General features: G+C 44.9%; 1 protein-coding gene across 1 annotated transcript; it reads right to left on the reverse strand.

Annotated features, from left to right (window-relative positions):
* Nucleotides 1–2,890: 2,890 nt before the first annotated feature.
* FLT3 (fms related receptor tyrosine kinase 3) lies at nt 2,891–42,400 on the reverse strand. Its single transcript, XM_056858159.1, has 22 exons — nt 42,171–42,400; nt 40,327–40,442; nt 38,751–38,868; nt 37,869–38,005; nt 36,595–36,734; nt 36,360–36,510; nt 34,422–34,587; nt 28,974–29,080; nt 27,613–27,721; nt 24,763–24,938; nt 23,527–23,630; nt 23,303–23,435; nt 23,095–23,199; nt 20,377–20,487; nt 18,873–19,020; nt 16,461–16,588; nt 16,149–16,273; nt 13,526–13,648; nt 11,503–11,614; nt 10,672–10,771; nt 8,917–9,022; nt 2,891–2,977 (listed from the first exon to the last, which is right to left on the reverse strand). The coding sequence occupies exons 1-22, from the start codon at nt 42,398–42,400 to the stop codon at nt 2,891–2,893; spliced, it is 2,832 nt and encodes a 943-aa protein (XP_056714137.1).
* Between the last annotated feature and the right edge of the window lie 29,689 nt (nt 42,401–72,089).

A 72,089-nucleotide genomic window follows, 5' to 3' on the forward strand; every position in this document is an offset into this window, starting at 1 on the left:
TAACAAAGTAAAAAGTCTATAGTTTGGTGCCTCCTTCTGCACCCTGTGCCTCTTCTTCTTCCTCTTCTTCTTCCTCCTTCTGTTCCCCAGGTAATTCTTTAAGGTCCATTTTGTATTTTCTCAGAAATTTTCCCACATCTGCTTGAGATAGAATTGTCGTTTTCATTTCTTTGTAGGTGAAAGCCAAACCTTGTGGCATGATCCAACGATATTTGATACCATTAGCTTTCAATGTAGACACAAAGTCTTTGTAGTTATTCCTCTGTGAAAGTAAATGCCTTGGAATGTCCTTTAATAATATTAAAGAGGAATCTCCTGCTGACACTGGATTTTCATAGTGAATCTTCATAATCTTATCTTTAACTCTAGTGTCATAAAACACTATCATCAAATCTCTTGGCTTAGATCTTCTCATTCTAGCAGGTAATGGTATCCTGTATATTCTGTTAATGGCTTGTTTTAATTCTTGTTCATCTATCTGAAATAAGTAGGCCAAATTTGGTATTGCAGATTCTTTATTGTCTCCCATCATATCTGGAAAATTGCGTATACGAAGATTAGTCTCTTTCACTCTCATCTCCATCATAGCTATTTGATTTTTTGCCGCCATCTGATCAGTTTGTATTGTTTCAATCTGTTTTTCTTGGCTTATTAATTTTTTCTTTGTATCCTTATGCTCATCCATCACTTTCTTAATTGATGCATCCATCGCTTGCATATCTGTCTTCATAACAGTCATTTGAGTTTTTACTTCTTTCAAATCTCCTGTAACAACATCCAACTTCTGGTTAATAGCTTGGGATGCTTGACCAAGATTTGTCATCATAGAAGTCAACTGTGCCATCTGTGTAGACATCTGTTCAAACTGTTTATTTGTTGCCTCTGTTTGTTTAGTTAGCATGTCCTGTAATTTCTTTTCCATGGTTGAGGTTTGTAATGATTCCCTTAGTTTAGTGTAGGCAGGGCTGTGTAGTGAACCAGAGCGGGGTCGAGTTCCCGACATTTACATTCAAAAGAAGCTGGTAAAATACATGTCCACAGACAGGGCCTTTAAGATACTTAATTAGAAGAAAATAGTTCAAACATCAGCCTTATAATTTTTTCGGGTTGAAAAGAGTCGAATTTAGCTTTAAAATTGCGTTTTAAAACTTTGAGATACCAGTGAGTTTTGTCGGTCGCTCTAGATCGGGCTGGTCAGGAAGTATACCAGAAGTTGCTAGTGCCGCGGACCTTCTACCGTCTCATCTCGATGGTTGTTCCTTCGGGAATGATTTCAAGGTGACTCGAGTGCAACGCGTATTCAGTCCTACGACTACTTCCTGTTGTTTTAGTTCCGATGATAGAGAGGGTATTATAGAGAGTCTTCCGTTCCAGGCACTCCCTTGCTACAAACGTGGCAGGAAATTCTTTTCGCCGGAAAATCAGGAAGAAGAATCACCCTCCCCTTCCCTCAGAGCTTCTCATTGGTGATAATTCTTGTCAATCTAGAAGATATCCTTCCGACTCTTTGTTTTGGTTTAGGCTGATCAGTTTGATAAGGCTCCTGTCGCTAATCCCGATGAGTAACTCAAATCAAACTTTTTCAATTCAGATTAAGGAGGAGCGGGGGTCCCAGAAAGATTCTTATCAGCCCCCCGTCTATTCAAATTTCCAGTAAGTAGACGAAGAGTTCTTTTGTACTCACTTGGGTGTCAAGAGGTGAGGTTCTTTTCTTAATGTAGTCCTTATGTTGGTATTAAGGTGGTGGAGGGTGGAGCTTGATGCCAAAGTTGCGTTTTGGCGATTTCCTTCCCTAGTGCCCTCGCAGGACCGGCGTCCAGGACTCCGAGGGGCTTAAAAAGCCCCCTCAGAGTACCTGGGAGGTCAAACCGCGTTTGCGGGCTGCAGGGAATTCCTGCTTTCCAACCCACTTACAAGGGTCGGATTGGGGTATCTAGGTACCCCAGAAATAACGCAAACTTGGATTTCTCCCAGGACAGCCTGGGGAAATGGAGTGCTCGTCCCAGCAGCACCACCGGAAGTCCCCAGTGTGTTCAGATCTTAATGGATCTTATTGGATTCTATCTCTATCTTCCAGGGTGCTTGCTACTTCTCCAAATTTGGTGTCATCTACAAATTTAATGAGTAGTCCCTCCACCCCCTTATCCAGATAATGTATAAAAATATTGAAAAGTGGTGATACAGTGTTTAAGAGCGGTGGACTGGAGTGGTGGACTCTAATCTGGAGATCTGGGTTTGATTCCCACTTCTCCACATGAGCGACGGATGCTAATTTGGTGAACTGGGTTGGTTTTCCCCACTCCTACACATAGGGCCAAGCTGGATGACCTTGGGCTAGTCACAGCTCTCTTAGAGCTCTCTCAGCCCCACCTACCTCACAGGGTGACTGTTGTGGGGAGGGGATGGGAAGATGTGTGTAAGCCAGTTTGGTTCTCTCTTAAGTGATAGAGAAAGTCGGGGTATAAAAACCAACTCTTCTTCTTCCTCTTCCTCCTCCTTCTCCTCTTCCTTCCAGCATTCTTGTCCATGGAATGAATCTCATTATGGCTCTAAGTTCATTAAAGTCTGCCCTACTAAAATTTACCATAGCTGTCTGACTATGAACCTCCTTGCCCCCTCCCCCAGCAAAAGAAATTCTAGGAGGACATGGTCCCTTCCCCCCTAAGGTCCCCCATCTACTAACTCTTGCTTGTTGGTTAATATTAAGTCGAGTATGGCCGAGTCCCTCATAGGTTCCTCCACCATTTGAAAAAGGAAGTTGCCAGCCAGACAGGTCAAGAAGTTGTGTGACTTTGATGCTTAGCAGAGTTTGGATGCCTACCACACATCAGAGAAATTGAAGTCAACCATAACTACAAGGTGATGTTGCTTGGATACACAGTGAAGCTGATCAAGGAGGGCAGCCATGGACCCCAGCATAGACTATGGTCATGGAGAGTGTTCCCAAATGGAAACGCTCCCCAGGGTCTCTTAGACCCTGCAGGGGGAGAGGAAAGACAGATATCAAATGGTATCTGATATAAGAAGGGTGATTATGTGATGGAGCTCAATGAGGGGTGTCAGAAAGCCCATAACTTGACTAGGTCAGATAGTAAATAGCTACAAGCCACAATGACTACTAGCTGTGATGGGTATCCATGGGTACCAGAGGCAGTGTGACTCCTTATATCAGTTGCTAGGGAGCATGGGAAGATGTTTTTGCAGTCATCCTGCTTGTGGGCTTCCTAGAGGCAGCTGGTTGGCTTTTGTGTGAACAGAATGTTGGACTTGATGGGCCTTTGGTCTGATCCAGCATGGCTCCTATGTACTTTGGTGAAGCGAGCATTACAGAAATAATTGTCTAGCTGTACCACTTGCCTCCTTGTGTAGTAGGACACTTGGTATTTTAGTGCCATGTATTAAATTTCTGTCCTCCCTCACTGGTTCATTATCTGTTTTGATCAACCTTTTGGTGACTTGACCTCTCCAGCCCTAGCCCAACACATTAACCTCTGGTCCACAGTGAATCTGTTGGCTAGCCAATCCAGAGAGAGCAAAGAAGGCAATGCTGATGGGATGAGAGTAGAAGAGAGACAGAACAACTACATATGAACTCACACGAAGCTGGCCAACTCTATGTTAGGGATTATTAGGAAAGGGATTGGAAATAAAATGGCTGATATTATAATGCCCCCGTATAGATCTATTGTGCGGCCTCATTTGGAATACTATGTACAGTTCTGGTTACTGTGTATCAAAAATGACATCACAGAGCTAGAAAAAAGTACAGAAGAGGGCAACCAGGATGATTAGGGGGTTGGAGCACCTTCCCTATGAGGAAAGGCAGAAGAGTCTGGGACTTTTCAGATCAGAAGAGACAACTAAGGGGGGACATTATAGAAGTTTATAAAATTATACACAAGGTGGAGAGAGTTGATGAAGAGAACTTTTTCTCCCTCAAAATACTAGAACTTGAGGCCACCCAATGAAGCTGATGGGCAGTAGATCCAGGGACAGACAAAAGGAAATACTTTTTAAAGCAAGTGATTCAAACGTGGAATTTGCTGCCAGAGGATGTAGTGATGGGCACAGACAGCTTTAAAAAGGGATTAGATAGATTAATAGAGGATAGGTCTATCAGTGGCCATGGTGACTAGGAAGGGAACCTCCATATTCAGAGGCAGTCAACCTCTGAATCCCAGTGCCAGGAGGCAACACTGGGGGAAGGCCTCGGCCTCTGTGCCCTGTTGTTGGCCCTCTGGAGGAACTGGTTGGCCAATGTGTGAAATGGGATGCTAGACTAGATGGACTTTTGGTCTGATCCAGCAGGGCTCCTCTTATGTTCTTATGCCTTATAGTGAGTCAGATTAATGGTCCGTCAAGGTCAGTATTGTCTACTCAGACTGGAAGCAGCTGTCCGGGGTCTCAAGTTGAGGTGTTTCACATCACTTGATTCTTTTAATTGGAGATGCTGGGACCTTCTGGATGCAAAGCAGAGGTTCTTCACCTGAGGCATAGCTCCACCTCTGCATTGTATGTGTGTGAGTGGGGGAAATAGTTTCCTGTTTCCAAAAACATTTCCCCAAGGAGTGAATTGTGTAATCCTTCAGAAACAAGAACTATAGGGTTTGGAAAAACTGCACATATGTTCCAAAAATATTTTTCAGCAGACATCCCCCTGAACCACTGAAAACAAAGCGATCTATCTACCTGAAGAGTCAATAGTAAATTTAAAGACATATTTATTTATTCGTTGAACATTTATACTGCTTTGCTACAAAGGTGCACAAAGCGTAGCCCAACTTTTAAAAACCCCACAATATATAAAAGTATCAGTTATGTAAATAAAACAACATTTGCTCATTGGCAGTGCCTGTTAACTACAAAGCTTTAAAATAACAAAAAAAAAATCATCATTATCTGAGTAGAACTAGCACTGAAATCAAAAGAATGACAGAAGTATGGCAGGTAATGTGGGTATGCAACCCCTGCTGAAAATGTGACGTTTTTGATACAGGACTACAAGGCAATTCATAGATGATGCCTTGGATCCTGCAGAAAACTTCCACTAATGGAAGTGGGAGCAATTTTGGCTGATTCTCCCCTTCTGCTTCAGACTGTCAATTCATGGTGTTCTTCCCCCTGTCCTCCAGGAACAGCATTTTGGGGTGGGATCATTTTTGGCAGCAACAAATCCCTCCTATCAGCAGAAATTTACTATGGGAAGAACCGATTACTTTATTAAAGCTGTGGTTAAAACCATCCCGTCATTCTGGCCTATTATTTGCCAACGATATTCTAAGCATGGTAGATGAATACATTCAAACAGATCCCTGCTCACAATGTCAAAATCTAAAAACAAACAAACATACATAAGAAACCAAAGGAGAGGGTGTGGTAGGGAAGGGGGGGCATCCGGCTAGTCATTCTAGGTTGTTGTGCATGAGTTGTAGGGTTGTTGGAGTTTGTTTGGCAGAGGATGCTTCTCAGATAATATATATTATTACAATTACTGCTACTGCTACTATAGTGAGCCAATGGATGAGATAGTATTTCATAGGGTGTAGGCATCTGGGTAGTCTGAATATCGACGAGGCATTCCAGCCAGTCCTAGGAAGTGTTGCGGAAAGGTTATATTGACGCCCACAAATATTACCCCCAAATGGACTTTAGTTCAGGTGCTGTGTAGGGATCAGCAGGGGAATAGTGGGAATCAGTGAACAAAGCTCCCCAAAATTGCAAACACAGCGCCTCCTGCCGTCTGTGCAAATGTGACTTAGTTCCCATCCCCTAGCTCTTCTCTTCCTAGCTTCTTCCTTAGAAGAAGATAATTCTCTTGGATATTGTCCACGGCAGTAGACAACCAGTGGCAGTGGACAACCCACTGCTCAATATCCAAGTCTTGGTAACAATAAAAAAGGTAGTTCCCTGTGCAAGCACGGGGCCAATTCCTGACCCATGGGGTGACTTCACATCCCAACATTTACTAGGCAGACTTTGCTTATTGGGTGGTTTGGCTTTGCCTTCCCCAGTCATCTACACTTTACCCCCCAGCAAGCTGGGTACTCATTTGACCAACCTCGGAAGGATGGAAGGCTGAGTCAACGTTGAACTGGCTACCTGAAACTGACTCCAGTCGGAATCGAACTCATGTTGTGAGCAGAGCTTTTGACTGCAGTACTGTAGCTTACCACTCTATACCATGAGGCTCCCCCATGGAAACAATACACTGGTCCATTTCATCCTTCCCACAGCACAGCATCAAAGTAGTGTGAGGCCAGCAAACTGATCCAGAGTTTATCTACTGAAATCTACTGTTTTCCTTAAATATCCCCTCCCGATGTCTTTTTCTTGCTAATCTGATATAATACTATTGTTTAGAATGTTATCTTAGTGCATGTCTGGCTGTCCCATCCCAAGCATTTCTAAATCACTAGCACAGCGAATGTTAGTACCATACCATTGAGCATCCCTGGGTAAATAGCTGGGCTATAAATAACGTTAACTCTTAAATGCTCCCCTTTCCAATAATCGAAGCAGCAGAATACTACTTAGCTTCATTTCCCCAGCAAATACTATGGGGAACTGGGCAAGAGAAATTCAGTGGCAGCCGCAGCAGCAGCAAATCTGTTCCCTTTTCATTCATTCAGCTTATATATATATATTTTAAATCAACATAACATTTTAAGTCAAATCTGAATTATTTCACCCCAGATTTTTTAAATTTGTATTTACTTGATCTGCCTCCCAAGATAAATCACAGTAATTTACATCTCCCTAAACTGAATATTCATCATCTGCTAATTTTATTGTATGCGGATGATGCTGTGTTATTATCTTGTATGAGAGTAGGGCTGAATCATATGCTTTGAGCTAGGGCTAATTTTTGCCAGGATAACCAGTTGGTTATTAATTATAATAAATCAAAGATTTTAGTTTTTCAGAAAGCGGGTAGATGTTGAAAAGTTAGTCTTGGATAATTAAAGTGCATCTGATTGAACATTTTGCATTTAGCTGTTATTTGTATTCATCTGTCAGAGCTTAATATATATATTGCCTTGATTGAGTAGATTCCCTTGCTGTTCATATGATTTTCATCTGTTGTATATCTTGGCTGGCAATCACAGGCATGTGACATTGTCTATGGTACAGGTTATATTTTGTGCCCTCAGAATTAGACAGGCATATGTTAAAAATCTCCCTGGGGTAGTGGGGCTGTTGTTGATTAGTTTTGCCAAGGTGCCTTGGGGTATGCAGGTGCTCTGATCTGGAAACAGGAAACAGGAACAGGGTTTATTTCTCCCTTGCAACATCTTCATCCAGCGTTTTGAAGACAATCAGCTTCCCTTATGCTACGTGGGCTGCTTTTGGAACCAAACGCCTGCCCAGAATGATCACTCTTCATTGTTTGACATGCCTGTATTTTAGGATGGGAACATAAGTGTCAGAAACCATTAACTCGACCAGTTATTGTCAACATCATCATTGCAGCTGTTGTTGCTAAAATATTTTCTGGTGTCTGAAGGGCTTTTCAAATCTCATTTATCCTCCCCAAAATACTGAGATGTACTATAAACACTGGAAAACATTAAAGATCCAGCATGGTGTATTGGTTAGAGTGTTGGACTAGGATCTTCCTTTCCTCTCCCCACAACAGACACCCTGTGAGGTAGGTGTGGCTGAGAGAGCTCTAAGAAAGCTGTGACTAGCCCAAGGTCACCCAGGTGGCTTCATATGTAGGAGTGGGGAATCAAACCCAGTTCTCTAGATTTGCATCTGCCGCTCATGTGGAGGAGTGGGGAATCAAACCTGGTTCTCCAGATCAGAGTCCACCGCTCCAAACCACCACTCTTAATCACTACATTATGCTGACTCTGTGAACCCAAACAGCATAAATGCTACCCTGCTGAATAATTCTATGCTGCGAAAAGAACGGCCTGTTTCTGGAGTCCAAAGCCCAGCAGCAACCATTCCTTATTTATATAGCAGGGATTGGTTGGAGGGCATCAAACCTTGCATGCAATCTGCTGTCCAAAGAAACAAGTTGGCATAATGACAAGCAATGTCCCAGGAGATTATTGCAGGAAGGACCAGAGCTGCCGGGAGGGGGATGGGAACTATTGGGAAAGAGGCAGAAGTATGAACATCTGTAGAACTCAGAAGGCATGTCACATGGCCAAGAATGAGAGTATTGGGGAGAGGTGTTAAGTAATTTACTGAATCTAGAAAGTCTTGTTGTCAGCCCTGGAAGGGGTCTGGAGCAATGCCCTGACCTGGATAGCCCAATCTCATCAGATCTCAGAATCTAAGCAGGGTCAATCCTGGTTAGTATTTGGGTGGGAGACCACCAAAGAAAGCAGGGTCACAACCCAGAGGCAAACAATGACAAACCACCTCTGAAGGTCTCTTGCCTTGAATATTGTGCAGGGTCACCACAAGTCGGCTATGACTTGATGGCACTTTTCATCACCCTCCAGAAAATCTTGTTGTCAGCCCTAGAAGGGACCTGGAGGTATCCCCTCCTGAGCAGAAAGCTCCCCACCCCCAGCTTAAGAACAAACTCAACTTTAGTAACACAATCAAGATAAACCATTGGTGCCCTTTCTCCCCAGCTGAAGGCAAAGGACAACCTCACACTCTCCCTGAAAAGTGGACAAAACAGTCTTCCACCTACAGGATGCTACGACAAAAACCCTCAGTAATATCTACTTAAGCATTGTGTCCTCTATGCGTCGGCTGCACAGCTGGACAAAACACCAGAATGCTGTCAAGCTGGAGTTTCCCTTGGAGGAAAACTGAGGACTTTTCCCAAAGGCTTGAGTCAGCAGCAGGGGAATGTCGTTTACAATCCTTCGCCGTGTGTGCCACTATTAAAAGATTTTCATCACAGAAATGCAAAAATAAATAAATAAAGTGCTTGTTTGCATGGTTACTTACTGCTCCTTCTGCATCGGCCAGCTGGCACGCCAGAAGGGAAAGCAGCTGCGAAAAGGACGGCCTTTTTCTGGAGTCCAAAGCCCAGCAGGAGCACAGCACGAAATATCTGCAAAGATAGCAACAGGAAACTGCAGGGAGAAACTGATGCAACTCTCCCATTCTCCCCCCCTCCCATGCAAAAGCTAGGCAACCTGGATATTAATGCATCCCACAACACAGGGCATGCTATGGCACCCAAGAGGTACATTTCGCTCATAAAAGATTGTTCCACTGCGCACTGCAATTATTTAAAAAGAGAACAGATAGATGAACTTCAGCACTGCCAGTTAGCTTTAAAATTACAACACCCCCCCCCCTCCAACCGCATCTCCACTTCAGATGCGATTGAGACAGATCCACGTCTGGAGATAATGGTTCTGCACCCATCATTTGTTGTTTTGGCTTCGCTCGTAGCCAAATGCCCAAATGCACTGAGTCTGTCCTACGGCAAATATATTGGGGGTGGGGGTGGGAACCACAATCTACTGTCATATCGAGCCGTTTTGGACAAAGAAGAAAGGCTGGGCATAAATTTTTTAATAAATACAAACAAACAAGCAAATAAATAAATAAATAACTTGTCAGTAAGTATGAATCCTGTGGGCTTAGTGGGACATATCACATTGGACTTAATTCTTTTGCAGCCTATTTGAAATTAACCTCAGCTCATAGGGTTCATAGGGTTGGTGGTTAGGGCTGTAGCCAGCTTTCCTCACTAGGTGGGGCTGCCACTTTCTCAGTTCTAAAGATGTCTGATTTCCTCACCACAAACAGATAATTCTGCCCCAAAGCTAGAGTATCTCTGTCAGTTTTAATAGCTATGGATACCAGAAACATGTAAAATGGATTGTAAACAGGTATTTACTTAAACAAACAAGAATGTATTTCAATCTCCTTCACTTTAAGCACTCTGTCATGGCAAGCCATGGCTCCAGGGGACTTTTTTTTCAGAATCACTTAAACATTGTCGGAGTGATCTTGAAACATTCACCTGGTGCCTGGGGCAATCCTGGGTGGGCAGAAGTATAGGTTAAGTGGATCGGGTTCTGGACCTCTATTACCTAGGGGAGCAAGAGGTAACACACACACACACACACAAATCTAGAAATGTTCCTAAGCTAAAAATGACATATTGTTCTTTAAATGGAAGTTACAATGTCTTAAATGTTAAAAGCCTAGTTCCAAACCAATTTTGGGTGGGGCAAGCGCTCCATGTGCATCGACCGGCACACCATGTGGGTTGTGTGCCTGGTATAAGAAATGCCAGCCAGCATGAGACTCATATCTCTATCCTATAAACCACAGTGCTGCCAGAGTAGCTTCATCCATCATGCCTGGTGTTTCTTAATAGGAAAGGCAAGTGAACATTTCAGATTGGAAATAATCTGCACATCCCATTTTTGCACTGCCTCATTTGAGTTGTAGTCTATTTACCAAGCAAGGTATGACCTTCATAACCTTTTAGCATAGGAAGCAGTTCATGCAGGCAAACCTATAGAAGTGGCTACTGAACAGGCATGCAGCTTATCAAGATGGTATTCTATTTGAATTTTGGGCAAAAACATTGAGGTGATCTGGCAAAGGGCTCATTTCATGTGTAAACAAGTCATGTGTAAACAAGATCATGACATCTGAATGTCTATCATCTGAAATTCACAAAACCATATTTCTAATACATTTTTTGGCCACTGAATCATGAATATCCCCCAAACTTACATTTCTTCTGTAGCATAAAATGGACAATCCATTTTAAATCCACTTTTAATAAGCTTATAGAAGTTTGCGTCAACTTGCATTCCAGGATAGGGATTCACACCTAAAGAAAGGACATTCCAAAGTAAGGAACAAATGTTAAAAAACTGAACATCACCTAGGCTATCATGACTCCTTTTATTTCTCTTGAAATGATGCTGTAGTACTGAACCTCCCATGTCAATCAAACTGCCTGCTGCTTGCTTTGCCATCTTTTTGGAACTAGTTGAAATCCTGTTCCACTGTCCTTTTAATTGTGTGTGTGTGTAAAGTGCCGTCAAGTCACAGCCGACTTATGGCGACCCCTTTTGTGGTTTTCATGGCAAGAGACGAACAGAGGTGGTTTGCCAGTGCCTTCCTCTGCACAGCAACCCTGGTCTTCCTCAGCGGTCTCCCATCCAAATACTAACCAGGGCCGACCCTGCTTAGCTTCTGAGATCTGACGAGATCAGGCTAGCCTGGGCCATCCAGGTCGGGGGTCCTTTTAATTACCCATATACTAAATAGTACATTTTGATGACATTGTGTTGTTTTAATTCTTTACTATAATTTGCCCCAGTGATTCTGTATCAGATGGAAGGGCATGGTATAATTATGTCAGTAAATAAAACAAAGTCAAATATTGTTTTAGGCTGTTCAATATTAATCTGGTTAATCGTCTTGATTGCCTTGTGTAGTGGGGAGACAGGATTTTAAAAACACTGAAATTAAAAAAAAAAACCAGTTCTTTCACTCTTGTGAATATATAACTTACAGATATATAGTTTGTAATAGTTGATATTATCCAAAACATACCAAGGGAGAATATTTCCCATAGTAAGATTCCATAAGACCAAACATCACTCTTAATTGTGTATATCCCTTCAAATAAGCTTTCAGGTGACATCCATTTGACAGGTAAGCGAGCCTAGATGCAAGGAGAAGAGGGGGAAAAAGATTCATTTATGCACTAAAGAGAAGGAGAAAGTCACATAATCTATGGTTGCATTCAGACATAACTGCAAACAGTGTTTTGTTGTTACAGCAAGAAACCTCGGAAGTTCTCATACTAGTATGAGAACTTCCAAGGTTTCTTGCTGTAACAATCAAGCCAATCCCAATTAAATTGGAGGTGGGGCTGTGGCTCAGTGGTAGATCATCTGCTTTGCATGCAGAAAGTCCCAGGTTCAATCCCCAGGATCTTGAGTTAAAATGACTGGGTAGTAGCAGCTGATGTGAAAGATCCTGACCTGAGATCCTGGAGAAGCCCTGCCAGTCAGAATAGAGGCCGTACTGACCTTGACAGACCAATGAAGATTTCTGTATCCAACCACAGTCTGTCATTTCATCTGAGTCAGATGATCTATGGTTTTTTTCTCTTGCCTACAAACCACTTCAGTCACAGTTTAATCCTGATTCAGAATCCTTTTTTGTAGGCCAAAGAACCAACTATGGTTTGTCATTTCATTAAGTTTCAATATGATGGCAAAGTATAGTTTATTGGCATATGGCAGTCTTGGATTCCCAAGCTTTGTGTTAAGGGAAGAGAAGAGGAGAGCAGCACAAGTCCAAAGAAAGACTGCCGAGGCTAATTTGTGTGATGACAACCATTTTGTTAGAAGACGAAAAGAGCAAGAGTCCAGTAGCACCTTAAAGACTAACAAAATTTCTGGCAGGGTAGGAGCTTTCATGAGCCACAGTTCACTTCTTCAGATATCATTTTGTTGTTATATTTGAAAGCAGCTGGTATTAACTGGAGTGCATTGGTTTGACATTACTGTCAATTGGAGGACATGCAATTGCAAAATGGAGAATTTCTGGGAAGGGATGGGTGGCAGAAGAAGAAGAGTTGGTTTTTATATGCCAACTTTCTCTAACTTTTAAGGAGAATCAAACTGGCTTACGATCGCCTTCCTCTCCCCACAACAAACACCTTGTGAGGTAGGTGAGGCTGGGAGAGTTCGAAAAGAACTGTGACTAGCCCAAGGTCACCCAGCAGCTTCATGTAGAAGAGTGGGGAAACCAACCCAGTTCACCAAATTAGAGTCCCCCACTCATGTGGAGGAGTGGGGAATCAAACCCGGTTCCCCAGATTAGAGTCCACCGCTGGTATTTGAGGGGATGGCAGGAAAAGAATTAGAATGGTAGAACCAGAGTAGAAAAAAATTATCATGTTGTTTCACTGAGGGTGCTTTTATTGTGTAGCAACACAGAAAATCAGGGTTGATTCAAACGTGTCTTATTTCTTATATGAAAAAAGTTGTCCAGTTGTAGTTCCCGGTGTGTGCGCATACGGTGAAATACATGCATATGTAAATGTTGCACAGGAAAAGCTACATGCAGGTCAGACACTATTTCTTTGTAGAACAGCTTTCCAAATAGAAGACCAATCACGCATGAAGGTGTCTCCGCAGACAAAGAGAGAGGAGGAGGAGGAGGAGGAGGAGGAGGAGAAGGAGAAGGAGATGGAGATGGAGATGGAGATGGAGGAGGAGGAGGAGGAGGAGGAGGAGGAGAAGGAGAAGGAGAAGGAGAAGGAGAAGGAGGAGGAGAAGGAGAAGGAGAAGGAGAAGGAGAAGGAGAAGGAGAAGGAGAAGGAGAAGGAGAAGGAGAAGGAGGAGAAGGAGAAGGAGAAGGAGAAGAGAAGGAGGAGGAGAAGAAGAAAATTTGCCTTGCTAGCATCTGAGGCTAGAAAGAGACTTCTGCATATCACAGCCCTTCTGGACGGTGTTCTGTCTGTGCAAAGCAATTGCTTTGCAAGACACAAGTATTATTATTGCCATTTTATCATATTATCTACATAAATGATGCAAAAGATCTAAAACAGGCGTACACTTACATTGCCTCTGACAACGTAATTTGAGTCGTACACAATATCCCTGGCAAGTCCAAAGTCACAGATTTTCGCCACTTTCCCATGAGTAACTAGAATATTCCTGGCAGCCAGATCTCTGTGAACACACTGTCAAGGCAGGATCAAATTAGTTAACAACAAAGAATGTTGTTTAATTCTGGAATCATCTTAGAACTAGTACATTTCTCTGATAATAATGACACACAGGGTGTAGCAATTTCCCAGTTGTTTGTGAAATGACAGAATTAATTTCCTATGAAGTACCAATCTTTGATTATTATGGTAAATAAATTTTCTGGCTACAGTATTGAGTGTTTCAAAAAACTTCAATCTTTAGATGTGCTTGTTTTTAAAGTATTGCATCTGGGTGCCCTGGACTCAATTCCAGTTCCCCATAGACTCACAGCACCTGCAAGGTATTGCTATTAAAAAGAAAGGAGATCCTCTTTGGGCTCAGAACGCTTCCCCAAGGAGAGGAAGGGCTCCTGCCTTTCCCCCCCCCCAGTCATTTTCCCACACTGAGAGGGGCTTTGGCTCAGTGGTAGAACATCTGCTTGGCATGCAGAAGGTCCCAGGTTCAGTCCCTGGCATCTCCAGTTAAAGAGACTAGGCAAGTAGGTGATGTGAAAGATCCCTGCCTGAGACCCTGGAGAGCTGCTGCCCATGAGTAGACAATACTGACTTTGATGGACCAAGGGTCTGATTCAGTATAAGGCAGCTTCATGTGAAACAGCGCTGGAGAGTTATTTCCTCATTTCTGCTGCTCCACGTGGGGTATGGAACAGTAAAAATGGGGAAATAATCCCCCCTCCAATGTTGTTTCAGCATCGGAAAACAGCTCGGGGGTGAAGGCAGGAGCCCTTCATTCTGCCATAGCAGGTTTCCAAGCCCAAAAAATTATGTTTAATTTTTTTAAAGGCACCCCCACAGCTCTTTAAAAACACACATGTCCAGCTTGACCCTCACTGAGTAGGCAAACTTGCAAGTAATGAATCCTGCAAAGAAGGAACTGAAACATACTGGGGATTTGTTTGATAAAAGTTTCTTATACTGGAGAAAAGGTATTAAGTCCAGCAATACTTGCAGCCACATAGTACATACAGAAGATGCAGAAGAAGCCCACGGGATCTCTGCATGTTTAAAGACGTGGCTTGCTAACTCTACAGGAAGACTGAAGGCTCAATGCTGTGTTCTCTGACCTGCCTTCTGAGAATGGTCCTCTTTGTATATCTACAAATGTTTGTTCGATGTCCCAGGGTGAAGACAAATGTATTCCTTGCTTACGAGTAAATCCCTAACAGTGCAGTCCTAAACAGTTACACTCTTCTAAGCCCATCCAAGTCAACGGGCTTAAAACAGCATAGCTCTTAGATTGTACTGTAAGTAAGCAATCCTAAACAGGTTGACTTACAGCCCATTCCTGAACTGAGGCGTACAGGGACGGTGGGGAAGAGGCGCAGCAGCGCCCAATGCCATTAAACAAAAAAAAAAAAAAAAAAAAAAGCCGTTTTGCGGCTTTTTTTTGTTTAACTGGGGCTTTTTGCCCCATTGAAAACAGTGAGGCTGTGCCTGCTAAATAGCAAGTGCAGCAATGCTGTTCCGGCCGACAACACATGTGGCTGAAAGTGGTGAGGAAGCCGACCAAGCAGTGGCTCCTCCCCCTGGCCCACCCCTGCCCCGCCCCCCTTGCCGGCGTGGCCTCTCAACACCGTTGCTGGTGCCACGGAGAGGCCGAGCCGGCGGAGGGGGGAGGAGCACTCCCGCGGTGCTCGGCCCCCGCTGGGATTGGCCTCACTGCTGGCGTAAATGCGTGATTACACACATTTATGCTGGCGGAGAGGTCATGCTGCCTCCTAACAACTTTCAGCCCCATTCTCAGGAATGGGCTGTAAGAATCCTACTCAGGTCTATTCAGTAGGCCTTACTCCTAGCAAAGTGTTCTTCTACCATTATTCATTTTTGGTGTTTGGAACATGGTTTCCCACAGTTCCTAGCCACCTGTTTCTAGAAAGCATGTGCAAACAGCCCTCCACGGCTATTGTCTCCCAGCCACCGGTGCTCAATGGCATAAATCATCTGAACATGGAGGTTTCATTTAGTCATCCTGACCAATGGCACTATGGTTTCTATCCTCCATGAATTTGTCCTTTAAAACTATCTAAACCAGAATCAGTTTCACAGGTAACCATGAGCTCTAGTACTGGAAAAGAGAGAAAAATGTTTCTTCATGGTGGAAAGTGATGGAAAGTGCTATCAAGGTGCAGCCGACTTAGGTGACCCCATAGGATTTTCAAGGCAAGAGACTAACAGAGGTGGTCTGCCATTGCCTGCCTCTGCGTAGTAACCCTGGACTTCCTTGGTGGTCTCCCATCCAAGTACTAACCGGGGCAACCCTGCTTAGCTTCTGAGATCTGACGAGATTGGGCTAGCCTGGGACATCCATGTCAGGTCAGTTTCTCTACATGATGCCTAATTCTGTCAACCTCTAGCGTGCAAAAATGTTGGCTTTTCTTTTTGTGCATATCTAGGGCCAAGTGGGAAAAGGAGGGCCTGTTGATTGCCTTCTTCCTCAAGGACCCTCTTGTTTATATGTAACATAGAAGCTTACTGATTTTGATTCCAAAAACTCCATTCCTTTAGCAACTTGATAGGAGAAGTAAAGTAGGTCATCAAAAGTCAACACATTGAGATCTTCTTCATCCTCCATTATCCTGTTCACATATTTAATGTCTTCTGTAAACAAAAGTCCAAGACAAGAGTTTTATTTCTCTAGGGCTTGAGACTCTGTTACTAGCATTAGTCTCCAAATTACAACCTTGTTTCAGATTGTTCTTTTAAAAAAAATTATAACCCACAATTCTTGCTCTAAATTCTTAAAGCAACTATGTTGCTTATGAAAGAGCATTGTTGGATTTCTCACCCTCCCCAGAAAGTAGGGAAATGTCAGAAGGTTTAGAGGCCAAATCCAAGACTTGCACATGCAGGTTTCTAAAGTCATCCACTCCATCTACTGCTGTATATGACCCATTTTTTAGTATATTTCTATTTCTGAAAAAAAGAAGGAAAGAAAGATGACTTTTAGAAGAACGGCGACACTGAAGAAAACATCAGTAAGAGTGAGCATGCCTTCCCCATGGAACACATAGGCAGTAATCAAAACTATGACAACAAATTATTTTTGCAAATAGAGGTTTGGTTGGAGGTGTGCTTAATCAGAATTTTATTACTTATGTCACTGGAACTTGAGATGCACTGTACTGTTCGTTTGCTTTAAACAACAAAGCCTACAAAAGAGATCCCGTGACACTTTCAGTCCAGCAAAGTGAAGCCAACTAATTTGTCACGGCTTTCTTATACCAACGTGGTTCTTAATATATAATAAAGTCATACTAATAACTTGGTTCTTTGAACTACAGTCAGGTGCCATGGGACTCTGATCAGAATTCATGTCCTGGTTTCCTTCTCCCTGATCCATCTGGGCTGTTAGTTGGGAGTTCCAGCTGTAAACTTTGACAACAACCCAGAAGTCTCCTGGCCCTAGAAATCAGGTGACTTAGCCTAGTGCCAGTGATATAAAACCTTCCAGATCTGCTCCTTGCCTTCAAACTGGCAGAGAGAGAGAGAGACCCTCAGCTCCCCTATTCAAATCCAGGTTACTCGTTTTTTGCCATCTGGCTGCCTGCCTCATTTCAGCCTGTCTGATTCTACTTATCTAGGAAATATATTTGACTGTGTACTATCACGTGAACCCCTTTGCCATTTCACTAAAAAGGTAAAGATAGTTCCCTGTGCAAGCACCGGGTCACTCCTTACACATGGGGTGACATCACATCCCGACGTTTACTAGGCAGACTTTGTTTACGGGGTGATTTGCCAGTGCCTTCCCCAGTCATCTTCCCTTTACCCCCAGCAAGCTGGGTACTCATTTCACCGACCTCGGAAGGATGGAAGGCTGAGTCAACCTTGAGCCGGCTACCTGAAACTGACTCCTGACGGGATCGAACTCAGGTCATGAGAAGAGCTTTTGCCTGCAGTACTGCAGCTAACCACTCTGCGCCACGGGGCTCTACCATTTCACTAGGGCTGTGCAATTAATCCTTCCTTTTTATGCAACTTAGAAGTGACGTTCGCTGACTTTGGTATCTTTTAGTTTCGACTATTTTGAATACCGCTACACAGACAAGTTGTTTTATGTTGACCTGGATGGCCTTGGCTAGCCCAGTCATCAGATCTCAGATGCTAAGCAGGGTCAGCCTGGTTAGTCTTTGGATGGGAGACCACCAAGGAAGCCCAGGGTTGCTACACAGAGGCAGGCAATGGCAAACCATTTCTGCATGTCTCTTGCCTTGAAAATCCTAAAGGGTCACAGTAGGACGGCTGTGACTTGACGACACTTTCCACCACTACACAGACAGTTATATTGGGCTAAGCTCATATCAGTTAGTAATCTTCTCTAATGGGATTGCAGTTGAGAGGTAATATAACTTAATGGGCATACCAGATTTGCCAGGCATAGGATGCTGTTGTAGAAAATTAACACAAGTCCTTTCTCGTCTTTTTGTTCATGCCTTCTAACTACAGCCAGAAGTGTCCTAAAGCCCCCAATCAGTCACCAAAATATCCACACTATCCCTTTGGCACTCCCGTATAGCAGCTGCTTTGTCAGCAGCAAGTATAATGGGCATGCCCCATCTGAAAACCCCTTTGGCACAGCCTTTTAGGCAGCCACTTTTTCTGCAAATGGACTTGGAAATCTAGGGGGGCATACTCTTAGCAGACAGATGGGGGGGTTGGGGTGAGCTGTGCACTTCACATCATGTACAGTAAGCCTCACTTGTTCACATGCTGACTGCAGTTTCCGCCCTAGCACTACCTGGTTCTTTTAACTGAAGGCACCAGGGATTGAACCTGGGACCTTCTGCGTGCAAAGCTGCTGCTCTCTCATTCAGCCACAGCCCTTCCCCTTGCACACTGCATATTGTTGTGCTAGAATTATGTCGAGTGGTGGGAGGTAGGAAACAGGGCGAAAACGCATGGTTGCTTTAGCCTCCTTTATCCCCTGTTTCGGCCAGGATTCAGCCAGGATCGAACGCATGTGTTTCACCGAACGTGCGTTCGATCCTGGCTGAAACAGGGAATAAAGGAGGCTAAAGCGACCGTGCGTTTTTGCCCTAAGTTGTCATCAGATGGATATTGACACCTATCTTTACAAGCTAGAACTCACGTTTGCACATTACACACAGCTCCTCTGCGTGTGAACAACACAGACTGTGGCCCCTCACTCTTTGGCATTTCACACCTTCACCCAAGCCACAGCGGGTTATGTAGTTACCTCGTATGGTCTGGGAAATTGTGGTAAAAGCTGAAATTATGCTGCTTGAAGATATCCGTCAACGTCTTGTGAAATCTTTCCCTCTTGCTTCGTAAATAGTTCAAAAGATCTCCGTAGCAACAGTATTCAAAAATTAAGTAAATCGGCCCTGGAATATGTTTAAGTAAACAAAAAAATGAACAGCCGCTACTACAACTAGCCATAAAAGAGAAAAAGGCAGCAAACGTTTGGAGGATGCAGCAGAAAAGCACTTTTAAAAAAAAGAAACGGAAGATTCCCTTTGTTTCTTTACTAACAGTGCATTCCTAAGGAGAGTTACTCCAGTCTAAGCCCACTGAAATGAATGGGCTTAGACTGGAGTAACTCTCCTTAGGAATGCACTGTAAGAGTTTCTTTCAATTTTGCTTTTCACTAGAGAGGAGGCACAGACAGAAATGACTAGCCCTGATGTGATATCCTATGCTAAAGGTAAAGGTCCCCTGTGCAAGCACCGGGTCATTCCTGACACATGGGGTGATGTCACATCCCGACGTTTCCTAGATAGACTTTGTTTACGTGGTGGTTTTGCCAGTGCCTTCCCCAGTCATCTCCCCTTTACCCCCAGCAAGCTGGGTACTCATTTTACCAACCTCGGAAGGGTGGAAGGCTGAGTCAACCTTGAGCCGGCTACCTGAAACCAACTTCCGTCGGGATCGAACTCAGGTCGTGAGCAGAGCTTTTGACTGCAGTACTGCAGCTTAACACTCTGCGCCACGGGGCTCCTATGTCCTATGCTAGCCATTCCTTATATCAAACCACTGATGTTCCCAGGTTAACAACAGCCTACAGCAGTGATTGCCAAACTGTGTGTCTGGAACTAAAAGTAGGGTTCTCTCAGGTGGGTTATGAGGCCAGGTAGGAGGAAGGAAGAGAGCCAGTGTGGTGTAGTAGTTGAAGGGTTAGACTAAGACTAGGTTCTGGGAAACCCAGGTTCCAATCCCCACTTGCGCCGTGGAAGCTTCCTTGGTGACCTTGGGCCAGCCACACTCTCAGCCTCGACCCTGGCAAGTATTTGGATGGGAGACCTCCAAGGTATACCAGGGGCGAGACCTGGAGGCAGGCAATGGCAAACCACCTCTGAACATCTCTTGCCTTGAAAACCCTACGAGGTCGCCATAAGTCAGCTGTGACTTGACAACAACAAAAAGGAGGAAGAACAGGTGAACTGGAAGAGGAGGCATCAGGATACTCGATGACTAATTTGGGTTTGCTTCAGTATAATGTTAGAAAAACCCATGAAATATAACTCAATAATATAATAAATAAATGAAAATCTAAACTTCTTCACTGATATGAGGGTGTTGCATCTTATATCAGGGAGGGGGAAAGTAGAGTGGAGTTACTTTGTACATGGGTCCCAAAAATGTCAAGTAAGTTCAGAATTTGGCCCCACTTCTAAAAAGTTCAAGAACCTCTCATCAATAGGACAGTAAAGTTCAGCATATTTCAGTAACGTGCCCCTTACCTGATAGGGTACATGCTCCTAGTAGATTCACAATGTTTTCATGACTTCCAATGTGAGTCATCATTTTGAGTTCTGACATTAGAGCCTCTTTTTCGGAAGAGCTGTATTTTTCTGTAAATACATCACAAAAGGTGATCTTTAACACACTGGGGACTTGCATCTCCACCATTTGATCGTTTAATGTACAATGGCAAATTAAATTCAGCACCATGAAGTTGATCCTGTTTAAGCTGCTCAAGCAGCATAGTGATCTGGATTCATAGCACTACCAATAGCAGCTTCACAAATCAGCAACTGAAGATGAATTCAGTGCCCAGAAAGCAGAACTTGACAATTTTCCATTCCTAACTGTGATGCTTGATCCTATGTATGCTTACACAGAAGTGAATTCAACAGGGCTAACTCCCTGGTAAGTGTGCTGAGGATTGTAACTTTAATGCCAAGAATTGTCAGTATTAGATTAAATGAGTCACAGTACCCTATCCAGCCAACTGTATTGTTAATGGCAATTTCATAGAATCATAGAGTTGGATGGGACCACCAGGGTCATCTAGTCCACCCCCCTGCACAATGCAGGAATTTAACAACTACCTCCCCCACACACACCCAGTGACCCCTATTCCATGCCCAGAAGATGGCCAAGATGCCCTCCCTCTCATGAACTGCCTAAGGTCACAGAATCAGCATTGCTGACAGAGGGTGGCCTCTTTGGAGGGTGGCCTCTTTATCATTGTACCCTGCAGAAGTCCCTTCCCTCCACAAGCTCTACCTCCAAATCTCCAGTAACTTCCCAACCCAGAGCAGGCAACTCTATTAGTAACTTAGTACACTTGGTACTCATCTAATGTTTATGAGAACTGTGATCTATAACTGAGGGGCCACAACAGAAGAAGCCCTGTCATGCATCGCCACCCACTTCATTTCAGATAATGATTGCATATAGAGGACTTCAGAACTTCAGATGATGACTGTAATAACTAGACAGGGTAATATGGGAGTCGGCAGTCCTTGACATACCTTGGTCCTGTTTTATTTCTTTTATACATTTTATATATTATTTATATACATTATGTACAGTCCATCTTTGAAGCCCTACACAGCTTGGGACCAGCATACCTTAAGGACTTTCTTCTCCCATATGGACCTACCTGTCCACTCCCAGCCATCTTGGGAGGTCTTGCTTCAGGTGTCCCTGCCATCTGAGTTGGAAGGCAACCCAAGAAAGAGCCTTCTCGGTTATGGCGCCAAAACTTTGGAACTCCCTCCCCAACGAGATTTGTTCGTCTCTTTCTATTGTTGTCTTCCCCCACTGGGGGAAGACTTTTTTGTTTTGTTTGGCATACCCCCAATAGCTGTTATTGGCCCTCCTCCCTGGTTTTGGTGTTATGTGTGCTTATGTTTTTAGTGAATCGTTTTATATACACTTAATTTTGTTCTGTTGTTGAAATATTTTAAGGTTGCTGCCTTGGGGACCCATTTGGGTGGAAAGACGAGAGAAAAAAGATTTTAAATAAAAATAAATAAAGAATGTAACTCCTCTGGAAAAACACAACATTCTTTTTGATTAGAAGAAGAGTTAGTTTTTATATGCCGACTTTCTCTAGCACTTAAGGAAGAATCAAACCGGCTTACAATCACCTTCCCTTCCCCTCCGCACAACAGACACCCTGTGAGGTAGGTGGGGTTGAGAGAGCTCTAAGAGAGCTGTGACTAGCCCAAGGTCACCCAGCGGGCTTCATGAGTAGGAGTGGGGAAACCACCTGGTTCACCAGCTCTGTATTTTATACCACATAATATTTGTACAGCGCCATCATATACATGTTTACTTAGAAGTACACCTCACTATGTTTAATGGGACTTACTCTCAGGTAAGTGTATTGTGGAATTAGTACTGCCCTTTAAACTAATCGCAATTTCTAAACTGTCTTCAGGGACAGCTACATATAAAATGGATTGAACTTTTTTGTGTGGCTCAGTGGTAGAGCATCTGCTTGGCATGCAGAAGGTCTCAGGTTCAGTGGTAGAGCATCTGCTTGGCATGCAGAAGGTCTCAGGTTCAGTCCCCGGCATCTCCAGTTAAAGGGACCAGGCAAGTAGGTGATGTGAAAGACCTCTGCCTGAGACCCTGGAGAGCCGCTGCCGGTCTGAGCAGACAACACTGTCTTTGATGGACCAAGGGTCTGATTCAGTAGAAGGCAGCTTCATGTATACACATAGCTTAAATAATCGTGCAGGCGGAGGGCAGGGTGCCGTGCAGCTAGAACAGAGTGCTTTGTGTCACTGTGGCCATTTGCCAGTAGAGGGAGCTTCTCTCCTGCCATCCACTGGCCTTGTTCTCTCTGTACAGAAGCTTGTGGTGATGGATGATTGAACTACACAGTCTCCTAATTACTGGTCTCCCATTGGCCTGCACTGCCTCCCAACTTAGTTGTAGATGGACCTCAATCTCCCCACCTTTGCCCAGACTATCCAGCCCTGCCGCTGATTTGAATACAAGTTCTGCCCCCACTATTCTATGAATAGCCCACACTTTCATAGAATGATAGAGTTGGAAGGGACCACCAGAATCATCTAGTCCAACCCCCTGCACAATGCAAGAAATTCACAACTACCTCCTCCCCTACACCCCCAGTGACCCCTCCTCCATGCCCAGAAGATAACCAAGATGCCCTCCATCTTTTTGCAGTAGAAATAGACCAGATGATCTTTACAACATACCCTTCAGCATTTTGACAGCAACTTGGACTGACACTCCTGACTCGCTAATTCCATAGGCTGTCGCATTCACCACTTTCCCAAAGGCACCAGAACCAAGAATTTGCCCTAGAAGGGAGAGAAAATGAAAAGGATTTTCTTCATCTTGCAGTTCAGGCATGTGGTTATCAGTCTGATGGTTCGTTTAATGACAGTCACTGCAGATTCTCACCAAATTCCAGATTTTCTCTTGGAAATTCCCACTTCATTTCATACTCCATCTCGCTGAAATCAACGTAGATGTATTCATTATCGGATGGGCCGACCATCTGTATAATCTGCATCTGACTCATGTATCTAAATCGCTACCAGAAATGGAAAACTGTGAATAGCTGGAAAAGGGAAGTGTGATGAGAAAATGAGTATGTGAAAGACGGGTGCTGGTTTAGCCTTTACCTTTTTATAGCTGTAGGAAATTAACAGGAGCATCACCGCAATTAATGAAATAAAGAATCCAATGGTTGCATATAAAGTGGTATAATTTGGTAGGGCAAAGACCTCTGCAACTGGAAAAGAGGCAAATTACTGAACATGGAATCACTTCAGTGTAATGCTGAAAATAAGATTACTTTGTGCATCTGAGGAAACAAGATGAAGCCTTCGCAAAATTCGTGCCACAATGCATTTGTTCATCTTTAGGATGCTTTGTTGAAAAGAAAAAGTGTGTTTGTTTATTCCTTAAAAAAAAATACATAATATGGCACCGGCTGAGCTCAGGCTTCAAATAACATGCCTTTAACAAGACTCTAACAGAGTAGTGTGCGGTTTATAACACAGAATATTAAAATATCACAGACATACATTAAAAACCCCTAAAAGCAAATGAGAAACAAGCCATCTTCAATAACAATAGATTTTGATGTGCTGCCCCTATTTCTGTTGATAGGCCAGGTGTTCCCAGTTAATAGAGACCTAGAAGTGGAACTGGGAGACCTGGGTTCAAATGTCACTTCTTTCAAGGACTTCTATGCCTTTAACCAGGCCATTGGCCTGTATCTAACCACTCAGTTCTAAAAGCTTGAGAGCACTTAAAGTTTTCTCAACAGGGGGCAATGATATCGGTCGGGCAATGATTTCCGCTTCTTGTTGCACTGCTCTTCCCAAGTTTGTTCTCGGAAGTCAGTAGACGCAGAGGAGCAGCACGGTGGGCTTGTGTTGTGGAGGGGGGAGTGGTGGAAATCACTGCTTCTCTTGAGAAGATGGAAGCACCTTCAGAACTGCATTGTCAGAGGCAAGCCACTCTCTGGCACTTTCACTATCCTTTTGTGAAATGAAAACAGTGACCTGCCTTAGGGTTGTTGAGCAAAGGAGAAATACAGTAAGGCCAGGGTGAAGAGGCGAGACAGAGTGCAGTCGGTCCAGGTGTGAAGTAAACCATATTGTGAACGTCTGAAGCAGAGAACATATTTAGGAATGACTGGTTCATCTCTAAGACCCAGTCCTTGATCTTAGTTGAAAAATCATGCTAGCAGAAATACATGTTTTGTTGAAAGCTTTGTATAGACAGGTCTCTTTTGGACCCCAGAACACAATATATCTTCACATTACAAGCCGAACATTGCCTCAGCGTTCCACAGTGCTCAGTAAACAACAGGAGCAAATTCCTGTCCCATAGACATAACAGGACAATACCTTTGGGTTTAAGGAAATTTGTTTTGCAGGATAAACCAACAGAATTGTTTGCACAACACTCAATGAAAAATCCAGCTTGTGCCTCCGTTGTATGTAAAGTGCTGTTTGTGATCCAAGAGCCAAAGGTTTTTCCTTCACGTTTGTCATCTGAAATTCCATCTGTGACTTGTGTACAACTGAGGGGAAAAGAAATCTATTTAAGTTTTCTACTATTTACCCAAACTTCTGGAAAGACAAAGGCATGATCGACAAGAGCAGAATTTTGTGTTGTTGTTGTTTTTTAAAAAAATATTTTTTACTGATAGACATAAATGAATGTAATAGCTGCTGGCTTTAACTTTTGCTCTCACATAATGTTTATTTCTGATGCATATTGTGAACTAGAACCATGAGTGGTAGAAATTACAGTCTCGGGCGCATTCTACATGCCCATCCTACACCATCTTTGCCAGAAGCAAAGCAATAGGTGAGGTACCTCAGAGCCACTTCATGGGTTTGACAGATGTTTGCCACAGCAAACAGATAAAATGTGAACTACGAACACCTGGACATATATGGTGGACACATGCCAAGGATTGAACAGGGAGGCACATTTGCAAAAAAGCAGTAGACACATGCCAAGGAGCTGGCATGTGTCCACGGCTTTTTTGCAAAGGTGCCTCCCTGTTCACTGGTCTACCATGAGGAGCCACATAAAGTATGAATTGTCATTCTGACAGACTATTGAGACTAGGGTTGTTTGACACAGTCTTAATAAGAGCTGGTATAGTGTAGTGCCTAAGGGATACAACTGGGAATCAGGTGGTCCCTGAGGCATGTTTCCTGCAAAGTCCTGTCCCTCAGTATCCTCCTCCCAACAGCATATGGGGATAATTAGTGAACTACATTATAATATCATTTTAAGGAATATTAAGGTAATGTTGTCAAATGCTTTGAAAACTCAAAGAAGCATCATCATATTAAGCATTCTTGATGTGTGTGTGTGTGTGTGTGTGTGTGTGTGTTAAGTGCCATCAAGTCGTTTCTGACTCATGGCGACCCTATGGATCAATGTCCTCCAAAGTGTCCTATCCTTAACAGCCTTGCTCAGATCTTGCAAATTGAGGGCCATGGCTTCCTTATAGAGTCAATCCATCTCTCGTTGGGTCTTCCTCTCTTCCTGCTGCCTTCAACTTTTCCTAGCATGATTGTCTTTTCCAGTGACTCTTGTCTTCTCATAATATGTCCAAAGTATGACAGTTTAGTCATTTTAGCTTCTAGGGTCAGTTCAGGCTTGATTTGTTCTAAAACCCATTGATTTGTTTTTTTGGCGGTCCAGGGTATCCGTAACACTCTCCTCCAACACCACATTTCAAAGGAATCTACTTTCTTCCTATCAGCTTTCTTCATTGTCCAGCTCTCACACCCGTACATAGTAATATCAAGCATACTTGATACAGTATATAATTATTATACTTAATAATAATGCTTGATGAAAATATTGTGTGATACAAAAATAACCCTATGCTGGCTGCAGAAATTTGTAGCAAAAAAACAGAACCATGGCCAAAACTCTACATGACAAAAAATCTAAACAATTGTTGTAGACCAATATTTTCAGAAATTTATATATCAATTATCCACAATGGGAACCGCAGGTAAGTACAATGTATACAAGATAATTTCCAAATTGTCCATAGAACAGTCCCAATGTGTTTGATATGAGTTCTTCTTCTTTATGTATACTGGTGTATCAGTAGCTCAAATAACACCTTCGAGGTGTTACTTACCTGAGGTTCCTATTGTGGATAATTGTTATATAAATTTCTGAGTATACAACAATTGTTTAGATTTTTTGTCATAAATAGTTTTGGCCATTGTGCTGGTTTTTTTAAAAAAATAATGTGCATACAATTAATAGTAATAATTATTACCATTATAACATTATATCTATATAATATATTTAAGCATATCAATACTTCAGGAGGGAAAATAAACATGGTACATGTAAGAGAATTGGGCTTCAAGGCCACAACAACAACAATTTTAGTATATAAATATACGTACTAATATACTAAATGTTAAAAGTGGCCAGGAAGGCCAGTCCTCTTATAAGCCCTCTAGGCTCTGAACCTGCAGGTAAAAAGGTAAAGGACCCCTGTGCAAGCACCGGGTCATTCCTGACCAACGGGGTGACGTCACATCCCGACGTTTCCAAGGCAGACTTTGTTTGCGGGGTGGTTTGCCAGTGCCTTCCCCAGTCATCTCCCCTTTACCCCCAGCAAGCTGGGTACTCATTTTACCGACCTCGGAAGGATGGCTGAGTCAACCTTGAGCCGGCTACCTGAAACCGACTTCCGTTGGGATTGAACTCAGGTCATGAGCAGAGCTTTTGACTGCAGTACCGCAGCTTAACACTCTGCGCCACGGGGCTCCTCTGAACCTGCAGCACCTAATTAATAGTAATAATTATTACCATTACAACATTATATCTATATAATATATTTAAGCATATCAATACTTCAGGAGGGAAAATAAACATGGTACATGTAAGAGAATTGGGTTTTCAGGCCACAACAACAACAACAATTTTAGTATATTAATATAATTATATACTAAATGTTAAAAGTGGCCAGGAAGTCCAGTCCTCTTATAAGCCCTCTAGGCTCTGAACCTGCAGCACCTAACTTGGAGTTGATTAGAATAGCTGAGGAAGACAATGCGATGCTAGATGAATCATTCGTCTGGCCCAGTATGCTGTGATCTGCTTGACAATTTGGGTTTTTTTAAATGGAAATCTAAAAGCGCATCTGAGTGTGAATCAATCACACCAGAGCATTTTGCACCGTTTCAGTGGAGATCTTGATTTACTTTACATGCTCTTCGGAACAAGTCCTCCAAACCCAAAATGCTGCAGGAAAGCTCTCTGCAGTGCAGGATACTTGATCTGACAACGCGAGAGATGATACTTCAGGCTTCTCTGCAAAAGATGGTTAGAAAAATACAAATCCTTTAGAGAGAGACTTCTCAGACTCTATCAAACAAAACTTCCCCACATTTCCAGCTAAGTCTGTCTGTCTGTCTGTCTGTCCATCCATCCCCCCCCCCCCATCTCTCTAATCACATTTCTAATCTGCCCTCCCCAGCCAAGACTGGGGTCAGGGTGAGAATTGCAACCTAGAAAAAAAATTAAGCAGCTGGCAAGATTCATTCTTGTCTCAGGCTGGGTGCAAACCCAGGCCAAAGAAAGTGAGGTTTACACCAACTCACATCAAAATGTTGATTCTGCACAACATTCATCTTACTTGTATTGCCTGCCTATTAGTAGCAGCCACTCTGGGACTTCAAGCAAAGATCTTTTGCCATCCTGCTACATGAGATTCCTTAATGGGAATGTCAGAGGTTGGACCTGGGACCTCCCATATGCAAAGCTTATGTCCTGCCAGTGAGTAACAGGGCTGCCTAAAAATGCAGCTCTGTATCCCCTGTTTCCATCAATGCAACTTCCAAACCATGCTGCTGAAATCCTCCCTGAACAAATGTAAGCTGCCCAGAATCAGAGCTTGAGAAGTTGCTGCCCATGTCTGTAAGAAATCATATACACAAATAGAATTGTCTTGTTCAAAATCATCATGGGTCAATCTAGCCCTGTATTACCTGCCTTAACTGGCAGGGGCTCTCTGCAGTCTTAGGCAGGCCCTTGCCCTGTGAGCTCCTTTAATTGTCCATGCAGGAGATTCAACGGGCCTTGTGCATACATGAGCTTTGACCCTTCCCTGAGAGTGTACGAGTTCCCCCTTGCAAGTCAAGTTCTACATATTCCTGCAGTCAAGTTCTAGATATTTTTTAACTTTAGATATTATTATTTCACATTTATAAGAAGTCCAAAAGGCACTGTGGAAAAGAATAGACTGTGAGAATTCTATAGGTAGGGTTGCCAACCTCCAGGTACAAGCTGGAGATCTCCTGCTATTACAACTGATCTCCAGCCGATAGAGATCACTTCACCTGGAGAAAACGGCCGCCTTTGGCAATTGGACTCTATGGCATTGAAGTCCCTCCCCTCCACAAACCCCGCCCTCCTCAGGCTTCCCCCCCCCAAAAAAAACTCCCGTCGGTGGTGAAGAGGGACCTGGCAATCCTATCTATAGGCAATATCAGGGATAGAATAAGCTGGACATGGGAGAAGACCACAAAGGCAAAACGTGCATTCTTTTGCTTTCTTTACTCACTTTTCACATATAGTTTTAATGTTCTCTCCACTTGCTCATCGTCATTTTCTGCATAGAAAACATATTCTCCTGGCTGGTATTTATGATCACAGAAGGTTGCAGAGATGCTGTTTCATAAAGGAAGGAAGGAAGGATAATTCAAGCATGTCTCCAGAGGCACCCGAGGGTTGTTTTTAAAGCCAACCAGGCAGCTATCAAAGAATCAGAACCCAAAATAGTATCATGGCCAAGCTACGTAATTCTTCCATTAATATCTTTCAAGCAGCACCTTCCCTTGGAGATGTATGCTTTGAAAGCATTTCATTGACTAAAGGAAGACATTCTATGCAAGTCATTATAGAAAGGCCCTTCCAACCTAACCAGCAATTATGGACTTTCAAGGATATCAACACATTGGCTGGTAAAGTTAAATGGAACATTTTAAAAAATGGTGGCAGCAGTTTGAAAGAATCCAGGCCATTTTGATGCAAACATATTTGTTTCTGACCTGAAGCAAGTTCTAAAAAATGGGTTCTGAAAATGTTCATTGTGGATCCGTTTGAACCAGGCAAAAGTGGCCTTGAAGGACACCTATTGTTTAGCTAGCACCTGCAATGTCACCAACACGCCTCCACTGAGTTCCACTCCACAGAAGATCCCTAGGCCAATAATTTATAATTAAGAGTGAAAATGCAGAGGAGAAACAGTCAGGGTCTCATTTAGGGTTGCCAACCTCCAGGTACTTGCTGGAGATCTCCTGTTATTACAACTGATCTCCAGCTGATAGAGATCAGTTCACCTGGAGAAAATGGCCACTTTGGCAACTGGACTCTATGGCATTGATGTCCCTCCTCTCCCCAAACCCCACCCTTCTCAGGCTCCACCCCCAAAATCTCCCACCGGTGGAAGTTTGGATGAACATGTGGAAGTTTGGGTAAATGAGCCAGAAAAAAAATAGAGGGAGAGAGAGAGAAGGAGAGAGTCTGTTACAGACTTCCTGACAAAAAAAGCCCATCCTTGAGCAGTATCCTTCTGTTGCTGATGAATAACGTACCAGGACTCACAGGCTAACATCTAAAAACTTTGAGACTTTGAGTACTGCTGCTGAAGAATATTTGTATAATGTAGAAAAACTACATTGTGCTTACACAGGAGGGGAGGAAATGTATATACTACCTTCCGCACAGATACTATCTTCCAAACAAGATGTGAAAATGAAATGTAGTGCAATTCATTTGGATCTCTTAACACATTGTGTAGGTTGGATCCTACCAGCTTTTGTACTGGTGAAAGAGGGTGGAGGGTCTCCTTTTCACCAGTGCAAGGTTGTGCTGGGGACTATAAGACCCACGTGGGAAAAAAACCAAGAGAGATGGGGGCACCAGTGAGAAAGAAAAGGGGACAAGAGTAAATGGAAAAGCTTTTAGGATTCAACTCTTTGGTTTTAGAGGTGTGTACAAATGTGCATATAGAAATGTACACAGTATGAATATCATTAATAGATCACCAAGCAGTGTATATGGTGAGACTAAATGTGGCTCCAATTTAATCAAAAATCACATTATCACTGAACGGAAATCTTCAGGAAGATATTACTTACATTTTCTAAATTAATAATAAAAATAAATATGTGAGGATAGATAGTTCTGTTTTGTTGTATAAATATTCCCCCAAAAGAGGACAGCAATTTATTTTTAAATACTGCTCTCTAAAGTATTTCCAGTATAAATAAAAGGCGAGGAAGAAGGTGGTGACCAAAATGATCATAACACAGAGATTTCGGTTTCCTGAGACTGATCGATTCCAGAGAATCAGTCTGATCTGTGTTGAAGATAAATGAAGGCATTAATATTGGAATCTATTTGCAATAACTTGATTTACTCTGAAGAAGCGAAAGTCGGGTTGAATACAGAGACATGCTCTGTTTTATAAAGAGAGAACAGAAAACTGAAAAGCGCTAAGAACGTGTTGAAGAAAAAGGGAAGTTGTAGGGGTGGTTTTAAATCAAAGGCCAACGAAGAGAGAGGAAAGTTTCTGTGGGAATTTACTTTTCATTTGGAATACCACATAACATTAGTTGTTCCTTGAGCAGAAGAGGAGTGAGGGGGGATGTTTAACTCTTTCTTTCCCAACCAAATCGCTCCCTCAGCTGCTTTTCTCCCTAACCAATAAAAGATACAGATCCTCTCTGTATTCCTGAGCAGTTTCACCCAAGGTAAACAAAGATCAACAGGGAAAGAGCAGCAACAATTAAAAAAAAAAAAAGGATTTGAAAGGAACAAAGCAGAAGTAAACACTGCTGGTTACCCTCAGTGCTGATGTCTGCAACTTCAATGTATGTTTATTTTATAATTACAGCCATTTCTATCCCTTCCATGTATGAGCAGAATCATGTTTGTTAACCAGCCTGGCTAACAGGTAAAGCCGTTGATTCAAAACATTAAGGCCATTTATGCAAGGTCAATTTTGATGCTCGCTCAAAGCTCTTTTTAAAAATGCGACCTTTAAAATGCCTATTCACGATCCCTATATGCAAAAGGAGAAATTCCACCCCCTCACTCGTCAGATCCTTTGCTCCTTTGTTTGCATAGCCATTGGCAATGGTCGTTTGCATAGCTAAGCCGCGTTTGTGGTTTTCAGTGTGGGGGTGGAGCAAATACAAAACGTTGCATTAAAGGGGCTCTTAAGAAATGTGAAGCAGGTATGCACCGCTTCCTGAATGATGGTTCAGCGTGAAAAACTAAAAAAAAAAAAAAATGCGGGGCCCTTCAGCCTGGAATGCGCTGCTAATTACCAAGCATAAATGGCCTCAGAGTTTCACTCAGTCCTGTGCAACAACTACCCCCTTCCCAGCTGAACACAACCCATAACCTACACACAGTGTTCGTCCAAGATCTTGACAAGCTTTGTTGAGAAACCTGGGTCCTCTGGGCATATGCGCAGGGCAGCAGCAGGTGGGACACGCAGGCTAGAGTGAAGTCCAGTTGGGCCTGTGGATGGGGCTGTGGCAGAGCATCTTTTTGTACAATGCGCACAGTATAGTGGTTAGAATGCTGGACTGGGATCTTGGGTTCAAATCCCCATTCTACTATGGACTTTGGACCAGCTACTCTCTCTCAGCCTAACCTACTTCACAGGGTTGTTGTGAGGATAAAATGGCACAGGGGTAGGGTTGCCAGCTCCCGGTTGGGAAATACCTGGAGATTTGGGGGGTGGAGCCTGAGGATGGCAGGGTTTGGGGAGAGCAGGGACTTCAATTCCATAGAGTCCAATTGCCAAAGCAGCCATTTTCTCCAGGGGAACTGATCTCTGTTGCCTGGAGATCAGTTGTAATAGCGGGAGATCTCCAGCCACCACCTGGATATTGGCAACCCTAAGCAGGGTGAGAAGATGTTGTAAGACCCTTTGGATCCCCACTGGGGAGAAAAGCAGGGTATAAGGATCTAAACAAATAAATAGAAGGGGGCAAGTTTCTTGTAAAAGATGCAGACAGAAGGACATCAGACTATCCAAACTGATCCAAATGGATACAGATGTCAACCAAATCCAATAAAGAACAACAACAACAAAAATTTTAAGTGGAAGAAGCACTGGAACCATTCTTTAAATAAATGTCATGCTTTCAGTGTACAACAAAACCACAGGCCAGCACTGAGCATGATGTCCTTTCAAGGTCCGATGCGCATGAATGGACTTACTAGCTTCCTACTATGCTTAAATAAGCAAAGTCAACACTTCTCTCACTATACCTGTGTTTGCAAAGTCATACGGATTATTGGGCACGCTACATGTGATAATGTAGCGGAGGCTCCCAGGAACTAAAGAATTACATTGGAGGGCTTTTAATAAGCACGTTGTGTCAGGATAAAATGGAGGAGAATTATGTAAGCTGCTTTGAGTCCCCACTGGTGACAAAAGAGTATAAACAAACAAACAAATAATACATGAATAAGTTTTGAGCCAACGTGTGCACTGGTTACAGTGTCAGACTAGCATCTGGGAGACCCAGGTTCAAATCCTCACTGCACCATGGAAGCTTGATGGGTGACCTTGGACCAGTCATACTCTCCACCCGTCCTTCCTCACAGGGTTGTTATGTGGATAAAATGGAAGAGAGGAGAATTACCCAAGCCCCTTTGGGTCCCCATTGGAGAGGAGTATAAATGCAGTAAAGAAATGTTTTGTAGGAGACATAAAGTGCCATCCTAAGCAGAATTAAACCCTTCTAAGTGAAATCAATGCCCTGTCCTGGATGGCCCAGGCTAGCCTGATCTCGTCAGATCTCAGAAGCTAAGCAGGGTCAGCCCTGGTTAGTATTTGAATGGGAGACCACCAAGGAATACCAGGGTTGCTGTGCAGAGGAAGGCACTGGCAAACCACCTCTGTTAGTCTCTTGCCATGAAAACCCTAAAAGGGGTCGCCATAAATCAGCTGCGACTTGAAGGCACTTTACACACACACACACACTCTCAAGTGAAATCAATAGGTTTAGAAGGGAATAACTCTGTTTAGGATTGCACCACTATGTTTACCTTAAATCAACAATAGGTAATTGTCATAAAGTAACCAGACATTTTTCAAAAGGATGGGGGGAAAGATGATTATAGACAAATATAACTATATATGAACACATGAAGCTGCCTTATATTGAATCAGTCCCTTGGTCCGTCAATGTTAATATTGTCTAGTCAGACTGGCAGCGGCTCTCCAGGGTCTCAGGCTGAGGTCTTTAACGTCACCTACTTGCCTAGGCCCTTTCACTGGAGATGCTGGGGATTGAACCTGGGACCCTCTGCATGCCAAGCAGATGGTCTACCACTGAGCCACAGCCCCTCTGTTAGAGTTTTGTCTCAAATATTGAGACAAAACGTTGGGACTACTCCTTGACTCAAAATGCACGATGGAAATCAAAGGAAACTTCCTCAATACTAGTGGCTTCTCAGTATTATGCCAGTGTTTGCTTTTTTATGTAGATTACAAGGGAGTGAGCAAGGGAAGAAGTCTTGGGAACACCTCTGCCAGCTGAATAAGCTTCTGTTTTTTTAATTCCCCGGTGTTAATCTGGTTTGAATTATCACACAACAATCAATTATACTTAAAAATCCATTGAAATCAATGGGACACACAAAATCTTAACTATGATTGGATCACATGCCATGTTATTGGCTGTACTGTAGATAAATGACTCTTAGTGCAAGGCAAGAAACTGACAGAACACAGAATTCAGAGGACTGTACTGTGTGTTTGTTGGAAATGAGGATTACTGGATTATTAGGGGTCTTCCTCAAGCAGTATTTTTGTAGTTGCATTGTCCATAGATTGTGGCAATACACATACAAAACTAATAGAGCATAACACTAAACATGTTTACTCTGAAGTAAATCCTACAGATGTCAATGGGAGTTAGTCTGCCACCTAAGAACTTTATGCATTCGTAAAGGGAACAAACTGGAGGAAACAGTTGATTACCTGTAAAGATCTGTATAAGTTTGATTACAAGTAAATGACTTTTGGGAAAACATCCAAATGCATCTGATTGGTGGATACGCTCTAAGTTTGACTTCAAGGCAAATATCTTCCTCCATACCAACTTCGAATACTTCCTGTGGTTCCACGACATCAATAAACCCCTTATCTGTTCAGAGATATGTCAAAATTATGCTGCGGGAGTTAATTTTTTAAATGTAAAGAATGCTGAAATTACACACATCTCTATTTCCTTATTACAGTACAACTATGGAAGGATTGCCCTGACTTGGGTGGCCCAGGATAGCCAGATCTCAGAAGCTAAGCAGGGTTGTCCTTGGTTAGTATTTGAATGGGAGACCACCTAAGGCTTTTTCGGTTGCTTTGCAGAGGCAAGCAATAACCAACCACCTCTGAACATCTCTTGCCCTGAAAACCCTACAGGGTCATCATGTCGGGTGTAACTTGGTGGCACTTTCCACCACCATGCCAAGCTCATCATCTAATGAAGCTGCAAATATCTGAATGCAAAAAAAAAAAAAAAAAAAAAAAGCTCTGTGGGAGCCAGATAAAAGGCTAATCTAGTCCAGAGAAGAAGTCTATATTAGTGGAATATTAACAGGATTCCAGTTATTCTCTCCTTAGAGAGTTCTCTAAGCATGAGAGTTCATGGATTTGAGCTCACTCCATTTAGTCCTGCATCCTGTTTCCCATGTTATCCACCCAGATGCTTCCTGGAAACCCCTAGCAACAAGGAATTCTCCTAATTGTTCCCTACCGACTGGTGTGAGTTTTGCTACCTTTGAAGATCGAGGATTCATTTGTTTATCATCGTTAACTGTTGGCAGGACCATCTTCTGTGCACTTTTCTAAACCTCTAAACCTTTCAAGATAGTGGTCATCACCATATACTGAAGCGGCAAACTGCATATATTAATTTTGTGTCACGTGAAGACGTCTATTATCTATCTTGAATCAACTGCTATTTGATTTAATTAGGTGGAAATCTCTAGCATTGTGAGAGGGGAGATTTTTTTTTCAAGGCTTTTGGGGGGATTTTTTGAGATAGAGTCACCAAATTTGCAGGGGGGCTGCAAGGAAAATATGTATTGAGTACATATTGAGTAATATAATATATATATTACTCAATACATATTACTCAATATGTATGTGTGTGTGTGTGTGTGTGTGTGTATATGATCTGTTTATATGTTTATATTTCAACACACACATATATACACACACACACATACATACATACACATATCCTGTGTAGGCAATTTGTTATTTTGACATTGCTTTCAGGATGAGGTAATTGATTACATCCTTATTTATTTATTTATTTATTTATTTATTTATTTATAGGAAGTGTATTTAGTTGGTAAAACTAAAAATATATATATTTTAAAAAAAACACCTTTATTTTTTTAGGTTTGCATATTGCTATGCATAGCAGCCCTGGCTCTTTACTCAATACATATTTCTTGCATCCTTGTAATGTTTCATGGTGGTATATTGTCTATATTTGATAACCACTGAAGAAGACATTGTCGAAACACATCTGGTCATGCATTTCTGATCTGTTTTGATGTTTTATGTATATTGAGATATTTTGGTGATCATTCGTGATTTATCTTGGTATTTTATGTAGATAGAGATAGTTTGTATTCATTTTTGATGATATATATTTATATATACTGCTTCTGTGCAATTTTCTTTGGTCTTGATTTCTGTTGCAGTTGTTCCTCTTTTGTTCAATTCAGTGTAATTCATAGGGTTGCTATACATCAGAAGCAATGTGATGGCACATAACACAGACAACTCAGTTCTGGCTTTGCTCTAATTTCAACTTACATCAAAGGGAAAACAAGATTTCCACTCAGAATGGCAACTGAATGGTACATGAGCATGTCAGCATACTTTAGTTGGCATCTGACTTACCTAAAACTTTAACTAAAGCAGTTCCATTTGCATGATTTCTGGATGAGCAGGTATAATGTCCATGACTGTGCTGTCCCACTGATGAAGCAAACGCATACTGAGTTTTAATCCGATGTTCGTTTTGCCTGTGTCTTCCTCCAAGAGTCAGATTCTAATTTTTAAATAAAGTTTAGCATGTAATAAAATGCTGAGTCTATCAGTAAGTGCTCACAAGAAAAATGATACGTTTTATTACCTTGTTTAATGGTTTGTTTTCAAACTCCCACATGACTGTAAACCCAAAATTGGGATGAATAGCGCGGCATCTTAAGAAAAGTGGATCTCCAACTTTAAGGAAGAATTTCTGTAAATGGCTTTCTTCGGTTTTGTGCAACTCTGCAATATAAAAATATGTCCAATTAAATAAGTAAACCAGCAAAAAAAGGGTAATATGTTGCCAAAGTAATAATTAAAAATAGGAATAATTATTTAATGCCATCAATCAGCATGTTTCATCAGCATAGAAGACTTCTCTATGCACCCAAGTAGCTTATTATCTAGATTTAAACCATAAAATGTTCCTTAGCTTTGTGAATCTGTGGGCACTTTTTAAATTTTGTGAAAGGGTAGTGGCACTGTGCTAAAGCGTTACAAAGGATGATACAGTTAATAAAGAGTTGGGGAACATATCATCTACCTCCTAGTGGTGTCTGGGAAGAAGAAACAACATTTTTGCTAAAATAGCTGCTGGAGCTGTTGCAGTTAGAGTCTCTAGGCCCAAGTTATACGTAAAGAAACCTGGAGTTCCTTTGCAAGTGGCTGGGATTATTTATTTGGGGAATCTGAAGAAGAAGAGTTGGTTTTTATATGCCGACTTTCTCTACCACTTAAGGGAGAATCAAACCGGCTTACAATCACCTTCCCTTTTTCTCCCCACAACAGACACCCTGGGAGGTAGGTGGGGCTGAGAGAGCTCTAACAGCTGTGACTAGCCCAAGGTCACCCAGCTGGCAGATGGTAGGGGAGAAGGATAGAAAAGAGACCCCAAAGAGAAATAGGAGCAGAGAAAGGGGAAAAGAGGGGATATGAAAGGTGACAGATAGGGTTGCCAGGTCTCTCTTCGCCACCTGTGGGAGGTTTTTGGGGTGGAGCCTGAGGAAGGTGGGGTTTGGGGAGGGGAGGGACTTCAATGCCATAAAGTCTAATTGCTAAAGCGGCCATTTTCTCCAGGTGAACTTATCTTTGTCGGCTTGAGATCAGTTGTATAGCAGGAGATTTCCAGCTACTACCTGGAGGATGGCAACCCTAGTGACAGAGGAAAGAGTAGAAAAGGAAGATGTATGGATGGGGTGGAGGAGGACAAAGGGAAAAGGAGGATATGAAAGGGGACAAGGAAAGGATCAGGATTCAGGGAAAGGTCAGGCAGGTACCACAATGAGGATTCCTGGTTTATAATATCCCCCATACTTTGCAGGCAAAATATATCTTTCCACAATAAAGAAGCTAAAAGTCCCATACAAATAACATTACCTATTGTGTGGATTTCAGTGCATACGGTGTTCAGCTCATTAGTTGCACAGCACCAGACGTGTGGATGAAACAACCACTCATTTTCCTTTAAGTGAAGTTGTGTTTCCTTGGTTTTGTGCTCATTTTCTTTTCTGCACCTATAAAACAACATCATGAACTGAATTAATATATGTATCTCAAAAGGACCACAGACTATACTACTGATATTATGATATGGGTTTTGAACTAGGGAAATGACAGATACATTTGTTTTAATACAATGGCCATAGAACCATCTTGAATCCAACCAGTGAAGACCTGCTGCTGGTCTGTGGCTCACCAGTGCCTGCCAAGAGCCGTCCTAGGGCCCCAGAAAAAATTTCTCTTAGAGCCCCTACCCCACAAAATACTTTCATAAACATATGAAAACAAAGCACATGACTTGACCAGCTCAGTAGGCTCCAGGATGGTTGAGAAGACCCCTAGAATTTGGCCCCCTTAGTCCCCCCCTCTTGGCCCTGACCACGTGTCCATCCCCCAGTTCATATTCTTTCACAGGTAGGGTTGCCAGGTCCCTCTTCGCCACTGGCGGGAGGTTTTTGGGGCAGAGACTGAGGAGGGCGGGGTTTGGGGAGGGGAGGGACTTCAATGCCATAGAGTCACGTTGCCAAAGCGGCCATTTTATCCAGGGGAACTGATCTCTATCGGCTGGAGATCAGTTGTAATAGCAGGGGATCTCCAGCTAGTACCTGAAGGTTGGCAACCTTATTCACCGGTTCAAGTAGGGTTGCCAACTCTGGAAATCACTCACAAATAGGTTTCCCCTGCCATCCTCTTTCAGCTGAAAGGTGCTCAAATGTCCATGCAAAATAAGCAGGTGGGCCCAAAAAACAGGCAACATACCTTTCATCAGGAGTACTGCAAAAACGCCACTCAATAACTGGCCGAGGGGCACCTTCAGATATGCAGCTTACTGTTTCAGAACCTGCATTTTTTATAAAATAGGGCTTTCTTGGACCACCTGTTGAAAACAAGGCATACATGGCCTATCTGTGAATATCTATGAATGCATGCATTTGTACTTTGCATTATAGGCCACTTGTGCAGGGCTGTTTCCCTCATGGTCACCCCTCTGACTGCTCCAGAGCTTCCTCCTGATTATGCATTCTTTTCCCGACTGTCAGATGTCCCCCCTGCTGCGATTTTGGCCCACGTTTTCCGGATGGGCAAAACACGCAGAAATGCGCGGGGAGAGCGAGGCGCCCTCTGATGGCCGAGAAAGGCATGCTTAATCAAAACAAAGCACCAGAGCAGTCGGCAGGGTGACCGCAGGGAAAGAGCCCTGCATAAATGGCCATAGTCCATTCCAGAAGGGAAGCTGTGTTAGTCTGTGGCAGCAAAATAAACTTGGAGCCACTGGCATTATAAAGATCAACTAATTTTTGTTAGTCTTTAAGGTGCCACTGGACACCTGTTTTAAAGGTGGACAGTCAGTGATAATTTACTGTATGCCTTTGCTACATTTATATTTGCTCTTCTTCCAGTTTTCTCAGAGCAGTATTTTATCCACACACCAACCAAGTTAGGTAGGTGAAGTTGAGATAAATGAGTTGCCCAAGGCCTTGATTAATATTCTATTTATCAGTGTGTGTGTGTGTGTGTGTGCTTGTATTAAATAGATTGCCACTAAGATATTTTGGGACCAAGATCAGAAAACATTAATGTCTTAGAACTGAGAGAAATGGATAAGCCTGCAGTCAGGTTATATCAATGAGAAGAATTCTTACTATGTCCAAAATAAAATTTCCCATAATTTAAAAAAAAAAAATCATTATGTGAGATGGAAAGATTTCTAAACCCTTAAATGTAAATTTGTGAACACCAGTAACTTCACAAATTGGGGAAAGGATATATTTGAAGAACCAGTACTGAGAAAGGGTTTTTAATTAAGGCTACAAGAGCTGCCCCTTTATATCCTTGAGGATAACCCATAACCCCCCCCCTGCCCAATTAGCTGATTCCCTTGCTGTTTCTAAGACCAAGCAAAAACACATAAGTATTTTCACCTCATTCCCCTGGCCTCTGTGTGGCTGTTAACATTAAGGAGCAAGATGTGACAGAATATCAATTTGATAATTTAAAAACGGAGACCCTTTAGAAAATTCTGATCAAAGCAGTTCAAAGCTCTTCTTTGCAAAAGATGAAATACCCATGGCTTGACGTGAATGGGATGAGGAAAGCCGCACATATTACCAGAACAGGAAAAGAGGGAGGATAGTGAGAGAGAGAAAGAGGAAACACCAAAGGAGGTAGAGTCTACCAAGTGTCACTACCTTGAGGTTAGCACACGTGTTCATTCCTACTCCACCATCCCATTACAATTATTTATTTATTTGGGGGGGGGATTATGCCACCTCTCCAGGGAACATGCCTTTCAACTTGCTATCAGACTGACCCTCTGGCTCCATGGCATACTTACTTCTTATATTGAACGTAAATGTTACCGTGTAGTTACGGGTTTCAGTTCTAATTGACAGCGTGTGCTTTCCGGCCTGTCTCTCTCTGATCTTTGGAAATGTCACTGAAAGAACATGCCTGTAAGACAGGAAACAAAGCTTCCACTTTAGAAAGTGCATGTGAAGGAAAGGGAAGCAGTCCAAAATGGTAACCAAAGCAAAACCAAGCAGAACCTGCGGTCAGGACTGGATTAACCACCAAACTAATCATTCTGTAAATCTTAGCCAAATTGGGGTGTCTTCACTGATGCAGTTCTCTGGAGTGTTCTCCATGTTAGATGCTCTCTCTGTTAGATCCCCTGCAACTCTGGCTGTGTTGACTTTTATCTCATCCTGAGAGGGGGAAAGGAGACCATGCTTCTAGAGGCAGAGATGTTTGAAAAACTTGCAGCCAGGATCAGATTACTTTTCACGAGTGCAGAATATTGTATAACAGACGTAAAATAGTTCAGGTTGATATGGGCATTACTGCTTTGAGAGCACATGTACAGCTGCAGTTGTCTGTCCCCTTCCTTGCAATAGTGAGCTGATAAGAAAGCACATCTTGCATGTAGAATGCTTAGCTCTTGGCCTCTTTAATTCAGCCCTCTGTGTGACGATGCTTTTATTACCTAACCTGTGGAACAGAAGTAAGGCCCACCTTGGGGGAATTTGAACATATGCTTAAAGGCATAACTTTGTATCGTATTGATATCGATATACAGGTTAAAGCTGGAATTCAAAGAAGGGACACATTATAGGCTTGCCATTTGCCCACAGTAAGTGGATAATCCCCTGTCCTTGAGGAGCAGGAGAAAAAGGGCATTGATGGTGATGCTCTAGGGATTTCTCCTAGTCTATATGGTCTGTACCACTGTACCACAGATATTAGGGGAAATTCCTAGTCCATCACCTGGAAGTGATATCATATCCTCCTAAAACTCTACCTTCCCCAGGCATTGCTCCCAAAATCTCCTGGCATTTGCTCACACAGGGTTGGGGATGCCACTATACAAGAATGGGAAAGAACATAGGGTAGGCAGGCACCCACTGCAGGATATTAACTTGTTTATGTCAATCTAATAGTTTCCACTGCAGAGGAGGCAAGCTGCTGTTCACTTTTTAAGCAGCTTGTTTCTTCAACAGTGAGAACTGCTGGGTTACAAACTGAAAGCAAAGCTCTGGCTGCTGAAATAGTCCTCTCCAAGGTGTGAATGCATTAAGACTTTTCATGAATCAGAGCTAATATGGTCATCATTAGGGTTCCTGCTCTGTATGTCCCCATCCTCAGGAGTGAATAAGTGGGTCTCAAATACAGAGTGCTTTGTTTGTGGAACACCCTCCTTTCATCCATTTGCCTAGGGTATACTTTTTTCAAGTTTCAAGTTTAAAGCACCAGATAAAAATATTTTTATTTTCCTAGAATGAACTAAAAATGAAAAAATGCATATTTTGAATAGTGGCCTGTATCCTACTAGTCAATGCAGCAAAGGCTAAAGCCTTCCTCCAGTCTAAGGAGCCTTCTTCCAACTTAAGTGGCCCTTCTTCTAACTTAATATGGAATACCTTCCAGTTATACCTATTTAATTAGTTACGTTGCTTCCAGGGATCTTTTCTCCTGTAGCCTATTACTGTTTTGCTGGTTAAGGGTTCTTATTGGAAATGGACAGCTTGTATTGTAGTTATTTTTTAAATTTTTATATATAATGATAACTTTAACCACTTTTGAGAACCTCATTTATGATGTTGATTACAAATGCAATTAATTTACAAATACATATAAAATAATCTAAGTATTAAAAATAATTCCATCCATACTCTTGCTTACCAGTTCTCCAACTCCAGAGAGGAGCTACATTCCGTTCGGCCCTGATCAAAAACCCAGAGACAAGTGATGTTCTCTGAAGTATTTATTTTTACTTTTATTTCAACTTTTTCAAGCACGCCAACTTCTACAACTTTCACTGCTTGATAGACGTTCTCAGAGCTTTCAGAATTCATGTAACATTTGAGATCTTCAGCATTGCCTGGGATCTGTATTGCATGGAAAATGGACATATTTTACCTATTGAAGATATTTTTTTTCTTTCTAGGCATTAATCAACTCATAGATGTTAAAGACCCCATTTTTAAATCTTCCATTCACGACTCCTTTACAAAACAGTTCATGGAGCTAAACAAGTAAATTAGAACTCTCTAGTCTAATACCATTAGATGTAGTGGTTAAGAGCGGTGGTTTGGAGCGGTGGAGTCTGATCTGGAGAACCGGGTTTGATTCCCCACTCCTCCACATGAGTGGCGGAGGCTAATCTGGTGAACTGGATTTGTTTCCCCACTCCTACGCACGAAGCCAGCTGGGTGACCTTGGGCTAGTCACAGTTCTATTAAGAGCTCTCTTAGCCCCACCCGCCTCACAGGGCATCTGTTGTGGGGAGGGGAATGGAAGGCGATTGTAAGCCGGTTTGATTCTGCCTTAAGTGGCAAAGAAAGTCGGCATATAAAAACCAACTCTTCTTCTTCTTCATCTCACTGGGGAGGTCTCATAATTAACTTATAGAACATAGACCATGCACTCAGTGTCTCATGCACACCATGTTTACTCTGTGACATCTTGATTTACACATGAAGCTGCCTTACAGTGAGCCAGACCATTGGTTTGTCAAAGTCAGCATTGTCTACTCTGACTGGCAGCGGCTCCTCGGGGCCTCAGATGGAGGTCTTTCACATCACCTATTTTTTATCTTTTTAAGTAGAGATGCTAGGGATTGAACCTGAAACCTTCTGCATCCCAAGCAGATGCTGGACTATTTAGCCACACACCCTGTCCACAGCCTCAGGCAACAGAGCTAAGGACTTCTACCTAAGTCCTTAAAGACCTGCTATCAGCCAGAGTACACTGTACTGGGCTATATGGACCACTGATATGACTTAGTATAAGACAGCTTCAAACGTTCAGTTCTAGTAGCAGTGGAATGCATTTAAAACAGCATTTCTAAAGGCAACCTATAATTTGCCATCATTTTCTGGTCCGAGGGCTCCCCTTATTGTCTTCATTCACAGAGTTTTGACAAGGGCATAGCAGGCTGGAATACAGGCACTTTGAGAGACAGTCGGATTCTTGGGTCTTCTTTCCTTTATAGAACTATAATGGTGTTTTGCACTTCCATGGTGGGAAAGATGTCATAGAGGCATATTATGAAGATATGTAGTGCCTAGTAGTCTCACTTAGAAAATGTGTTTTACCTTCCACAGCAGAGTAAGAAATGCGTTGGTTTAGAAACTTATTGGGTTGGATTCAACCATTTTTTTCCACTGGTGAAGAAGGGAGGAGGGAGTTCCCTTTGACTTCCAAAAAGGTTCTGCTGGGGATCATGGACAAAAGCCATGTGGGATGGGGGCTGGTTGTAAGGAAGGAAGTTTGGTGAGATTGAATGAAAAAGCTGGCTGGATCTATTGCATTCTATAGGCTATGAGAACAAGTCTTGAGAATTTTCTTGATGTTTTACAGAGTGATCCTAAGGAGAGTTACTCCAGTCTAAGCCCATTCATTTGAATGGGTTTAGGCTGGAGTACCATTGCATAGGATTGCACTGTTTGTGAGCTACAAAATGAACAGGCCAAGTTTGCAGAAAGCTTTCAAAAAGAGGGCCGTAACCCAGGCTGGCTGGCTGGTCCTTCGCATGGGTGGTAAACATACAGTGGAGACAGAGCTGTGTCTTTCAGTCCTTTGACACTCCTGACCAAACAACGGGCAGCTCTTGTACAGCTGAAGCCGACATCAGTTCTGTGCTGCACACAACCCCAGCTTCTGAGCTTGATTGTTACCTCTGGCTGCAAAGCTGGTTCCTCTGCTCTTTCTCCTTCATGTTGAGATCTGCTCTGGGCAGAAACCAACTTGTATGTTGCCATTGCTGAAAGCAGACTACAGCAGATGTACTGCATTCTTCATCTTAGTTCTGTAGACCTAGGGCATCCTGAGATGGCTAACAGCCCAACGGGCCATCCTAAACAGCACATCTTTAAAAAACCCGTTGGCTTCAGTAGACTTAGAAGGGGGTGACTATGCTGTAAATTAATCTGGGTATGCTTCAGAGATTTAGAATCAACAGGTTACATTTGGAAGGGGATAAGATAGGTCTAATGGTGCTTATTAGCTATGATAGCTCAGGGGAAATTCCTGTTCAGAGGAAGTATAACTGAAAGAACCAGATGTGGAAGACAAAATCAGGGAATAGCTATTACCTCATATCCTGGTTGTGAGCTTCAAGACTGCTGGATACTCTTTCACTTTTCTCTAACTTCAAACAACCCAGAACTATGCACTATTTTCTTACTTTTCTTCCTTCCTAGATACTACAATCACAATTCTGCATGGTTTTTGGGGAGATGTACCAGTGAATAACAGTACAGTCCTAAGTAAAATTATGCCCTTCTAAGCTCATTGACATCAGTGAACTTAGAAGGATGTAATGCTTCTTAGGACTACATTGTTAGGCATCTCAGGATGCGCTAGGTATACAGAACTAAGATTAAGAATACTGTACATCTGCTGTAATTTCCTCTCAGGAGTCAAAGGATTGTCCAAAGGGAAAGGGACATTGTGCACAAAAAGGCATACAGCAAAATACATTAAGGGCTAGAGTTGCCAGCTTTTCCCCAGCAAAGGTTTTGTGCATACAGAAGAATAGTGACAGAACAAAAATCATCAGCATCCCCAGCATGTAAATGCAGTGATGGAAAAGTCGTTACCTCTTGAATTTCTGTTTGCCACAGTGCTGTTAAAAATGCAAAAAACCTGCCAGGAAATCAGCTGGCAACCCTCATAGTGAACATGGCTGTCAAAAGAGCCATAGACATGGAGTGGCTGTGAGGGGAGCAGAAGATAGCATGGATCTGAAACTCTCAGAGATATCCCCTAAAAGTTCAAACCCCTGCCCACCCCAGCCAAGAAAAGTAAGTCTCTAGCACTTACATATGTGTGTGTGTAAAATGCCATCAAGTCGCAGCCGACTTATGGTGACCCCTTATGGGGTTTTCAAGACAAGAGACTAACAGAGGTGGTTTGCCAGTGCCTTCCTCTGCACAGCAACCCTGGTATTCCTTGGTGGTCTCCCATCCAAATACTAACCAGGGCTGACGCTGCTTAGCTTCTGAGATCTGACGAGATCAGGCTAGCCTGGTTCATCCAGGTCAGGGCAGCACTTACATATACAGATAAATAAAGAAAAACAAGCTGCCAATATTTTACCCAATTGATCAACAAAAAGAAGGGCAGTTAAAAGGATGGGAGATCTGTGTATACCTCCCACAACACTTCCCTTTCGTTCAGTCAAGTCGATCCAGTGGAGAGGAAAGGCTGGTAGAGCTACGGGATATGTGCATACACCTCCTGTTTTTTTATTGGTGCTCGTGTGTGTATGCTACTTCGAGACTTTATTTGGAGGAAGGATGGATTAAAAGTATACTGGCAGAAAACAAACATCATATCGTTGTTATCAAATACAACCGAGATCTAACGAAGCAGTGGCGTGTTGCAAGCCATACACCCTTTATCCTTTTACCTCAGGAAATGGTGGGGATCCTGATGATTTCAACGCATCGCTCTTTGGGCTGATTAAAAAGCACGTAATCTTTGAAGTATTCTGGCTTAGCACAGCAGGGGAAGTCACGGTAAGAAGGAGAGCTGTAAAAACACAGAGAAACATCCTGATGTCAGGGAAATGAGGATAACGGTGGCAGCTGTAGGGCTACATCGCATATTTGGGGTGGGCAGTGCTAAATATCACACATTATATTACCACACACATATGTGTTTACTTGCAGTTTCTGCTTTGCATAGCATATAATGCTGTGACGATAAACAATTGGCTCCTTATATAATGTATTGCAAAAGCTCCTCAATTGTTTTTCATAAGTTTATCCAAGATCATCAGAGAACTGTCAACAATATCTGTCACCAGAGAGCTGGGGCTTCCTAGCCAGCTAACAGAGGGATCCTAAACAGAGTAATACCTTTCTAAGCCTTCAGTGACCTTAGGAGGGGGTACCTCTGCTCAGGATTGAACTATAAAGCCTTAGAAGCGTATCACAGCAGGTCTGTACTATTTGTTAACAAGACTTGCTGCTCCTGACCTAACGCTGGTCCTGGTGGTGGAAAGCGCCATCAAGTCACAACCAACTTATGGCGACCCAACAGGGTTTTTAAGATAAGACAAACAGAGGTGGTTAGCCATTGCCTGCCTCTGTGTAGCAACCCGTCTTCCTTGGAGATGTCCCATCGAAGTACTAACCAAGGCCAACTCTGGTTAGCTTCGAAGATCAGACAAGACTGGGCTAGCCTGGGCCATCCAGGCTAGAGATAAAACTCATCCCCTCCCCCTGCACCCAGTTCTCAGAATTCCCTTCTGCAAATTCTGATGGAACATTGGCTACTAAAACATCTGGTCTTTAGCAGCAGCACAATCTGACATCAAAAGATTAAGCAGTTGCTATCAGAACGGGAGGAGGTAGCGCATGAAGGTGCACAGTGACAACACCCGACAACTGACATGCAGTGGCTGTCAGCATCTGATAGTGTGAGACATGCAGCAATCAAAAATTGATAGTGTCTGTCAGTAGCAACCAGCATGCAGTAGCAACCAGTATTTTGCAGTAGACTGGCAATCAAATTAAATGCATCTCTAGTAACTGTACATTTGGACAAGAAACATTTGAACACTAATGGCAAATATTGATTCTGAAACTGGAATACTGAAAAATTCTGGCACCAGTGTTTGAGTTTCACAATCTGAACATTCATCATATTTTCAGGTTTCGTTTCAGCTCTAGCCTTAGGCCCAGGTTTATACTTCCCATGATACCTTTATCCCTTGTCTGTACATTAGACCAGGCTTGGCAGTTGCTCATAAAAGACATAATTGGTATGCACAGGATGAATCATTTGAGTTTCTAGTCCAAAAAAGTATCTCAGATAGCAGGGCTGGGAAAGTCCTCTGCTGAGATCTTGGAGACCTGAAACAGTGCTGAACTAGATGAATGAATGCTCTGTCTTTGAATATAAAGCAACAGTGAAAGATTTAGGGTTGACAGTGTTGTGAGGGGTCTGAACATAGGGTTTGACTCTGCTTAGGACTGCATTGTACCTGGACTATGTTTTGACCCCTCCAAGACCTGTCCTTTCTACCATTTTCATTTTCCTTTGCTCATGACCCTCCTGTGGACTGCTCACAAATGGATACAGTGGATGGATTCTTGCCTTGGGCTGGGGTAGAAGTAGATTCAAGATTCTGTTCAGCTGTGAAACAAATTTCAGCTGTGAAACAAATTTTGCATCTTGAGCATGATGTGGTGAGTGTAGGGTTGACAGGTCCCTCTTCGCCACCGGTGGGAGGTTTTTGGGGCAGAGCCCGAGGAAGGTAGGGTTTGGGGAAGGACTTCACTGCCATAGAGTCCAATTGCCAAAGCGGCCATTTTCTCCAGTTGAACTGATCTCTATTGGCTGGAGATCAGCTGTAATAGCAGGAGATCTCCCGCTAGTCCCTGGAGGTTGGCAACCTTACGTGAGCGTCAAGCGATGTAGGAATATGTCATTACTTTCCCTCAGTGGGATACAGCAGGAATCTTTTTTTCGCTTAACTTGTCAGTTCCTTCTTGTTCCCTCACCATACTTCAAGCATTTGACATTCACTTCCACGACACATCCATTCCTACTCTAGTTTGGCACCTGAAATCCACTTAATGCCTCAGGCTGAAGGATACTTTGGCATGGTCCCCAGTCATTCATCTTTCAAGCAGCTCCTATTCCTGTCCTGCACAATGTCTTGAAAAGGTTGCCCGTGAGACTAGAGCCCTTTTATGCAGTATTAACTAGGATAATATTGTCTGACAGATCTGATGATGAAGGCCTGTGGTTCAGTCACTGAGCATCAACGCTGCACACAAAACCTCCCAGGATCCTTCTCTGGCAATCCCAGGTAAAGAAGACCAAATAACCAGAGTTGGGAAAGTCTCTTCCCTACCTGAGACCCTGGAGAGCTGCTGCCAAACAGAGTAGAAAAGAGGCCAAGCTTGATGGACCAATGGTCTGACTTGGTATAAGGCAGCTATGTATTTTAAATGTTTTTTATTCCCTCACTCTAAAGCAGGAGGTCCCCAACCTTTTTGAGCCTGCGGGCACATTTGGAATCCTGACACAGCACGGCAGGCGCAGCAACAAAATGGCTGCCACAAAATGGAGACGGAGCCAGCCACAAAACGATTGCCACGGCTCAACTTCAGTAACACAGTGCAGATCCTTGTACTGGGGTGGCAGCTGCTGCCAAAGCAACATTTTGAAAAAAAATCTGCACAGCCAATCAAATCTCCAATGGTCACTCCGAAGCCTTGCTGGGCAAAAGCCCACTTCCTGGCCCCGCCCACTTCCTACAAAATCTTGGCGGGCTCCAGGAAAGGTGGCGGTGGGCGCCATGGCACCCATGGGCAACATGTTGGGGGAACACTGTTCTAAAGTTCGGGGAAGCTCACAAATAAAGACCAGGACAATAAAACCATCTCAACCCTTCAAAAATTCTTTAAAAACCACAAAGCAACAACCACCTCAGGCCTTTTATGCACAGGTTGTTTCCATTGCCGTCAAGCCCCAAGTACTTTGGGGCTTTGTTTTCTTTATGCGTGCATTTGCTGACCTTTAGAAGTCACCTCGCTCTCTCCTCATGTTTTCTCCGTGTTTTGTGGATGCAATTTTACCCTGAGTTTAATGTCTGCCTTGATCCCAAATTGAAAACTGGTACCTGTCAATGTGAGGTTTTCTTCCCTCGCCCGTTCTAACTTCTCCCTCCCACTTGTCTTTCCCCTCATCCAACCCCTCCCCTCCAAGCTGGAATACTATGAGGCTGCTTATTTGGTCAGTTTCACAGCGAGCGTTGTCAGTTTCAGACAGCCTGATGGAACAGGGTTTTTTTTGTTTGCAACTAGCCAGAAGTTCTGAAGCTCCACATTTTCCCTGGTGATGCATAAATTTAACCCCAAGTACCCTGGGAATTTTTCCAGGGGGGAAAGCCCCTGTGCGTAGTGATTTGAGAATTTGAGTTCAAATACTGTGCATCAAGAGAGCAGCATATTCAGCGGAAACTACCCATGCAGAAAAGGCCTCAGATTCCAATAGAAGCATCCAAAATGTGGTAAAACAGAATGAAATCAATATAAGCCCATAAAAATCCAGTCAATGAAACTAATGAAAACTATTATAAGCAGCCATAAAAAGAACTCTGAAATGTAGACAGAGCAAAAGAAAATCTTGGGGGAATAAGAATAGCAAATGAACTCATAAATAAAGAGTAACAACTTTTCCTGGTATGGGAAACTTAATAAATTTAGTGCCAGGAAGGTGGCTGTGGGAGAGGCATTCCCCATTTGAGGTGCCACTGCTGAAAAGCCCTTGCTTCTTGTAGCAGCGTGCCCAACTTCCAAGCAAGGAAGTAGGCCCAGGGAGGTCCCAGAAGACTATCTCAAGTGGCAGCCAGACATAGATGTTCAGAGGAAAAGACTCACTCTCCTCTCTCAGGGCCATTGTGTCATACAAGTCAAGAATACTCTGCACTTCTGAGTGAGAGGAGCCCATTGTGTGGCCAAGGAAGGGAGACAAGATGTCCCTCCCCATTGCAAGATAATGTAATTAAGACATGTTTGGCACTGATGCAGCTTTCCCCAACTCAGTGTCACAACTTTTGATTCCTTTCACAGCCTTAGGATCTCCACTACCTTGCCTTTTTATTGCATTCCTTTTCTTTTCAGAGCTAGATTTACACACAAACCAAGTAGGGTTGCCAAACTCCAGGTACTAGCTGGAGATCTCCTGCTATTACAACTGATCTCCAGCTGATAGAGATCAGTTCCCCTGGAGAAAATGGCTGCTTTGGCAATTGAACTCTATGGCATTGAAGTCCCTCCCCTCCCCAAACCCCGCTCTCCTCAGGCTCTGCCCCCAAAACCTCCCGCTGGTGGCAAAGAGGGACCTGGCAACCCTAAAGCCAAGTAAGCTACAGCTTCCAGCCCTCAGGTCATGTAAAAGGTAAAGGTAAAGGTCCCCTGTGCAAGCACCGGGTCATTCCTGACCCATGGGGTGACGTCACATCCCGACGTTTCCAAGGCAGACTTTGTTTGCGGGGTGGTTTGCCAGTGCCTTCCCCAGTCATCTTCCCTTTACCCCCAGCAAGCTGGGTCCTCATTTGACCGACCTCAGAAGGATGGAGGGCTGAGTCAACCTTGAGCCGGCTACCTGAAACCAACTTCCGTTGGGATCGAACTCAGGTCGTGAGCAGAGCTTTTGACTGCAGGACTGCAGCTTAACACTCTGCGCCACGAGGCTCAGGTCATGAGCAACCATTTAATTTTTAAAAACTACTCAGTGGGAAGAAATTTTTGTGAATGCTATAGGGCCTCTTAAACTTGACATTGTGTAGGGACTCTGCATGTCTTAATCCTGCCCTGTTTCTTTTTGCTATGGCTGTTGGAAAAGCAGCATAGCTCTGGTTACGAGACACTTCCAAGAGAATGGGAATGGCATTGTGGCTACCCTACTGTACAGCCTGAGAACATACTATACTGCATTTGCATTATGCATCATCTGTGGTTTAAAAGCCACAACCTAATCCTAAAGGTATAAATAAGGCACAAGGAACAAGAAAAAGTGAAGTAAGAAAAAGGAAGTCGCCACAGGTAACAATCTCTGATGGGTTTGCTAAACTTAGGTCCAGCAGAGGAAAGTAATTCCTTTTATTAAGAGCAGCTAAAATATCATGGAGTTGTGAGTAAGCCTTCAAGTTCCTTAGAACTCGAATTCAGGTTACATTTTCAGCAAAAAATCAAAGGGAAAGTGGGGGAGGGAGTTTCATAACATGCTGGAAAGGTCCGATCATCTACAGTTTGTCAAAACAGCTTTATACAACTATAAACAAATAATTATTCGAACCCCAAATATACCTTCCCAAGACATTCTAAACACTTGGAAAGATATTCCCCACCGCATTTTTTTCCAGAGCTTCTCAAGATGGCTGAACAAGGCACAAAGACCGGTCACATGAGTAGGGTTGCCAGGTAGTAGCTGGAGACCTCTATGGCTAGGGTTGCCAGCTCCAGGTTGGGAAATACCTGGAGGTTTTTGGGGCGGAGCCTGAGGAGAGCAGGGTTTGGGTAAGGGAGGGACTTCAATGCCATAGAGTCCAATAGCCAAAGCGGCCATTTTCTCCAGGGGAACTGATCTCTATTGGGTGAAGATCAGTTGTAATAGCGGCAGATCTCCAGCTAGTACCTGGAGGCTGGCAACCGTACTGAAAACTATTGCCAGTGATAGAGGCACTGGCAGAGTTGCTGGGGCTTGCCTGTGTTTACCCTTGGTCACCAGTGGCCCTCTAGGGCAGTGTCTTACAGGGCAATTTCCCCATAAATTAAATGGCCAGACTGCCCTGATCCAAAATCAGTTTAACTGGGTGAGCTATTGTTTGCGTCTATAGTGATAACATTGATATTTTAGAGACATTCCCTTATATTTAACATTGTTAAACAACTGGTAATGTGGAGTTGCCTTACGATCACATAGCCTTGGTTAGTTTTAAAGTGAGGCTTAAGCCCTATTCATGTTACAGTGAATTCATGTACAATCTGTGTACAGTGTATCCGTGATGGTTCTTCTTTGTATGGCCACTGAGTAATTCTCATGTTCCAGTCAACACATGTACAGCTGAATGTGTAATTGAAACCCCATTTTTATCTAGCTACGAGACCCCAGTTTCATTCATCAAGTGAACACACATTGGCGGTTTCTTACTAACAGATGTACCGTATGCAGGCATAGGGTTGGCAGGTCCCCCTTCGCCATCAGCGGGAGGTTTTTGGGGCGGAGCTTGAGGAGGTGGGGTTCGGGGAGGGGAGGGACTTTAATGCCATAGAGTCCAATTGCCAAAGCAGCCATTTTCTCCAGATGAACTGATCTCTATCGGCTGGATATCAGTTGTAATAGCGGCAGATCTCCTGCTAGTACCTGGAGGTTGGCAACACTATACAGGCAGTATGTACGTGCGTTCACTGTAACATGTGAACAGGGTTCCTGAGACTTGTGAACAAGATGTTACGCAGTGCCATCCTAATCCATAGGGTTGCCAACCTCCAGGTAGCACCTGGAGATCTCCTGCTATTACAACTGATCTCCAGATGACCACATTCAGTTCCTCTGGAGAAATGGCTGCTTTGGAGGGTGGGCTCTATGGCTTTATACCCTGCTGAGGTCCCTCCTCTTCCCAAACCATGCCCTCCCCAGGCTCCACTCCCAAAATCTCCAGGTATTTCCCAATCCAGAGATGGTAACCCTACTTAATCAGAGTGGGTAGCCGTGTTAGTCTGTCTGCAGTAGTAGAAAAGGGCAAGAGTCCAGTAGCACCTTAAAGACTAACAAAAATATTTTCTGGTAGGGAATGAGCTTTGGTGAGCTCACAAAAGCTCATACCCTACCAGAAAATATTCTTGTTAGTCTTTAAGGTGCTACTGGACTCTTTCCCTTTTCTACTTAATCAGAGTTACAACTTTATAAACCCATTGATTCAAAAGGCTGTAACTCTGCTTACAAGGGTTGGTACAAGGGTTGCCAGCTCCAAGTTGGGAAATACCTGGAGATTTGGGGGGGGGAGCCTGAGGAGTGTGGGGTTTGATGAGGGGAGGTACTTCAATGGGGTATATTTCCAAAGCAGCCATTTTCTCTGGGTGAACTATGTCTCCTGGAGATCAGTTGTAATAGTGGGAGATCTCTAGCCAACACCTAGAAGTTGGCAACCCTAGTTGGTATACTGTTAGTTGGTTTTCTCAGTAAAGTTGCTTCAATTATACTTTTGGCTAGGCCTTAGCCCCAGTTACCAAATATACTTCACTGTACAGGGCTGGGCTGGGGGCCTATGGGACAGGAGTCTTCTTTTCACAGCCTTTGTGCTTTCCTGGGGCTTTCTCTCTTAAGCACTTTCTAACATGCTTTGTTCGGCCCTCCACTTCATTCGATCTGGCCATTTCCAAACCTGAGAAGCGCTCCCTCTCAGGGCTGCTCGCATTTACTCCATTTTGTCGAAGGTGCAGTTTGAGAAAACTCGCTATAAAGAGAATGCCTCCTGACCACGTCTCGCCCACATCCTCGCCCTTTTTATGAATCAGAAACATCGGGGGGGGGGGGGGGTGAAACCTTGCCTCTCTGTGAAACTCCCATTCCTTTTGTTCTCATTTCTTCATAGCGATACTCCTTTGCATTTGTTTGGGCTCCTTTCGGCTGGGGCCGCCTTCCGCACTGCCTGCTTGAAAACTAGAGCCTATGACATGTTGTCAAATGGCTTCGCCATGCTTTTAGGCCCCGGCCGAGGACAGCGGCATCTCCTTCCCCTGCTGGCCCACCCATTCTGAGACCAATTCTTCAGGAAAACACAATGGCCATTGACCTCAGGATGTGTGTTGCAAATGCCATTCCTCTTTTATGTCTCTCACCGCTTCTGGGCAAGGCAGACTTTGCCGTTTGGGAAACTGCCCCACAGTTGGCAGAAAGCCAGAGTCAGCTCAGGCTTTCCCATTTGAGAAGGGCAAACAGAAAAGGGCGGGGAAGCTGGAGGACTCTTTTAATGGCAGGTTGGGCTGTGATGAGGGAGTAGAGGAGGAGATTAAGCTGCTGTTTGGTGCTAAGATTCTATGATTTGTTCTTCAGATGGAGACAGACGATAGCATTTTGGACGGCTGAAGGTGGTTCAAAAGAGAAATCGCTGTTTGTGACAAAGGCTCGCATCTCCCCCTTACCTTCAGGTAAACAGACTGTTTTTGCGCTGATCCAAGACCCTGCAATAGCTGACTGGCCAGAGCCAACAGCAGGACAGAAGAAGAATGTGTATACACTTTAGGAAGCAAAACTACCGTACTTTAATCTCTCTCAGAGTGTACATGGGCGTACACTTTGGGTATGAGCTTGGAACTCAGCTTTCCGTGTATACATGATAGTAGGTGAATGAACCCACTACTGATGTGTCCTACAGACACAAGCTGCTTACTGGGAAAGTTCCCGGCGGGCTCCTGCTCTGAAGGGCCATGGACAGCAAGGAATTAGCAGCATCACAAGGGCTGCCCAGTTCATACCTAGCAGCTGAACACATGGAGCTGCCTGATACTGAGTCAGACCACTGGTCTATTCAGTACTGTCTACTCTGCCTGGCAACAGCTCTCCAGGGTCTCACACAAAGGTCTTTCACATCACCTGCTACCTTTTAACGGTCAACACTGGGGATTGAACCTCTAATCTTCTGTAAGCAAAGCAGGTGCTCTACCAAAGAGTCATGGACCCACTCCGGGGGGGGGGGAGGTATATGCCAAACGGAATCGAGAACAAAGAAACAAAAATGGAAAGATTATATGTTAAACTAGAACAAATCTTAAAATAATATCTGTGTCTCTTAAAGTTCTTTTCAAATGGCTATATCATCATGGCTGCCCCTCTTTCAACTGGAGTTCCTCACAGATCCATCTTGGGTTTGCATCTTTCCCCCTGTATTTCTTTCTTATTGGTCTTCCTAATCATTTCTTTAAACATTATTTGCCAAGTGGCCACATGTATGCTAACGGTAAGTAGATTGCAGCATGTGGTCTCAGGGCTTTGGGATCTTCCTCCTTTCTCTAAATCAGTTTTGTGTTCCTTTCTCTCTCACTCTGGCTAATGCGTTTGCTGTCGCTATTCCCCAGGCGCCAGACCTTGGGATCCTCTTTGACTTTTCCCTCTCTTTCTCTTTCTGGACTCAAGGAAGCAGACCAACAGCTCCAGATAAATCAGATGTAGTGACAAGACATAGCAGCAATAGAAACATAAATATTAGGAAGGAAAGAGAAGGACAGATCAGAAGAAGGAAAGCAGAGCTGTAGAACATTTATACCTCACATTTATAGCCAAGATGATTTTAAAACAAAATCAACTGAAACACATACTTACTTCATTTATCATCTGCCTTTCTCGTTGAGACTCAAGGTGGATTGTAAGACAATGCAAATAAAGCCCAATAAAATACATGCAAAGAACAGCACAGTAAAACTCAGGGTTGCCAGCTCCCGGTTGGGAAATACCTGGAGATTTTGGGGTGGAGCCTGAGGAGGGTGGGGTTTGGGGAGTGGAGGGACTTCAATGTGGTATAATGCAATAGAGTCCACCTTCCAAAGTGGCCATTTTCTTCAGGTGAACTGACCTCTGTTGCCTGGAGATCACTTGTAATAGTGGGAGATCTCCAGCCACCACCTGGATATTGGCAATCCTAGTAAAACTAGATTACACAATTAGTAGGGTTACCAGGTCCCTCTTCGCCACAGGCGGGAGGTTTGTGAGGTGGAGCCTAAGGAGGGTGGGGTTTGGGAGGGGAGGGACTTCAATGCCATAGAGTCCAATTGCCAAAGCTGCCATTTTCTCCAGGTGAACTGATCTCTATCAGCTGGAGATCAGTTGTAATAGCAGGAGATCTCCAGCTAGTGCCTGGAGGTTGGCAACCCTAACAATTAGTGAACCAATGAAGTAAAAAACCAGTATCATACTACCAATCAACAATGCAGTATGAGGGGGAGAAAGCAAGAGAGTCAGAAAGAAAGAAACTACAATCCTATTGCCCTTATTTTAAGAGCGCCCTGAACAACTGATTTTTTATTTAAAAGTCTAAAATAAGTGTAAAAAATTAAACAGCCACAGATAACTCACTTCAAATCAACATTAAAAAAACCCCACAAACACAGTACTATTACAAACATACCATCCACACACAAATGTAAGTAAGCATTGAGAGAATGTCACTCACTCTGATAAACTGACAAAATCCCCCATGCTAATGATGACCTCTTGGAATGGACTTGTTTTCACAATATGCCAAATGTGCCACACAGCCTATAATGAAATTCTCTTTATGTGATTTCATCACTCAGTCTGCTGCAGACGCAGGAGTGGATCGTAAACAGTTTCGCGGGCCTTTGAAATGTATGTGCTCTTCAGAACTTGCACAGGATTCTGAAGACAGGTCGCACTAGCTAAACCAGCTCTGTCTGAAATGCAAATGCAAAAGCAGCTTGTTTTCTAGTAAAAGCAGTATTGAATTTAAAGTTGCCTCGTGTTTCCAAAAGCCTTTTGTATGGTACACGACATGAACACCTTTTAATTTGAACCAGTGTTCACAGTTAAGCAGCAACTTTCAGAACAATGAATGGAGAAATGGTGATGCCCTTGAGCGACTCGCGTTCATTTCAAAATACTCTACCAATGGAATGTAATTCCAACCTGAGTCAAGAAAATATAGACCGGGGGTCACCGACCTTTTTTGAGGCTGTGGTAGGGTTGCCAACCTCCAGGTACTAGCTGGAGATTTCCTGCTATTACAACTGATCTCCAGCCGATAGAGATCAGTTCCCCTGGAGAAAATGGCCGCTTTGGCAATTGGACTCTTTGGCATTGAAGTCCCTCCCCTCCCTAAACCCCGCCCTCCTCAGGCTCCACCCCAAAAACCTCCCACCAGTGGTGAAGAGGGACCTGGCAACCCTAGATTGTGGGCACCTGGGGAATTCTGACATAGCATGGCGGGAGCAGCCACAAAATGGCTGTGTGCTTTATGATAATTGTGTTTGCTAGCTTTTTGCAAACACCGGGACCGTTTTAATAGTGACATGTGTACCACTAGAATAGGCTATTTGGTCTCAAGCTACTATAATGCAATGTTGGGCCAATGATGCCAAAGACATGGTTCATGCATGTGTGGCACCATGCAAAGCCTGCCATAGTTACATCACATGTTGCTACCGGCACAGGTGGCAGATAGTTTAAGAAAAGGAGAACTATTGTCTTTGTGCGAGCAAGAGAGAAATTCAATTAGTGCTTTTATGTATTTATTTTAAATGTATATTCCACTTTCCCCCATGGTTCAAAGCAGCTTACAATAAATTAACACCCAACCACCCCCATATTCCCCCCACACATGAAAACTATGGTGGTGGAAAGTGCTGTCAATTTGCAGCCGACTTAAGGTGACTGTGAGAGATCCCCTCTCTCTGAGTTTACTTCTCCAAATCAAATGTTCAGACGTTGATAAAGAAACAAAGGATTTATTGAAGACATCAGGAGATGAGACAGGCACAGGTAGAAAGCTGCAAGTGAGGGGCTATTCGGGTTTACAGAATATATTGACTCCAGGGCACTGGGGCACTGGGGTTCACACTTATTGTTATGGGAAGTTACAAGCTTGGCATAATACAAAACATCAGACGAGTCCCAGGAAGTCTGGTGAAGCTATCACACTTCCAAGGCCGCATCGGCCTGAGGGAGTACTGACAGGAAGAACAGCGGGGGGGAAGATACTAGGGGCAATCAGGCCTGGCGCCTGAGACCAGAAGGTGTGAACTGCTTTTACGAGTTCACTGATAACAAAGCAGGTGATGGGAAGCAGAGACACATAGACAGAGACCCTCACATTCTGCCCCCCTTAAGGCCCCCCTCCAGGGTTCTCGAGAGGGCGAGGCTTATCGGGATAAGCGAGGTGGAATTCTCGGATCAAGCGAGGGGCCGCCATGTGGGGCGCGGCCACCCACTCGTCGTGAGCGGACCCAAGGTTTTTCCAACGAACAAAGTAAAACAGTTTCCCTTTTTTCCATTTGGAATCTAAAACCTTGGATATTTCCAAATGGGTATCTCCCCCTACCACGGTAGGAATCTCGTGTGCGGGAGGGGGGTGGAACTGGGGAGCTGGCACATGAGGTTTGAGGAGGCTTATATGAAAGACTGGATGGACCCCCTTGAGGGTCTTTGGGAGTTCCAGTTCCACGGTAACCTCATTGATTACTCTGGTAATGGGGAAAGGTCCCACATAACGGTCGCTCAATTTTTTGCAGGGACGTAGAGAGCGGAGGTTTTTAGTGGACAGATAGACTTGCTCTCCCACCTTAAGTTCCCATCCCGGAGACCGGTGTTTGTCTGCCTGTTCCTTGTACTTGCTTTTTGCCCTCTCAAGATTCTTGAGCAGCCATGGCCAGGTAGATTTGACTACCTGAATCCACTCCTGAAGATCAGGGGTGGACTGGAGCTCTGGCGTGACGGGAGCGGAACCGAAAGGACCGAATTCCGTCCCGTATATTACTTGGAAGGGACTAAAGCCAGTAGAGGAATGAGGCGCATTGTTGTACGCATATTCGGCAAATGGCAGCAGGTCGACCCAGTCGTCCTGGTGGAAATTTACATAGCAGCGCAAATAACATTCTACCACCGCGTTTACTCGTTCAGTTTGACCATCCGTCTGGGGGTGATAGGCGGAAGAGAGGCCCTGTTCCTCCACCCCCATTAGCTTTAGGAAGGCTCGCCAAAATTTGGCAACAAACTGGACCCCCCGGTCGGAGAGGACCTTCCTCGGGATCGAGTGTAGCCTGAGGACGTGTGTGACGAACAGTTTAGCCAAGCCCTGGGCTGAAGGAAGACCTGCACATGGAACGAAATGGACCTGTTTGGAAAAGAGGTCCGTGATTACCCAGAGAACCGTCTTTCCCCGACTTGGAGGTAGGTCGGTGATAAAATCCATGGCGATAACTTCCCAGGGCCGGGAGGGGTTCTCAAGCGGTTTGAGAAGCCCTGGGGGTTTTCCCATCCGTCTTTTAGCTGTGGCGCAAGTGGGGCAGCTGCGCACGTACAGCTCTACATCGGATCTCATACCGGGCCACCAAAACTGCCTCCGTACCAGGTGAAGAGTTTTTATGAAACCAAAATGACCCGCCAACCTGGCACCATGTACAAGTCCCAATACCTCTTTACGAAGGGAGGATGGGACATATAGTTTTCCCCCTTGCACCCACCAGGTGTTGGTTCGTTCCAAGCCCGTGGGGAGGAGATGGTGCTCCTCCTCCTGTAAGGAGGCGTCCCGGAGTCGCTGTTGGAAGGCTTCCGGGATACCTTTGAGCGTAGGGGGGGTGTCAGGTTGTTGGGCTTGGGACCGGGTAGTGACGGCTAAGCTAGGAACCTCCCCCCGCTGCTCGGGAGTGAACAGGGAGTCGACTGGGCGATCGAAATCGTTGCGATACTGGGGAAGTCGTGACAAAGCGTCAGCTAGGGCATTCTCTTTGCCAGGGACATGCTTGAGGGTGAACCGGAATTTTGCGAAGAATTGGGCCCACCGAATTTGTTTGGCGTTGAGCTTTCTAGCTCCCTTGAGAGCCTCGAGATTCTTGTGATCGGTACACACTTCAAACGGCAGCTCGGCACCTTCTAAAAAGTGCCTCCATATGGTGAGGGCATGTTTGACCGCCGCCGCCTCCTTCTCCCAAATAGCCCAGTTGATTTCGGACTGGGAAAACTTCTTGGAGAAGTAGGCGCATGGTCTCAACCGCCCCCCTTCATCCCTCTGCAATAGGGCCCCGCCCATGGCCACATCCGAGGCATCCACTTGCACCACAAAAGGCTTGGTGCAATCCGGGTGGGCCAAAACGGGTTCGGATGAAAAAAGCAGCTTTAAACGTTCAAAAGCTTGCTGGCACTGGGGGGACCATTGCAAACGGGCTGAGGGAAGCGCGGCGTTAGCCCCCTTGTCCTTGGTACGCAACAGGGCAGTGAGGGGAAGCGCAACTTTGGCAAAGTGGGGAATGAAGTTGCGGTAAAAGTTAGCGAATCCCAAAAACTGCTGAAGCTGGCGGCGGGTAGTGGGGGGTTCCCAATCCCACACCGCCTGGACCTTTGCGGGGTCCATTTCTAACCCTTGGTGGGAAATCACGTACCCAAGGAATGTAATGGAAGGTTGGTGGAACTCACATTTGGACACCTTAGCATATAGTTTGTGCTCCCGCAGCCGCTGGAGCACTTCTCGCACTAGGCGCACATGTTCTTCCATGGTTTCAGAGTAAATAAGGATGTCATCGAGAAATACCACCACCCCCCGAAACAGCAAATCATGTAAAACCTCATTAATTAATTGCATAAACACACTGGGAGCCCCCGAAAGTCCGAAAGGCATGACTAGGTATTCAAACATTCCAAAACAGCTGGAAAAGGCTGTTTTGGGTTCGTCTCCTTCTTTAATGCGAATGCGGTGGTATGCTTCCACTAAGTCCAGTTTGGTGAAGATTCGGCCCTCCTTTAATTGTGCTAGAAGGTCGGGAATAAGAGGGAGAGGGTAAGCGTTAGACTGGGTGACGGCGTTTAGCCTACGAAAGTCAATGCACAGTCTTAAATCTCCCGTCTTTTTCTTCACAAAGAAGGCTGGGGCCGAATAAGGAGCCTTGGAAGGGCGTATGAAACCCCTCGCCAAGTTGGCATCCAGATAGTCCCGTAACACCGCCTTTTCACTAGGGCTCATGGGGTAGACCTTCCCTTTAGACAGTTTGCCTTCCCCCACAATTTCGATGGCGCAGTCCGTCTCTCTGTGGGGGGGTAGTTCGTCACATTCCCTAACATCAAAGACGTCCGCAAACTGCGAGTATTCAGTGGGCAGTTGAGGAGGAACGGTGGCTGGGGGGGGGGACCCTACCACAGCGGCGGCCGGAGACCGGACAACCCGTTCCTTGTCATGTAATCTACAGGGGTTTTCGGGAAACGAGAGCACCCGTTCAACCCAGTCGATGGACGGGTTGTGTCCCCGTAGCCAGTTCATCCCTAATACCACCGGGGTTACTATAGGGGCGATGGTAAAATACAAGCGTTCCCAATGTTCCCCCACGGACATAATCACGGCTGCAGTTCTGTGGGTCACCGGGCCCCGTTTAAAATCACTCCCGTCCATTTGGGAAAAGCGGAGGGGTCCCGGAAGCCGCTTGCGCCGGACTCCCAGTTTCTTGGCTGTGTCCTCACTAATCATGGTGCGGGCACACCCCGAGTCAACCAAAGCGGGGAATTCTAAACTGGGACCCCCTTTTGGTAGGGAAAGGTGAACACGCACATATACATTGTCCTCTTGGGCGCTTACCATCGGTGGAGCTCCTTGCACAACAACAGGGGCGGTCTGCTGCGGAGCCCCCTCTACAGCAGACCGACGGCGTTTTTTGCCGGCTGTTCCCACTCCTCCTCCTCGCTGGAAGAGGGGGAAGGAGTGGTGGCGGTCGGGGACCCGTCCGAATCAAAAGTGGTACTTGTAATCCGGGACCCCGTCGGGTCAGTAGAAGTGGAGGCTCCGTCCTGGGGGCGCGCATGGAGAGCGGAGGGTGCGCCGGAACGTCGGCCCGGTGGTCCGCTCCTGCGGCGGGGCTGGTCCTCGGCAGCCGCCTTCTGTGGTTCAGTCGGGGCTTGGCGTGGGGGGTTGGGACGGCCCGAACGAGAGGGGCATTGTGACGCAAAGTGTCCCTTACCTCCGCAGGTCAGGCAGACACCGGTCTCAAAACGCTTGCGGCGTTCAGCCGCCGAGGAACCCCCGCTGCCCCCCAGTCGGAAGTCTCGGCCCCGGTCGCTCCGGGGTCTCGGGTCTCGTCCAATGCGTTGTTTGGACAAGGTCAAAAGTTGTTTGCGATTCTCGATGTCGGCAGCGTGGCGAACCCAACCTTCCACATCCGGGGGGTTCCCTTGCATGAAGGCCCAATGTTGGAGGTCCGGGTTGAGGCCCTCCCTGAAACACTGTACCAAAGTGGCCTCACTCCAGTCCAGGATTCGGCTGGCCAGTGACTGGAACTCACTTGCATACTGCGCCACCGACTTGGTCCCTTGGCGCAGTTGCATCAGGGAGGCTTTAGCCCGCTCTCCCAGAGTCGGGTCCTCAAAGCGGTTTCGGAGTGCTACCATAAACTCGTCCAGGGTTCGCAGCACCGGCGAGCGGAGTTCATACTGCAACACCATCCAGGCGGCCGCCTCCCCTTGCAGTAAGGAAGCCACGTACTGCACCCGGGACTCCTCGGAAGTGAAGGTTCGGCCTTGTTCTCGCATAAAAATGTCCACTTGGACCATGAAAAAGGTCAACTGGTCCCCTGAACCGTCATACGTGACTTTCAGGTCCTGACGGGACGGGAGGCTAGGAGGCGCGGGAGGGGCTGCCAGTGCTCCGTCCGGGAGATTGCCGGCGGGCGGTTGCACTTTCAGCGCGTCCAGGGCCGCTGCCATCTCACCCATCACACGCTGCATGGTCTCCATCTGCTCCTGCATAGCTTGGCGATCCTCCTGCCACTGCTTGCGTTCTTCCTCCATCAGGGCCTCCTTGCGTGCCGGGTCCCCTTCGAGTCCCGTGCTGGGGAAGGCCAACCGGCGATCCTTCGCCACGGTTCGGGAGAGAGACCAACCCTTGGGGGAGTCCAGCCAATTGTTAAAAAGTCCTCGGGGACGTCCGTCCCGGCCTTGGTCGGGGATGGGATCCCTAGGCTTCTTTGGCTTGGCACCCTCCTCCTTGGGGTCCGGTTTCTCCGGCACCACCGGTTCATTCGGTGCGTCAGGGGTAGTAGGGGTGTTTTCCTCGTCGCCTTGCATTCTGTCCCAAAAGGTACAGCAGCAGTCCGAGAGGCAAGGACTTGCAGCTTAATGTGAGAGATCCCCTCTCTCTGAGTTTACTTCTCCAAATCAAATGTTCAGACGTTGATAAAGAAACAAAGGATTTATTGAAGACATCAGGAGATGAGACAGGCACAGGTAGAAAGCTGCAAGTGAGGGGCTATTCGGGTTTACAGAATATATTGACTCCAGGGCACTGGGGCACTGGGGTTCACACTTATTGTTATGGGAAGTTACAAGCTTGGCATAATACAAAACATCAGACGAGTCCCAGGAAGTCTGGTGAAGCTATCACACTTCCAAGGCCGCATCGGCCTGAGGGAGTACTGACAGGAAGAACAGCGGGGGGGAAGATACTAGGGGCAATCAGGCCTGGCGCCTGAGACCAGAAGGTGTGAACTGCTTTTACGAGTTCACTGATAACAAAGCAGGTGATGGGAAGCAGAGACACATAGACAGAGACCCTCACAGTGACCCTGTAAGCTTTTTGAGGTGGTTTGCCATTTCTTGCCTCTGTTTAGCAACCTTAGACTTCCTTGGTGGTCTCCCATGCAAGATCTTAGCTTCTGAGATCTGATGATTGGGCCAGCCAGGGCTATCCAGGTCAGGGCCGTTAAAACTACACAACTGATTTTTTTAAAAAAATGTTGTACACTCCTAATCTGGTTGCCATGCCTTAGATGGTCCCATCAGGCACATGTTTGACTTTCGGAAAGAAAAACACAGCGCCAAACTATATGTGCTTCTTTTTAAAGAGTTGACTCCAAAGAACCCAAACCCAAGACAACAGCTGAGGGGAATGGCTTTAAAAAAACAAAGGAGTGTCCATTTAGGCTTCGAACACTGCCTGGAGGGGGGAGGAAGGGCTCCTGCCTCCCCTCCCCCCTTTTCCTGTGCCAAAGCTGCATGGTAGAGGGGGAAGTTATTTCCTTGTTTTTGCTGCTCCATATGCCCAGAATATAGGGGTTGCCAGGTTCCTCTTCGTCACCAGGGGAGGTTTTGGGGCAGAGCCTGAGGAGGGCGGGGTTTGGGGAGGGGAGGGACTTCGACGCCATAGAGTCCAATGGCCAAAGCTGCCATTTTCTCCAGGTGAACTTATCTCTATAGGCTGGAGATCAGTTGTAATAGCGGGAGATCTCCAGCGACTACCTGGAGGTTGGCAACCCTACCAGAATACTCCACATGGATGATTTAGGGAGATGCTGTTGCAGTAGCATCACAGAGCTCTTTCCACTGGGGGGCTACCGCAGAAGCCCTTCAGACCCAGCACCAGCAGCAGCGAACAGCCCCATTCCCTCCGACTGCGCATGCCAGGCCTGCAGGAGATGCAGACAAGACTGTGGTGTTTGGGCTGTGCTGTGGTTTTTGAAAATGCTAATTAGCAGCCTCAGGCCTTTGCTTTGAAAATCAAGGTAGGGCAGAGGAGTATGAGGCTTTTCACTTATTTCCTTCCATGCCTCTGACATGATTCAAAACACCTACACAGTCGACTCCTGCAGGAAAATGCACAGAATCAAGCATCCAACCTCAGAAGAGGTGAGCGCAGCTGTGGAACGGCTTTTTAACTGGTGGAGGAAACATGGGAAGGAAGGGTTAAATGCTGCCTCACCCAGCAACCCCTCCTGGATCTTCAAAGCAAGCTGCCTGGGGCTGTTCATTAGCATTTTAAAAACTGGATGAAACAGCCTCTCCTTGGATCTTTCTCATCTACCCTGGATATGTTCAGTTTGCATGTTTCTTGCATGTTTGCAAGTACAACGTATTTGCTCATGTCATGTTTCCAGAGGACAATAGTGACGGGGCATTGACTTCTGCCTCCCTTTTGTGGAAGCGACAGTTTGCAGGGGAGTATTCTAGTTATCGGGTTGTTCAAAGATTTGTATCCTGAACTTCATCCAAACAAACTGGTTCTTGAGGCAGCATGGCCTCACCAGGCTGGGCAAACCGTTCTCCCATCTCTCTCCTTCCAGACGACATGCATGCCAACCATACGAACAGGAGTGGCTCCATGCAAGGTTGCCACTGTGGTGTAGTGGTTAAGAGCGGTGGTTTGGAGCGGTGGGGTCTGATCTGGAGAACCAGGCTTGATTCCCCGCTCCTCCACATGAGCGGCGGAGGCTAATCTGGTGAACTGGATTTGTTTCCCCACACCTACACATGAAGCCAGCTGGGTGACCTTGGGCTAGTCTTAGAACTCTCTCAGCCCCACCTACCTCACAGGGTGTCTGTTGTGGGGAAGGGAAGGCGATTATAAGCTGGTTTGAGTCTCCCTTAAGTGGCAGAGAAAGTTGGCATATAAAAACCAACTTTTCTTCTTCCTCCTCCTCCTCCATTCATGGGCAAAAAAACCACAGGCCATTGGTTGGATCCCTTGGAACGTTTCCACAGACTTGAGAAAGAAAGCCATCACAAATAGCCCTGATGCTCAGCCAACTTGACCACATCCCATTTTGTATTCCTGCTTGTGTAGGACAGGTGTAGTGGTTAAGAGTGGTGGACTCTAATCTGGAGAACCAGGTTCGATTCCCCACTCCTCCACATGAAGCCAGCTGGGTGACCTTGGGCTAGTCACAGTTTTCTTTGAATTCTCTCAGCCTCACCTACCTCACAAGGTGTCTGTTGTGGGGAGAGGAAGGGAAGGAAATTGTAAGCCGGTTTGATTCTCCTTAAAAGGTAGAGAAAATCAGCATATAAAAACCAGCTCTTCTTCTTCTTCTACCTCCACATTGGACTATAGTGACAACACCAGATAGCCTGTTGATTTTTGTACACAGCAATACTGATTTGAAATGAAACATTGGTGCTTGCTTTTACAGCCGCTCTTCCACAAATGGAGCTGCATGAAGGAAAGCTTCTTGTCTACTGTCATGTGGTGGGATCCAACCCCATGTCTCCTGCCAAGACCTAACCTCAACTTGTGTTTAGATTAGGCCCAAACCCTCCAAGTGCTGGTGAACAAAATGCAAGAGTGCTGTGCCAAAGGGGACACCTGCTGTCAGTATACTTCAGTAGTGACAACATGAAAAAAGAGAGCGCTGCTTTGCCTTTCCCCACTGAAAGGAGCAAGATTAGGGTTGCCAACCTCCAGGTACTTGAAGGAGATCTGCTATTACAACTGCTGTCCAGCCGATAGAGATCAGTTCCCCTGGAGAAAATGGCTGCTTTGGCAATTGGACTCTATGGCATTGAAGTCCCTCTTCACCCCAAATCCTGCCTTCCTCAGGCTCTGCCCTAAAAACCTCTCGCTGCTGGAGAAGAGGGATCTGGCAACCCTAAGCGAGATGGAACGCAAGACACTGGGTGGTTCCTGATACAGATGCAGGGACATGCAGAGATCGTGGGGGAGCACCAGTTACAGTGCCCAAAGTATCACCCAGCATTATGGCAGGAATTACCACAAATGGCAAGGGGGGAAGAAGATAGTGGCCACACAACACCTTGGATGTGATGTGCCCCCTCATGGCACATGTTGAGCAAGAAGCCACACAAGCCACCACCTATGGTTCCTCCTCTCAGTTCCTCTCTCCCACGCCATTTTGTGACAGGTATCCAGATTAGACCACTCAATCCAAAAGTGAGTCGCCATCCTTCATGGGGAAACCAGGACCTTATGGCTGAGCACACTGACCTCGCCAACCTGCCCAACTTGCCACCTTCCCAACCACTTCACTGGGCTGTGGTTCTTCATTTGTTGAGCGGGGTAGAACAGGATAGCCCAGACAAAGCACAGTGACCCTACCCCCACCACCACCCACACACTAATTTCCCAGTCCTGAAATAGTGAAAGCCATTCTAATATCAGTGAGGATTAAAAAAAAAAAAAACTAACACAGCAATAAAAAAAAAACTAACACAGCACCGGAGGCATGTTTGCAGATGCTAGCAAAAAAGATGCCAGCTGAATTAGACCAGGAATAGAGACTAAAACAGCTGCTATCATACTGCCCTTGTACAAATCTATGGTGAGACCACACTTGGAATACCGTGTACAGTTCTGGTCACCCCACTTAAAAAAGGATATTGCAAAACTTGAGAAGGTGCAGAAAAGAGCAACCAAAATGATCAGGGAGCTAGAGCAACTGCCCTATGAAGAGCAGTTAAAATGCTTAGGGCTGTTTAGCTTGGAAAGAAGGTGGTTAAGGGGAGACATGATAGAGGTCTATAAAATTATCCATGGTATGGAGAGAGTGGACAGCTTTTCTCCTTCTCTCATAATACTCGAATGCGGGGACATCTGCTGAAGCTGGAGGGTGAGAGATTCAAAACAGATAAAAGGAAGTATTTCTTCACACATCGCATAGTTAAATTGTGGAGCTCCCTGCCCCAGGATGTGGTGATGGCTGCCAACTTGGAAGGGGAGTGGACATATTCATGGAGGAGAGGGGTATTCATGGCTACTAGTAAAAATGGATACTCGTCATGATGTATCCCTATTCTCTCCAGGATCAGAGGAGCATGCCTATGATATTAGGTGCTGTGGAACACCGGCAGGACGATGCTGCTGCAGTTGTCTTGTTTGGGAGCTTCCTAGAGGCACCTGATTGACCACTGTGTGAGCAGACTGCTGAACTTGATGGACTTTGGTCTGATCCAGCATGGTCTTTCTTATGTTCTTAAGAGGAAGTTGAGAAGCCATGCATGGCAGATGCTCCTAAGACTTGCAGAAGTCCCATTCAGAGTGAGCTGCTATTTCTCCTGGGAAAGTTCTGCTTTGCAGGCTTCTTTGCTGAGAGTCTCATGCCCTGGATCCTTCAAGCAAGGCGTCTGGATTGCCTTTGGTGGAACCCAAGGCCCCTGGAAGGCCAGCCCATTCCTCCGTACAATTCTCCCTCAGGTACCAGCAGGAGGATACCTGAGGATGGACTGCAGCTGGATGGTTGCCCCTTATCAGACAGCAGCAGCTTCTGCTCCAGGCACGCTATGCTACCAGTGGGGCACAACGAGCAGGCAGTCACTATTAGCATGAAAATGTGGGCTCCAGTTTGGGGCAATAAAGGGCCGTGTGTGTTACCACAGGGGAGTGGCGAAGTCCACGTGCACACTGGGCACATGGAAATTGTTCTGCAGAAGTGAAGGGGACTAGGCAACAAAGGGAAATGACTAGGTCAAGCTCCTCACTGCTGAGGGAGGGGCTCTGGCATTACCTGAGGCTGTGGTGTGCACCTGCCAGCCCCAAATAATTTCCCTTGTCCAGTCCTTCTAGTGAATGTCCCTTTGCCAGCAGGACTATATCATGACGGCAAGACAAAAAGGTGGGTGCTGGCAGGTTCTGGGCACTGCATGAGTGAGAACTGAAATGACATGTAGTGATGCTGTCCCTGGAATGGGACTATGAGAGATGCCTCACAGTGTCTGCGGTCCCACTCATTGCATCCTTACACCTAAAGCTGCCTCATATTGAATCAGACCCTTGGTCCATCAAGGTCAGTATTGTCTACTCAGACTGGCAGTGGCTCTTCAGGGTCTCAGGAAGAGGTCTTCCACATCAGCTAACAACTGACTTAACTAGAGGTGCCAGGGATTAAATCTGGGACTTTCTGCATGCCAAGCAGACCCCCGGACACTGAGCCACAGCCCTTCCAGCACCATTCTCTGAAGCAACAACATGACCCTTTGTGGTGACACACATCGTCGTTCAAGTGGATGGACTTGCCTTCTGAGAGCATGTGTGTGGCCTCTCAGCATCTGTTCATGTCGCCTCAAGGAAGACACTGACAAGCTGAACAGGAAGGGGATTGGGCAAGGAAGGAGTGTTCAGACAGCACTGACTTTGACTCAAATACTGACCTTCGGTGTCCTCCCTACCCCTTGCACTCAACCTCCCCTATATATGCATTTGCAAGAACTGCACACCTGCTTCCCTCTGGGCTGAGAATGCATCCATGCTCCTGAATGGTGCACCTGCCATTTGGCTATGGCCTAGCCTCCCTCATCTGGTGTACAGTTTGTGCACTTACCGTATATCCCACCAGCACTGCTTTGTGTGAACATACAGGGATGAAAGAACACTTCACTCCAGGTATCTATGTAAAAATGTGGCACTTTGCAAGGTGAATGTTGGATTTGAACTCTGAATACTTATAAACATAAAACCACTTTGCTATATAGTCAAAAGGTTGCAGAACCAGTTTTTCCTTCTTGTTTGTAGCTTGTAAAAAGTAGCAGGATGTCCATCAGTCAATGGAGCTACTCAGAAGGACAAAAGACTCTAGCCAGATCTACCCATACTCTAGGTGAGGGAATTTTCTAGGATCCTACCGAGTAACAAAGGATCCCGACGGAAGCCGGTTTCAGGTAGCCAGCTCAAGGTTGACTCAGCCTTCCGTCCTTCCGAGGTCGGTAAATTGAGTACCCAGCTTGTTGGGGTAAAGGGAAGATGACTGGGGAAGGCACCGGCAAACCACCCCATAAACAAAGTCTGCCTAGGAAATATCAGGATGTGAAGTCACCCCATGGGTCAGGAATGACCTGGTGCTTGCATAGGGGACCTTTACCTTTTAACAAGGGAATGATCCAATAGACCAGGGGTCCTCAAACTAAGGCCCGAGGGCCGGATCCGGCCCCCGGAGGGCTTTTGTCCGGCCCGGGGACCAAGGAAGCCAGTCCCCCCTTGCCCCCCTCCCCAGAGCTTTTCTGGGCTTCCTGGCTGTGTACGCACAACTGGAAGCCTCCCTCCCGCCCCAGTCGCCCCCTTCCCTGCTTTCTCTCCAGCCCAAAACCCCTTTCCTGGGCACACAAGGCATCTTGCTGCTTTGCGTGCCGCCCGGTCGCCCCCTTCCCCCTCTCCCTCCCAGGCCCAAAACCTCCTTTCCTGGGTGCGCGAGGCGTCTTGCTGCCTTGCACGCCGCCCAGTCGCCCCCTTCCTGTCCTGGCATTCCTGTTTTGGCCACAGTTGGCAGCGTTCTCACGGCTCGGGGCTCTCTCTCCTCCTGGGGGTATCCTTGTGGCCTGGAGGTAATTGTAGGGCCCCCTTGGGGGGGGGCTGGTCATATCTCCAGGGAGAAGAAAAAGACTTGTGGCCATTTATGCACAGGAGGTTTTGCCTTGGATTTGCCGCTCTCCAGATGCACGTTTTCCCCATCCGAATTCTCAGAACTCAAAAGTAAATTCCCACCCCCACCCCAGGGGAGAGTTTGGAGAATTCGGATGGGGAAAATGTGCATCTGGAGAGCGACAAATCCAAGGCAAACCCTTCCATGAATAAATAGCCTTGGTTTTTACATGCCAACTTTCTCTACCACTAAAGGGAGACTCAAATTGCCTTACAATCCCCTTCCCATACCCTCCCACAACAGACTCCCTGTGAGGCAGGTGGGGCTGAGAGAGCGCTAACAGAGCTGTAACTTGCCCAAGGTCAGCCAGCTGGCTTCGTGAGTAGGGGTGGGGAAACCAACCAGGTTCACCAGATTAGCCTCCGCTTCTCACGTGGAGGAGTGGGGAATCAAACCCGGTTCTCTAGAGTCCCCGCTCCCAACCACCACTCTTAACCACTACAGGGGGAATGACCGGGCTTGTAAGGAGGATGCTTTTCTGGAGAGTCCCCTCGTGCCGCCGCCTCCTCCCCCGAAACAGTCCGGCCCCCAACAGTGTTTGAGGGACAGTGAACTGGCCCCCTGTTTAAAAAGTTTGAGGACCCCTGCAATAGACTATATAGGAGAATCTCTTGTCCTTTGTTAGGGGACACGATCAGAGCATGTGGCGGGAATCTATGTTAAAGAGTGGACACATGTGAGAGCTCAAGGAAAAGGGGAAGCCATCTGTCAGACAGAAGAAGAAATGAGAACAGAGCCAGAGCAGAAACCTGGACTCTTTAAGAATACACTGCCTACTTCCTGCTTATCATCTGATGGGGGGTAAATTTTTAAAACTAGGGCCAGAGGATCCATGTTTCACACTTTTATTTTCCTTTGCTCATATGTTGTTAGACAATATGTGCTCACCTGTAAGCTTTCGCCTTTTGTTCTTTGCGACTGCTTATTCAAAGTAAAGTTATATATTTTTCTTTTTTTGAAGTTGGTGTTATTTGGTCTCTGCACCCACTTATACACCCTAAGTGGGGACATGCTTACCAAGATACCAAGAGGAGGCAGGGAGGCCTGACTCATTGTCACACATAGAACTCAACTTGAAAGTGGCTATAAAAAACAGGGATGGTATGCCAGGAGGGAGAATTTAGGATCCATTCTTCCTCTGATGCTACAAATGGATACATCCTTCCTCAGCTATCGTGATGCCTTTGTGGGAGACGCGATAGGGGCGAGAAATTGGTGCTCCTGCCCTTCCTTTTCCTTCACAGCTGTCACCACACAGCTACCAACTGGCTTGTAGAACCACGAGAGGTCCCATGCACAGGTCTGGAGTGACACATCTGGGTCAGCTCTGAATGGTTGGGAATGACCTAGTGGTCTCACCAGCCAAACCTTGGTGACAACCACTGTCGGCTAAGCTGTAGGAGACCCTTCCGTATTTTTCTGTGTATAAGACGCCCCCATGTATAAGACGACCCCTATTTTTTTAAATCCAAAATTAAGAAATCAGGGGTCTTCTTATACATGGGGACGTGTACAAAATACGGGCGAGGAAGGGAGCAGGGACCATGGGAAGGCCGGCCACCGGCCAGCCAGGGCGACCGGGCTTTTCCCCGCCCGCTCTCTTCCCTGCCTATCACCTGATGGGCAGGGAAGAGAGCAGGACCTTCCGTGTATAAGACGACCCCCAATTTTTTTCTAAATATTGTTTAGAATAAAAGATCATCTTATACACAGGGGAATACAGTATGTCTCCTTCAGTCTCATTGAGTTAATCCCAGCTACTGTTGCAAATACTTGTCTACGGGAACCACTGGCCTTGCCTGAGTAACTTTACCCTTGCCTCTCACCAATGGGCCAGAGACCGATGGACTGCACAGGCCAGCCTAGCTTTTTTTTTTTAATTATTTTTATTATTTTCTACAATTCAACAAAAATAAACATATCTCAACAATATATTCAGTTGTAACTGCTTGTAACAAAAAAAATTCATTGCTATTACTGAGAATATGTTATCTATAATATTCAATGCTATCTACTACATGTGACTTCCCCGCATCTTCTTCAGTCACTAATTCTACTGGTTAACACTTTTGCATTTCAAATTAATTTCTAATCCTTATTTTCTCTCATACAGACTTGCTTTAAGCCATCTATACTACTTCTATAAGCAATTTCAAGTCCTACCTAGTTATAATATTATCATCATTGTCTCTATATAACATTCTATTATTCTATAATAAAGGGATTA

This window comes from Euleptes europaea, chromosome 12, assembly GCF_029931775.1.
Source record: "Euleptes europaea isolate rEulEur1 chromosome 12, rEulEur1.hap1, whole genome shotgun sequence".
Lineage (NCBI taxonomy): Eukaryota > Metazoa > Chordata > Lepidosauria > Squamata > Sphaerodactylidae > Euleptes > Euleptes europaea.

What these genes read in the sequence shown, in the direction of transcription:
- FLT3 (XM_056858159.1), bottom strand. Translation starts at nt 42,400, where the DNA reads ATGTCCATTTTCCATGCAATACAGATCCCAGGCAATGCTGAAGATCTC. An exon ending in TGTTCCGAAGAGCATGTAAA is followed by an intron (nt 24,939 to 27,612) that starts GTAAATCAAGAT and finishes TTTTCCCCTCAG; the next exon opens with TTGTACACAAGTCACAGATG. An exon ending in AGGAGCATGTACCCTATCAG is followed by an intron (nt 19,021 to 20,376) that starts GTAAGGGGCACG and finishes AACATATTCCAG; the next exon opens with GGCCGATTTACTTAATTTTT.